Genomic DNA, 72,089 nt, shown 5'->3' on the forward strand with positions numbered 1-72,089 from the left:
TCAAGAATCTTTTCAATTTAAGTCCCAGTCTTACCAAACAACCCCTGATTTCTGAAAATCTTTACAAAATAAATTCTGAAATTACACTTTAACCCCCTAAAATCCAAATTATATCATTCGGCTCCCCAAAACCAACACCCCGCTAAATATTATGGATTTTAGGCTACGATAAAATAATATAAAATATAAATTTACATCTTGGGTTTCCGGGTTTAGTATTTAATTACTCTATTTCAAACGGAATGTTACATCTACAGTTCAAAAATGTAAGTAAATCCTGAAACCCTACAACCGCCAAAAGCGAGTCGCACCAAGTTATAGGCACGTCACACCCTGCGATTGACAATTTTCTTTTTATTGAGTTCCAGTTTCATAATATGCACAAATAATGAAAGTTTGGGATTGAATAACTTTAAGAAAGGAATGGAAAGACTGTTTCAAGCCTCACCACGGCACGGTGAGAGAGGTGGTGATTTTGTGTTTATCCATCATAAGTCATAGGCAACATACTTGGCTTTACGACGTTGTGTAAAAAAGGAAGACCGCGAGTTCATTTAACCCAACACGACGCGATGAGGTCTTTAACACTGCGCAATTTCAAGGAGTGATAAACTTTGAGTTAGGGTTCATTTGTTCATGAATGCTCACCCAAACCCTAAAGAGAGGAGGTACGGAAATATTGAGTTCTAGAAGACATCAAGTTCCGATTTAACTTGCTTTGGACTAAGTAAGTGCATCTCAAACTCTTGTTGTAGTTGTTTTCTCCATTTTCAAGCTTTTTGTAGCTTTAATTGTAGATTTCGAGTTTGTGGTTACTATGCTAGATTTCTTCAAGATAACTTGGTAGTAATGTATGATTAAGTGTTTGCAAACTTATTTCATGATTTGTATGAAGTTTTAATGGTTGAAGACCATGATTTGAAACTAGGATTTGAAATCCTAATAATAGAGATGATGAAGAAGGTGTTCATATGTTACAATCTAGTGAGGTTAAGTGTTTATTAGCTTGATTAGAGTAGTTTTACAAGCATTTGGACAAAAGATAGTCAAGTTAGGGATTATGTCCAAAATATAAGTTTTTGGCTAAAATCACTAGTAATGTGCTAATGGATTAAGACATGTGTAAGAGGCTTAATGTATGTGAATGTCATAAGTGGTAGCAAAGAAGAATTTGGAGCCTCTCAAGAGAAGCTTTCGAGGAGTTTTAAGTAGGTTGCTATTCCATAAAGGTGAGTTATACTTCTCTTTTAGAGTATAATTATGTGATATAGAACATTTGTAAGCATGTAAATGTATGGATGTATTTACCGATTACATAATTGTTAGATTTTTATGATAATAACTTGTGTTATGTTTTATGATGTGTATGCTCATGCATACAAAGAGTTAGACTAAGGGATCCCTAGAAAGAATGTACTTAAAGTCTTGTATGGAATTAAAGATGATGATCGGTTGTTTATCACCTAATATAAGTGTAGATGCTTGGTCGCTTAGGTGACAAGTCATATATGTGATGTATGTTTATGTTGTATTTATGTTATGTTATAACTCATTAGACTTAAGACTGACAAATATTGTTTCTATGTGCTTACAAGTTCAGGTAGCAAGCCATAGAGAGTGAAGACTTAGAAGCATCAAGGACACCAGACTAGACTTTTGTTTCATGTTTATCCTTGTTTGCTTAGTTATGGTTAAGATATGAATTGGTAACAGCCGTTGATGTTTTGGGGATACTTCTAAAAGATTTTTGATTCTCTTTTTTTTGGTATACTGCATCTAAACTCTTATATTTCCCCAGAAACATAATGTTAAATGTTGATGAAAAATACGAGCTATTACAAACGTAATCGAATAATTTATGTTTGATCAGAATTAGTTATGTTTGGACCTAATAAAGATATGTCTTCCTCACCTTCAAAGTTGTAGTTTTATATATTTTTCACTGAATAGCCTACTTTAGACCTGAAAAATTATGTCTTCCTATCATACAAATTTAGGGTATGATATGTTCATGATAGCCCTTACTAACTAAAACACAAACAAAAATAAGTCGTCCCAAACAAAGTGTGTATGTAAGAGTTATCAATGTTATATAAAGAAAAAAACAAACTAGATTTTCTTAAGTGTAATGTGCAAAATTCTAAGTATACAATTTATGCTTTTCAACAACAAAATTGACAATACAATACTCGTCTTTAAAAATAAATAAAATAAATAAATAAAGGTAAATCTCCAATAAAATCTCAAAATTTTGATCCAGTTTACGTTTTGGTCATAATTTTTTTTTTGTTTAAGAACAAATCTTGAAAAAAGGCAAAATTTTGCATTATGATCATTTTTTATCGGTTAAAACCAGTAACAAATTCATTTAAGACTATTTCGTAAATTAGCCCAAAATATTATGATTTTTCTACAAAAAAATATATTATAACTTTTTTTCAAATAAAAAGCTTATTATTATTATTATTATTATTATTATTATTATTATTATTATTATTATTATTATTATTATATTAAAAATATAAATAAGTATACTATTTCTTAAATTTGCTATTATTAATATTTTTAATAATACATATAAATAGGTTTAAATGAAAAATAATATTAAAAACATTTTTTAAGTGTGAAGGTGAAAGAGATAATGATGCTTAAAGTATTGAAATCACGAATGTCTGCTTGTATATATTCTCACTTATATGATAATTTCACATTTGTTCTTATTGTTTTCAAATCAGAATATTAACTTAAAAGAAGTTGTCTATTTGTAAAATTGTTAATACATAGTTTAAGGTAAAATGAATTCTCACTTTGTATATAAAACTGTTTAAAATGGATGGATTTCTTTTCAATCCAACAATTCCACTACAAAAATCTATGAAGGTAGCCCATACTAAAATTCAAAAGTATTAATTATAATATGTTCTTTAATAAAAAAATAATATGACATGTTTTGCTTTATCACAATATATTTGTTAAGTTTCCAAAAAACCACATGAATAAAGTAATGGAAAAGAGGAACACACATGTTGGTAATTCAAATACTTACATACAAGACATACACACATAGCACACACTCACACATTAATACATGTGGTAGCAGACCCAATCATAATCTTGACCTGATCCTAGTTCACTTACAAGTTGAGAATGATAAGGAAAAAATTGATAATTTATTGATAATATTGATAGTCCATGATGCAAAATCATTATTTATAAACAATTTGAAAAATATGCAACTTCTTTTTAATTGATAAGTGTTAATATTATGAATTGAAAACAACAATAACAAATCTGAAATGACCATATATAAAGTGAGAATATACACGGATACATTCATGATTTCAATGATTAAAGCATTATCATCCGTTCCACCTTCATCCTTAACAAAATGTCTTTAATATTCTTTATCCTTTAAATGTATTTATATGTATTATTAAAAATATTAATAATAATTTTTTTTAAAATCAACATATTTATTTATATTTTTAATAAAAATAATAATGATAATGATGATGATGATGACGACGACGATGAGGATGATGATAAGGTTTTTGTAACACCCCCTCTAACACGTATTACAATATTGTTTGCTCTGGGCTCCAAGCACAAAAACTTCCAGGGGGTCACCCATCCCTGAATTGCACTCGCCCAAGCACACTTCACTGCAAAGTTATTATGGGATCTGCTGCCCTTATGACTTTAAAACGCGATGTGACAAGGAAGATATCTACGCCCCTTATAGGGTACAACCCACCTTCACCCCCTATTATAGGGTTCGACGTCCCCATCGAACACATCGACCTGTGCCCCAGCTCTGATACGATTTGTAACATCCTCCTCTGGCGCATTCACAATATTGTCCGCTTTAGGCTCCTGACACGAAAACTTCCCAGGGGGTAACCCATCCCTGAATTGCTCTTGCCTGGGCATGCTTAACTGTAGAGTTCTTATGGGATCTGCAACCCTTGTGGCTCTAAAACGTCTTGTGACAGGGAATGTATCCACACCCCTTATAAGGAAATATTTCATTCTCCTTCCAAGCCGATGTGGGATCAGGTGCGACTGTAACGTCCCATTTTCTCAACAAAAAAATTTCATTTTTACTATGGTAAAACTTCACAATTATAAAATCTATGTTGAGAAAACCATTTGTTCCATTTATATTTGTTGAAAATTTTAGTAATATAAAAATGCAGAATCTTCATTGTTATTGATGAATGTGTACAGTCGCGCCTTCACCTTCCCACGATAACTAATGATACCTGAAAAACAATAACAATTGGGTGAGCACAAAGCTTAGTGAGTTCCCCCAAAATACCGCACACAAGATATCATATACAAGCATGCATACTAGGCCTACAGTCATTAGACTGGATTGCCTTAGGTTTGTTAGTTTGATGTCCCAACCCAATCGCTCTTCACGAGTCTTCGTGCCACACATCAAGACCGCCTCAACCTCATCCGCCCCCAGATGTCGACATATAAAAAATCAAGGATCAAGTAGGCACATAATACAGACAATTATCAATCATACAACTCACCACTGCTTACTAGACCCCTCACAGCACATTGCTCCGCAACCAGCTAATCTCCATGGAGTGAGCTTAGTTAAATTCGTATTTTCATTTGTTTACTTGTCACGTCGTGAGATCTCTATGGTCACGTCATGACACTCGGTTTTACCCAAAAACCATGCCTTTGACTCCTTGATGCCCTAAACGATCTGTTCTTGAAATTGGGTGTTACAGTTTTTCTTAACAGAGAATTCCTAATATTTTGGATCAGTTTACGAAATAATCTCAAATTAATTTGTTATCGGTTCCAACAGGTGAAAAAAGGTTTAAATGCAAAATTTTGTCTGTTTTTAGGACTTTTTTGTAAACAAAAATAAATTTATGACTAAAACGTAAATTGGGTCAAAATTTTAAGATTTTATTGGAGATTTCTCGTAAATAAATAACCTAGATGACATAACTTTTCGCAGTCACGTCCAAAAATGACGTTCTTTAGGCATTTTTTTTTTTGTAGATGCCGTCACTTTTAGCTAATGATGACTATATAGTCTTTTTTAAGGAAGAATTATATATATATATATATATATGTCCTTAAAGATAAATAAATCATATTTATCCATCTTAATTTAATAATATCATATTTATTTTTTATAAACTTTCAAAAATAATCTTTACCCAAAAAATTAGTGTTTTTGATAGTTTATAATATAATAATTAGAAGTTTTAACCATATTATTATCTATTTTATATATTTGATGATATATTCATATAGTTATTATAATAATTAAACTTTTTAACCATATTATTATCTATTCTATCTATTTCACGATATATATATATATATATATATATATATATATATATATATATATATATATATATATATATATATATATATATATATATATATATATATATATATATATATATATATATATATATAAAAGTAGGTTCATGCAAAAACATAAATATCTTGCAAAAACGCGAAAACAGATTTTATATTATAAAAGTTAAACACATGTACAATAAAAAATAAATTTATTAACAATAAATTAAAGATAATAAGTTTACATTGGATTGTGTTATGATAATATAGTTTTAAAAACGTTTTTAATAATTATTTTTCTTTTTCACGTCCTTAACCATTTTTAAATTCATGTTTTCATAATAAAAACGTCAAAATTAATACTTTGTTAATATGACACAATTTCCCATCCATTATCGATTATCATCATGTATTTCAAAGTTTGGATTAATTATTATCCATAAAGATAATGTTGAGATGACACAATCTCATAAGTTTTTCGCGTTTTCACGTTTTCGCAAATTATTTACATTTTCGCATGAACACTCATATATATATATATATATATATATATATATATATATATATATATATATATATATATATATATATATATATATAGGGTTAGGTTCATGTGAGACGGCCTAATTTTGTGAGACCGTGAGACGCATTTTTTAATTTTTTTTAGTTAATTCAAGTTCCGAAAATAATATTTAAAAAAAGAATTTTTTTGATTTTTTCATTTATTTTGCATTTTAAAATTATTTTTAGAATATGTACATTGTAATATTCTATTTAGAATATTTCACGTATTTTAAAAAAAAATAGAATTTTTATTTTATTTTTCTTAGTTAATTCAAGTTCCGAAAATAATATTAAAAAAAAAAAAATTTTAGATTTTTCCATTTATTTTGCATTTTAAAATTATTTTTTAGAATATGTCAGTGTAATATTCTATTTAGAATATTTCACGTATTTTGCAAAAAAAAAACGGGATTTTTTTATTTTTTTTTATTTTTTTTATTTAATTCAAGTTCCGAAAATAATATTTAAAAAACGAATTTTTGGATTTTTCCATTTAGTTTGCATTTTAAAATAATTTTTGGATTTGGTCTCAAGGTCTTACAAAATTAGAATGGTCTCAAATTAATCTGAACCTATATATATATATATATATATATATATATATATATATATATATATATATATATATATATATATATATATATATATATATATATATATAATGGCTACTGTGATTATTGTTTTATTTTTATAAATTTTATGATTTTGTCAAAGTTCGGGAAAGTAGATAGAAAAAAAAAAATACTAGTTAGTTTAAGGTGAGCAAGTTGGACCCAATCTACCCCGGCTGACTAGGAACCCAATTACAACGCATGTGAGTTTCCAATATATGAATAAAGTGATAATAAAATAAAAAATAATAATTACTAATAATAGGGACAACTAATCATTTTTTAACAACGAATCGATAAATAATATAATCCTAACAATAAATTAATTGAAGATGGGAGAATAGCATGTTGGGGTGTCAACAAAATAAGCCTTTATAAATTGAAAGCCATGGACCCGTTGACAGCCATCGAGTGAAGAAAAGGATTTCTACTGTAGTTTTATGCTTTTCTTGGACATCTGCAAAACCTATCATACCTCTTGATACAACATTTTTTTTGTTTACCATTTAAGCTCTAGATATGTAATGGACAAAATAAGCACTTTAGAAGTAAGATTTACAGCGAAAATCGTTTGAAGGTCATCTCCAGATCTTTCACCCCGCACTGCCAAAATTATTTAAAATTATTTATCGTATAACAAACTATTTGATGCAGGCCCATTCCAGTCAGAACTTAAAGTTTGGGCTTTGTAGGCTCGTGTTTTGTTGAATGTTTCGGGTAATAAAAAGAGCTCCTCTTTTTAAGCTTTTTACAGAAAAAATAATGGTTTTTATTCCCAATATATATATATATATATATATATATATATATATATATATATATATATATATATATATATATATATATATATATATATATATATATGTATATATATATATATATATATATATATATATATATATATATACACACACACACACACACTAGGCGAATGTCGTGCGTTGTGCAGATACATTTATATAGTTGAATCATTATAAATATATGTTTTTTTAAATATAATAATAACGTTGTTGTTAGATTTGATATAATAATTTGTATTAATATATTGATTATTTTGAATTATTTGATAATATATACATTTATTATAACTTCATAATCTTAATCGGTTAAATGAATTCTAGCCGCGAGTTACACATGAAGAAAACTAAATATAATATATGATTTAATGTTATTTATAGTTATTATTGTCAATTAACTTTTTAAAATTTATTTGCTTAATGTTTTAATTTCTATCATTATAATTATTTAAAATATCAAACATTGTTTTGTTTATTTTAAAGCTAACAATATAATTATTTATATAGAGTTATTTTTAACTATTGTTATTGTAAGTTATTTTAAGCTACTTATTTCAAAACTTTTAATGAATATAAAAATATCTTTAGGAAATATTTTAGTTAATTTGACATTACAATTTAGTTTTTGTATTTAGCACAACGATTTATCACTTTTAACTATTTACAAAATATTCTTTGGTTTTTAAATGGAATTGAGATTTATATTTTAGTTGACATTGTAATACACAAACACACCTATATAGTTAAAGTCTTTACAAATATATGTTTTTTTTTATATATAACAATAACGTTTGAATTATATGATAATAGTTCGCATACTAAATTAATATAATATATTGATTATTTTGAATTAGAAGTATATATATATATATATATATATATATATATATATATATATATATATATATATATATATATATATATATATATATATATATATATGGGGATAGGGAATATACATTACAGTCTCACCTAAGCTTAGGTACTAAACCTCTAAAATATATCGTTTTAACATGCTAAATATACCCGGTTTGGTTTCACTTGGTAAATATATCATTCTCCATAACGTTTCTTTCATTCATTATCGTTTTATCATCTCCGTTTACTTTCCTCAATTTTCGTTTATTACTTCATCCAAGTGAACATTACTAAACCCTAAACCTAAACCTAAACCCAAAATTTAAACCCTAAACACTAAAGCTAAACCCTAAACCCTAAATCTAAACACTAAACCCTAAACCTTAAACTCTAACCCTAAACCCTAAACCCTAAACCTTAACCCTAAACATAAACCTAAACCCTAAACCCTAAACCCTAAACTCTAAACCCTAAACCCTATTGTGTCGATCTTGAATTTACATCTTGAAGTATTAATCGTGAATCCATTAACTGTAATCTTTATATAGTAAAACAATGTATTTTCAAGAGGTTTAGTACCTAAGCTTACGTGGGGCTGTAATGTATATATATATAGGTTTATTATAACTTCACAATTTCAATCGTTTGAATGACTTCTACCCGCGGGTTACACATCAATAAAATTAAATATTATATATGGTTTAATGTTATTTATAGTTGTTGTTATTGTTAATTAATTTTTTAAAATTTATTTATTTAATGTTTTACTTTCTATCGTTATAATTATTTAAAACATCAAATATTATTTTTTTATTTTAAAGGTAACAATATAATCATTTATATTTTTAACTGTTGTTGTAAGTTATTTTAAGCCATTTATTTGAAATTTTTTAATGATTATAAAAATATATTTACGAAATATTTTAGTTAATTTGACTTTACAATTTAATTTTTGCATTTATCACAACAATTTATCACTTTTAACTATTTACAAAATACTTTTTGGTTTTTTAAATGGAACTGAAATTTATATTTTAGTTGATATTGTAATACATAGACACACTTATATAGTTAAAATCTTTATAAATATATGTTTTTTTTTTATATATATAACAATGACGTTTGAATTATATGATAATAATTTGCATACTAAATTAATATAATATATTGATTATCTAGAACTATATGATAATATATATACTTATATTATAACTTTATAATCGCAATCGTTTGAATGACTTCTACCTGCGAGTTACACATCAATAAAATTAAATATTATATATGGTTTAATGTTATTTATAATTATTGTTATTTTTAATTAATTTTTTAAAATTTATTTCTTTAATGTTTTAATTTATATCATTATAATTATTACATCAAAAATTATTTTTTTATTTTAAATGTAACAATATAATCGTTTATATTTTTAACTATTGTTATTGTAAGTTATTTGAAGTTACTTATTTGAAAACTTTTAATGATTATAAAAATATCTTTAGGAAATATTAAGTAATCACAGAGTTAATACCTCTTTAAGACTATTCAAAAATATATCATTACGTAAATATTTAGTTAATGCTTATTGTGAGAGTTCATTATAATCATACTAATATGACTAATGGCTTGCACGATGTTTTTCAAGCGTCAGAAAGTTTATGACATTTGTCACCCCATAACTTCCGTTCCAATTGTAGCTAACAGTTGGGGCGCGGGATTGTCAGTCTCGTGTAGATTTATACACAAACTCACGCTCTCCCTCCAGGAGACTCTGGTTGTAATTTAGGATTTTAACGGGTACCATGTTTGGTACAACGAAGTACGTGGCTCACAATCCTGTATTAACTAGTATATTTATAATGAAATGAATAACCCTTTTTCTTATAACTGAAAACGTAACTTTTCGTTAGAAATTGTTTATGATGATGAAATGAAAAACCTTTATCTTTTAACAACTTTAAGAGTTATAAGTTTAGTAGTAATGTTATTTAACATTTTTACGTGAAGTTGTTTATAAAGCATAAGATAACATAATAACTGATTTATATTTTTAAACATAATGTTTCTTGTGTTTTACTTGTATCCCCCCCCCCCCCCCAACCTAAAGGATAGAAAATTCTTGAAAAAGTATGGGGGTATGAACTCACCTTATGTGTGTTTTTACTGGATATCGAGATGAAAGCGGTAGCCTTCGATTTGGAGTACGAAACGATAGTCGTATCCTAACATTTTTAAACACACAATAGTGTGTGAATAAGATGGTCTAATGGTTTGAAGTTTTGATTAACTACTAGATAAAAAGAAAAGAACTTACAATCCAGTATGCAAGAGCTTTGAAGAACTTGGTATGTGGGAAATGTTGAAGGGAAATGGGTTTGAATATTTGAGAGAGAAATATGAGATGAAGGTTTACTGAATGTGAGAAATGAAAATGATCAATATGTTTATCTTAATTAGGAAGTAAAGGATAAGAGGTGAGGTGATGGTTACCTTGGTTACTTGAATTATCACATTGGGAAGTTAAATTGGCAAAATATCTAGATATTTGAAGGGGGTTTGTGGCCAAGTTTAAACCAAAAAATTTTGAGATTTCGGTCCTATACCTATAGTGTTTTCGGCCCTAATGGGATTAGCTTTAGAGATTTCGGTCATGTGTGACCGAAAACCCATGATTCCTTGATTTAAAACCGAAAACTCATCTTGGTTTAGATTCCTTAAACCGAAAACACCATGTTTCTTGAATTCTTGGGTTGAAAACTAATATATGGTGGGTTATTTCATGGTTTTAAGTTTAATCTTTTGACTTGTATTGATTTATACTAACCTAAATCAACTTATGTTTAAATCTATGCTTAGTTACTAGCTTATAAACAAGCCTTTAAGGCTATAGAGGATACAATGCAACAAGGATTGCAATGTGGTTTCACTTGTACTAGGTTAGGGTTTAGACTTTGCTAGGTCTAAAATTTCTCAGTTGTGACACTTAAATGGGGGAGGTTTGTTGGTGATTTGTTATCATCAAATGTTATTTATGTGTAATGGGATTACTTTGTTAGCCAAAAGTGATCTTGATAAATATTAAACAAGTAAGGAAAGTGTGGAGTACACACTTGTTTAAGTTTGATCAAATATCAAATTACACTGTCATTTAGGGGCGAAGCCTCAAAACGAACGGGGGTCTGGGGGAAGCGCTCCTGGGAGCGGGGTCTAAGGGGCAGAGCCCCTGGCTGGGGTCGATAGTATGTCTATATGTTGATGATATGTTAAACCAGGCTAACAAATGTGTATATAGCAAATTTGATTCTTCTGGTAAAGGAGTTATAATTTGTCTATATGTTGATGATATGTTAATTTTTGGTACCGATCAAGGCGAAGTTGATAAAACCAAGAAATTCTTATCATCTAGTTTTGATATGAAAGACATGGGGGAGGATGAGGTAATTCTTGGTATAAGAATTAGAAAATGAGACAATGGGATTTCAATTTCTCAATATCATTACATTGAGAAGATATTGATAAAGTTTAACTTTGAAAATTGTTCTCCTGTTAGTACTTCTATAGATCCTAGTCTTAAGCTTCTACCTAATAAAGGAACTCCAATGTCTCAACTTGAATACTTAAGGGCTATTGGTTGTCTAATGTATGTCATGATTAGTACTAGGCCTGATATAGCATATGATGTGGGAAGGCTTAGTAGATATACTAGTAATCCTAGTTCACCTCATTGACAAGTTGTGAGTAGAGTATTCAAGTATTTGAAAGGGAACATGAATTATGGTTTAACTTATAGTGGATATCCTTCTATTTTGGAAGGTTATTTAGATGCCAGATGGATTAACAACTTAGAGGATCACTCCTCTACAAGTGGTTGGGTGTTTCTTCTTGGAGGAGGTGCCATTTCTTGGGCATCTAAGAAACAAACTTGTATTACTAACTCAACCATGGAGTCTGAGTTTGTTGCATTGTCTGCTGCTGGTAAAGAAGTTGAGTGGCTAAGGAATTTGATTTATGAAATTTCATTACGGCCCAAACTGATATCTACCATTTCTATCAGATGTGATAGTGTTGTAACCTTGGCTAAGGCGTATAGTCAAGTGTAAAATGGAAAGTCTATACATTTAGGTGTTAGACCTAGCATGATTTGTGAGCTCATCATGACTGGAGTGATATATGTGGAGTTTGTAAGAACTCAAATGAATTTAGCTAATCATCTAACCAAAGGGTTAGCAAGAGATCTTGTGCACAAGGCGGCTATAGGGATGAGTTTAAAGTCCACTTAAAATCTTTTATATTGAGATACCCAATGCTCATCTAATATAATATTAGATGTTGAATTCAATGTGGAAAGCTTGATATTTGAAGATTGGAACACATTATTATCATCATCCCAAGGTATGTGTTCAGTACTGTAAGTAAAGGAGATTGAATTTATATTCTTAATAGTTCTTTTGAAAAATTGCATTTGCAGGTGCAAGAATAAAAGGACTACCTATATAAGCATGAAGTTTAGCTGCTTCAAGAAGTTAGGACTTGGCTTTGATATGCTTATTGAAGGATGGGACACAAGCTAGTAAAATATAGTGTCAAGTTAGAAATTATGAGAATGTAAATTGTTGTGTGTATTATCTTCATGTATTCACTATGGATAGAAAGGGTTCAATCCTAAGTGACACCCTGATATTCGAATATTTGGATTGTATAATATACTAATGTGAAATTCAATCGTCATGACATTTCATTTATGTATCTGTTTGTTGGTGTTATGTTTCATTCTAAGTTAACCAATATTACACTTAAATGGGGGAGGTTTATTGGTGATTTGTTATCATCAAATGTTATTTAAGTTCAATAGGATTACTTTGTTGACCAAAAGTGATCTTGATAAATATTAAACAAGGAAGGTGTGGAGTACACATTTGTTTAAGTTTGATCAAGTATCAAAGTACATTGTCATTAAGGGTGAATCCCTTAAACGAACGGGTGTTCGGGGGCAGCGCCCCTGGGAGCGGGGTCCAAGGGGCAAAGCCCCTGGCTGGGAGAATTGACCCATTTTGACTTTTATTCAAAATACCTTTTTTTATGACTGTTTTGGTGGTTTGTGATAGTTTTAAACTGTGATATGACAGTTTTTAGACATGGATCTAAAAGTCAGTTTTGGTCTCTTTTTCTGGTACTCATGAAATTATACCCTCTCATTCCTTTTCTTTCTCTCTGATTTTCTTCGAGTCTTATCCAATTGGGGATTTGGGAGTACCACCCAAATACTTCTATTTGAAAGTGATAATCACGATTCTTAGATTTCCAAGTGCCATTAAACCCATATTTCTAACACAAAATCGACTTCTAACACTTCACAATCAATTTTCGACACCCAATCCTTCCAACTCAAATCATTCACATTCGTTATCAGGTTCAACATACAATTTTCGCATATGATACCGAGCCCTTTGCTTAAACTCAATTCATCATTTAGAGTTCCTTCGTCAATTCCCAGAACCATTCTCAAAGACTCAACTTTGAACCACCATAAAAAAAAAAAATATGACTCTTGATTATATATCGAAACCATAATACATCAAAATCAAACTTTGACTTTCCATTTGACCATCAAAATCATTTTTGACCTTCAATCTTTATTAGCAAAATAGAAGACTTTTCTGCCAAAAACTTCCGACCATCGATTTCAATTAACCACAATTAGACAGTGTCTCCAACAATTTTGCCTCACGTGAATACTAAAATGATCTACAGGTGCAAGCAATTTTCACAATTCCGATGAAAACCATTTTTGACTTTTGTTTGACCCCGATGAACACTAAATCAATTATCTCTATATTGATTTTCTAATTAAACATACGGATTCAACCAAAATCTTTCATTCTTCATCTTTGAAATTCAAACACATTTATCATCTCCATGTCGAATTTCAAATCAATTTGTCATTATCAACCCAAATCAGATTCATCTACATCAGTTCATCACTGGAACTAAAAAATATTGATATTTTGATTCATCAAAAACACTTTTGAATTTCTCAAAGTAAATTATTTGAAGAATTGAATCAAAACGTGAATGAATCGCACCAAAGCTATCAATTAGAAAAAGTTTGATTCACAAAAAAATGATTTGTTCGACAAACAAGCTACGTGAATCAAACGTTTTAAGTTCGTATCTGTGAAGTTAGGTATACAAAATCGAACGACATATGCCTACATCAAATGAGAAATCGATTGGATTTGATAAACGATTAATCGATTGGAATCAATTTTGAATTTCTACTGTGAAACAAATCAAATTGAGTATGAAGCGAGACAATCAAATACTTGAATTATTGGATAAAGGTTTGGGGCTTGAATGAACCGTACATGAATTTGAGCTCGACATTTGGTAAGGATTAGTAATTAATTAAAAACGACTTGGCTCAAATGAATGATTGGACACGAAAATTTGATAAAAAAAAATCAGAAAATAGGATCGAATTGGGCTTATGAAAATGGATTGAATGACCGATAGTAGATCGAAATGTTGGTTTTGGGCTTGATCTATTGAAAATTTTTATTGGATTATAACAATTTGGTTGAAACAAATTTAATCCAATTAATCAAAATGATCAAAAATCCATAACGTAAGCACCATATTAAGAGATTCCGAGAGATTAAGAGAGACTCACCATAGATCATTCAAATTGTGTTGATTGTTTGCCAAATCGAGAACTGTTTCTTCAAAAATCACTTCAATCTTCGAAGACCCACTCTAATACCAATTGCAGTGAATTATGAACAATTTGATTTAACATGCGATATATAAAGAACACAAAGAACACGGTGATTTTGGTGAATAAGAGATGTATTTGATAATAAAAAGGTGTTACAAAAAGGAGTAAAAGATCTTGATTAATAAATAACACACACTTCACACTCATAATTTTACATCTCTCATGCACACTCTACTAGTGGTATGCAACCCACTATTTATAGAGGTGCTAACGACTCTCTCTCTCTCTCTCTCTCTCTCTCTCTCTCTCTCTCTCTCTCTCTCTCTCTCTCTCTCTCTCTCTCTCTCATGTCACAAGGCTCGAATCTCACATGCAAGTAGGTCTTTCTAAAGCCAAACTTTCACTAGTCATCTAATGGAGAACTTTGTACCCAACAACGACGTGTCTTGCCAAAAACCCCAACTCTTAATCTTAAAACAAATCAATGTGAATTTAACTTACTCGTGTTACATGTTGTAATATATGTGTTTGAACTATGAAAGACATTACAAAAACACCATTCTTTCCAAATTGAGGAATTCATCAAATGTGACTTATATTGCCCGAACATTAGATGTGTTGTATCTAGACAAAATGTGTTTTCTATCGAGGGTGTTTGGGTATCAGTTGTGTCGTGTATGTTTTGGTTTTACTCCATTGTTTGAGAATAGATGTTGAAATGCAAATGAAACTTGATTTGTTTGAGAATAGAAGTTGAACATGAAAAAGAAATTTGAGTATATTTTGATATGGTAGTGTGTAATGAATGAGGCATATATTTATAGGTAAATTGGAGAGAAAAAAACGAAAAATATTTTTTTTTTCTTTCTAAAAATGGCCCGTTTGGCAGGGGATTTTTATTAAAAAAATTTGTGGCTAGGTATGCACCGACCAATGCTCCTCCACTCCATGTCATCACCATGCCCAAGAAGTCTTAGCTCCTAGCCACATAGCCCACAACAGCACCATGCAAGATGAGTGACGGTACACCGGTTAGCCTTACCTTACAGTCTTATCAAAATACCATTTCTAGACAAACCTTCGACAAATTTACACCATTTTCTTTATTCCCCCAAAAGCCACTCTAGAAGTTAACGAAACCCTGATTTGAAACACAACGAAAATGTCTTCTTTATCAACAAAAAATGTGACGGCCAACAATATGCTTCCCATTTGAAATGCCTCATCAACGGGTATCCTATTTTGCTTATACCGCTATATATCCTAGCTAAGATCACTCGGTATGCGCACATCTCGTTTTCGTGGTGTACGACTTGGACGTCGACAACGACGTTAAGACGAGGGGAACACCCCCCCCTCTCTCTCGTTTCAGCTCGTTATGACACTTCTCGTGCCCGTCACCACTTATTGAAACGGGAAAATGTATACGTTGGGATTTGACCGTTTGCAACGGTCAACATTTTAAATAATTTTTTTTTTTACCCTTTTTTACTTTATATAAATACTCATTTTACTTCAATTTTTTTTACATCTTTCTCTTATTCTCTCTATATTTTATACTTTCTTTTAATAAAAAAATGGAGCAAAACCCAAACACCCCCCCCCCCCCCCCCCCCCCCGTCCATCATCAAACCCAAATACACAACCAAACACAACCTCGCCTTTCAGATTTACAACAAAATCCCATACCAAGGCGCCGCTTTCAATCCTGCTTCGTCGCCACTGCAATTTCCCAACTCACCTTACCTTCAACAAAATTTATTTGGTCAAAACTCAAATTTACAACAAAAACTTTTCCCTACTTTTGCTTTGATGCAACAAGCAACCAACCAACCATCACCTACAACACAACCATTGGTTGAAGTGGAAGCGGGAGGTAGTAGGAGAGGGAAAGGGAAAGGAAAATCGAAAGGGAAATCGATAGCGGTAGAAACAGAAAATGCAGACGTTCCACAATGGTGAACACCGGAGGAGGAATATGCTTTGACGGCGGCTTGGTGTGCTACTTCAAAAGATGAACTACGCAAAAATGGAATGAAAAAAAAGAGCTTATTGGGGGCGGTGCGCGACAAGTTTCGTGCTATTTTGAAGGAAAATCTGTATCGTAACAATGACATGTTGAGCAGCAAGTGGGGTCAAATAACTAAGCGGTGCAGCAAATTCAACGGTATTTACAACCGGCTTCAGACGCAACAGCAAAGCAGAACCAACTACTTCGATTTGTTCAAATATGCTAAGGAACAATATCGGGTCGGAATGAGACAAATTTTCGACTTTGAAAAATCATGGGAGTTGTTGCAAGTAGATCCAAGGTGGAATAAAACGCCTACATCGTTGGATGTTCAATCCAAAAGGTCTCGTAATTCGAGCTCGGTCGATGTGTCGGATTCACGGACTCACATCGATCTAAACGCCGACATTGATGAGATCTCAGATGATATCGAGGAGATAACCCCACCACGACGACCGTCCGGACGCGACAAAGCAAGACGCGTTGCAAGGCATGCGGAGGAGGTTGAGGCGAAAGCAAATGAGGCAGCGAAAATGAGTGAAATTCGATGAGCACAATTTATTAATAAAAGAAAAAAAATGACTTGAAACGTCTTCATTTGAAGTTCCTAGAAAAGCAGGCATGGGAGAAGTAAGAGCAAAAAAGAGAGAGAACTAATGACACATCAGTTATCAATTCTTAGGATGAGCGAGGAAGGCTTGGCGTTTGAGGATCTAACGGTGCTACAAGTAATGAATGAACAAATTAGGAGGAAATATTTGTATTAATTAGGATTGTTGTGTTGTTTTAGAAATAATTTGAATGGTATTTTAGTTATTATTTTAGGTTTAAAATTATGTTTTTTTTTTAATTGTAATCGTAATTTTAGATTTTAAATATTATGTCTTTTTTTTTTAAAAATTTTATGTTTTATAAAAAAATATTCATTTTAGTGATTAAAAAAACATTAAAAAAAATAAAAAAAAAATAAACATATTTATTTTCAAAAAAGTTAATGTTGCATCTTGTTGCCTATTTTCCTACTTGATGTTGTAACACCATTTACTTATATAGCATCTGAGATAACACAACTTTTTATCTTGTTGTCCACACCTAACGCTCTAAAGAAACAATCTCATTGAGCTTCAATAATCCTGGCAGAAGTTTCAGAACTGCCTAAATTCACTATTTAATTCATGTTTGTGCCTTAATTTACAATTAGGCTTGTGCTTTGATTTAATGTTACAATGATATGCTAGAAATTTTGAGGGTTCAAGATTGTGTGTCTTGTTAATGTTAGCTAGTTGATGCTTTTTAGTTAAACAAACAATGATAAACTGGAAGAATTTTCAGATGGTAGAACAACAGGGGTGGCCGAAAAAAGTGGGCTTTTTATACAAACAATTACCTAAAATATCCAATGCAAATATTGCTCATATCAACTGTGAGATTCCATTTTGTGTAATATTCAGTAGAAAGCAGCAGCATTCATACTATTCTATAATCAACCCTAAAAGGACATCAAAATAAGTTTAATATAAGACACTTAGACAGTAACAGAGGAACTGTGCTTTGATAATCCTTCTATTTTAACCAACACAGTTAACCTAACAATACTTAAACTTTCTTTGCATTTACAGTAAATCAATCTCATTATAGCGTTTAACAGTGAAGCTCGCTGCTAATGATGCACGTGGAAATGGCATGTGCACCAAACCTCGAAGCATCTTCACTTCTTCACTAACAGAAACACGATAATGAAGCTCTATCCGTGCTTTCTTTAGCACATGTGACTTACCCATGATGAGCTTCACAAACTCCATCTCAAGACCATGGTTATGGAAGTTTGTTATCTCCAGCTCTTTAAGATGATCCAAGTTGACGCCCGAATATTCTTGAATATCAGGCAAGTTCATAAAAGTATGTTGAAGACAATGCTCATCATGGTCCCAACACATCTAATCAGAAAACATGTCAAAATCGTATGTAGAATCATGAAGATCTATTATTAAAACAATATGTGGTTTGTTATATTTACCTCCACTTTGATCTCCTCCAAATTTGGAGAGCTGCTGATCACACATAGAACAGTCGAAAGATCAAGGAAACACACATTAAGAATAAGTATTCTCAAGTTGGGTAGTGAAATGGGGAGCTTATGTGGCATACTATTACTACCTGCACCCAAGTGCTTTAACCAAATACTGAAACTCAGATTAAAAGTTTAAAGCAATCATGTTAAGTATTACCTCGATTGAAAACAATCAAGTTAAGTATTACCTCGATATACAACTGTGAGATTCTCAGAACCTGAATCGAAGGTAAACACTTAAATAGCTCAACAAATTCACACTCACTAAGCTTTGTGTTTGTATAATAACCTCTAGCCTGCATCAAATACCTTTGTAAGAATGTATTTAATTAAAAGTACTTAATTCATAAGTAGTTATATTATATACATTGTTGCACCTTACCCAAGTAAATTCCTCAAGTAATGGGCAATTGGTAAGAAATCCTCGAAGCATCTTGTTAGTGATATCAACCTCGAAAAGGCGTAGCTTCTTCAACTTATTAAATCCCTTATTCATTAATGGAAGGTGAAATTCACAATGTGTGAGATCTAGGTGCTCTAATCCTTGCAATGAAAAGAACGAACAGGGTAGCAGGTAGAATTCATCACAAATCAGGAAGGTGAATTTCTTGATGTTATTGCTCCTTGAAAAATGAAGTATCATCTGATCAATCTCACTAAAAATATTTTTATGAACAAAGAGAATGATACAGAATTCCAATATCGGACCCCTGTGTAGCAACAAAACATGGAAGATGGCTTTGACAAACTTATATTTATCAATTTCTTTATTACCAGATGATACACCCATGTCGCTAAATACAAGTTTTGGCATGCTTGTCCAAGAATACCTCCATTTACTTGACAAGATGCTTGTTCTCAATGCATCTTGGATAGGCATGAGAGACAGAATTAAATCAATGGCGTCTTGAGGAAGAGTGCTAATTCTATCCAAACTCTTGCGAGGACCTTTCATCTCTTGATGAGATCCTCAGGGTTTCATAATCGCGAAAAGGCTGCAAAGAGATATGCAAAACCAAATAGATTTAGAATTTTAGTTTTAATTGTATACTAAATATCCTAAGGATGCTCATCCTGATACTAAAGCCCTAAATCCCTTATTATATCTAACATGATGATAACAGTTTCGATATCTAATTACAATAGTAAGCTGACATTAGTACCCTTCTCTCTACACCATTAGGCAACTATAACGAGGATCAGCGGAAGAAGAAGATGACCTTAAATGGGAAGGAAAAAAAATGGCGAGGAGCAGAAAGTAAAAATTCAATGCAAAAGGAGGAAAAATGAAGGAAAAGACTACTGCTTACTACTGCTACGTATTCGCCTACCGCCGCACCGCTGCAACCTCTGCCCCTTCCCGGTTTCGCCGTCGCCCTCCGCCTGCCTTGCCTTCGCAGCACAACCTAAATTCTTAAAGTGGGGGAGACTCCTCCGACATTTGTCCTTACTACTTTAATCGTTATAAGTTATAACTTATTACATTTTTATTGATTATGGATATTATATTTAAATATTAAAAAAAAAAAAAAAAAAACTACATAAATGGTCCTGTGATTTACACAACTTCGGTCCTTTATAATTTGTTTTGCTACAAATGGTACACAGAGCAATTTTTTCCACCAATCTACCTTTAACCTTTATTTTTTCTTTTATTTCTTTCTTTACTCTCCTCCAAATCCTAACCTATTTTCATATTTATTTTTTAAGATATCAGAATATTATTTATATCTTCAAAAATATAGTTAAAATTTCAGTTGTCAATTTTAATCTTTTTATTTTTATTTTATAAATTTCTAACTTATTTTTATTGTTTAGGTCATTTTTAATCAATTAACTTTTGGTTTTGTGATTATTTTGTTACTTAACTATTTTTAAGTTTTAAAAGGTCATTAAATTTTTGACTTTATGCTTATTTAGTCACCTAACTTTTGGATTTGTGCTCATTTAGTCGTCTAACTTTTAAAATTGTGTCACACCCCCAAACCAGAACGGAAGAAACATTCGGGGGCGGGTGATGTCATGTACAATATCATAACAATTGAGTAATAGTAAAGAAAACAAATACAACCATCATAAATATAATTTAAAATGTTACATTGTTGCATGAGTTACATGCTTCCAAATAAATTACAATACGATGACAAAATGAGTTATCAACCGGCGCCTTAGCGTCCCGTCCTCAAAAGCTGATGATTACCTATAACACTGATTTCCTGAGAATAAAAGTGGTTTTGAAAAATATGAACAATTAAGTTTGTGAGTTCATAAGTTATGTTATGAGAAAATGTATGCCTTTTCGTGTAAAGTAACCATGTTTGTTTCCAGAAAATATGATATTTTTCATAAAATGAGTTGTAAGCCGTTGTTTGTAAAATGATAGTGTTTGTTCCAGAAAATCCAATATTATCTTTGAAATGAATTGTAAGTCGTGTGTAATCTTAAATGTTCCAAGACCGAAATGTATAAGTATTTTCTATACTTAAAATAGTATATGTAGTTTTATACGTATATAAAACCATTTTACGTGTTTGTTAGCTCCGTAAATCAAATGTATTGTTAATACCCTATGTGAGATTTTTATAACCATGCTAGCAACTAGTTGCCTGTAACAACGTTTTTTAGGTGTCGAAATGTTATGATATTTGTCACCCCAAACCTGTCGGTCTAAATGTAGCTAACAATGTATGTGTGGAGTTGTCAATCTTGTATAGATCTATACACAAGTGATACGCTTTCCCTCCAAGAAAATCTGATTATAATACAAGATTTTTGTTGGTACTTAGATAAATACTTAAAGACGTATCTCACAAGTGTATTCATTAACAGGTTTACATGAAATGAAAATCATTTTTCTTGTAAATGTACGTATTACCTTTTCATAGCGTAAAAATAATTATATTTTTATATAATTATTTCTTTGTCCCAAAAGGATAAAATAACATAAATATTTCCACAAACTATACTTATTATAATTTGTAACGTATGTTACGTTGAAATGAAAACCTTTGTTTTATAACACTTTTGCATGTAAAAAATTATTATTTTGGTAGTAACGTTATTTAACCTTTATATATAACATGTATAAAATATAATAAAACATAATAAATGGTTTGTATTTTAACACAAGTTTCCTTCTGTTTTAATTGTATCCACCCCCACTCTAAAAACATAGAAAAATATTAGAAAATGTGGGAGTATGAACTCACCTTATGTGTAGTTGCGGTTAGATAACGAGATAAAATGGCGATCTTCGAGTTAGAATGTGTAAAGGATGTCATAATCCTAATGGTTTAAACACATAATAATGTGTGAATATATGAGACTAGTATTACAAATGTTATATAAACACTAGATAATATAAAGATTACTTACCAAAGACGTATAACTATTTGAGGAATGCTCCCTGGGATCTTTGAACTTGAATGATGAAAGAAATGGGTTTTGAGTCTTTGAGAGAATTATGGGGTGGAAATGTTTACTGATGAATGAATTCGTGTGTGTGTCTATATATATATATATATATATATATATATATATATATATATATATATATATATATATATATATATATATATATATATATATATGGAAGGGAAATATAAGGTGATGTGAGGTTTGTGTTGGTAAATGTAATTAATCTTCTAGGGAGAAACAATCCACCAATCAAAATCAACACAAGTGGGTCAAATGGGGTGATTTCGGCCTAACCATGATCGAAATCACCTTGATTTTGGTTTGGCATCACCCATAAATGGGTGATTTTGGTCTTAGTGGCCAACACAAAGGGATTTCGGCCTCCATAAAACCAAAAACCCTTTTTGCTCCAAGATTCCAAAAACCGAAAACCACATGTTTCCTAGACTCCTAAAACTGAAACCACTGTGGTGAGGTGTAATTCATGCTTTTTGATTTACATCCTTGACTTGTGTTGACTTGTATTAATTTAAATCAACATGGGTTTCAATACATATATTTATATATAACTTATATAAGCATGGTTTTTCTATATATATATATATATATAAACATGTCCTCATGACTAATGGTGATTTAATGTAACAAGGTCACAATGTAGTTTTCACTTATACAAGGTATATCTTTTTGACTTGGTTCGACTCCAAGTTTGCCAGTTGTCACATCATCCCACCGTTAGAGGGAATTTCATCCCGAAATTAGTTCTAGAATGAGACTTCATGTGTTAGAGAAAAGATGTGGGTACTTTTGTTTCATTTGATCTTCTAGTTCCCATGTGTATTCAGGTCCTCGTTTGGCGTTCAATCGGACCTTCACTATGGGTATGCGACTTTGCTTTGTTCTTTTGATTTCTCTATCCATGATTTCCACTGGTTTTTCTATGAAGTTGAGGCTCTCATTTATATCGATTTTTTCAAGTGGGATAACAAGAGTCTCATCGGAAAGACACTTATTTAGGTTGGATACATGGAAGATGGGATGTATGTTACTAAGTTCCTGTGGTAGTTGTAGTTTGTAAGCCACTGGACCGATTCTCGTAAGAATTGTGAACGGTCCGATGTAATTTGGATTTAGTTTCCCATGTTTTCCAAAACATATCATTCCTTTCCACGGTGAGACCTTTAACAGAACGCGGTCACCCACCTAGAATTCCAAGGGTTTGTGTCTCTTATCTTCATAGCCCTTTGTTGATCTCGAGATGCTTTCAGTCTTTTCTCGAATTTGGACGATCTTATTTGTTTTTTCCCTTATGATCTCAGGTCCGGTAAGGGTGCTGTCAGGAATTTTCCCCTTTGCTAGTTGCGTGTCACCTACTTCAGCCCAACAAAGAGGTGATCTACACTTGCGGCCATAGAGGGCTTCAAATGGAGCAACTCTGATGCTAGTGTGATAGCTATTGTTGTATGAGAACTCGAAGAGAGGTAAGTAGGTATCCCAAGCTTTACCAAAGTCTACTACACAAGCTCTCAGCATGTCTTCCAATGTTTGAATGGTTCTTTAGCTCTACCCGTCGGTCTGTGGGTGGTAGGCCGTACTAATGTCCAACCTAGTTCCCAAGGATTTTTTGTAGTGACTGCTAGAACCTTGAGGTGAATCTACTATCCCTATCAGAGATAATGGATATTGGCACAACATGTAGCCGCACGATCTCTTTAATGTATTCCCTAGTCAGTTTCTCCATCTTGTCCATCTCTTTTATTGGTACGAAGTTTACGGATTTGGTTAACATGTCAACTATCACCCAGATGGTGTCAATGTTGGGTTTTGAGCAATCTAACACTTCCTAAGTGTGCATGCAACCCTAATAAACCTTGGATCTATGTTTGTCTAAATACATGCAAAATAATAATTTTCCAAGGTTTATAACCTATCTAACATGGCATGGGGAACATTTCAACATAAAACAAGTTAGAAGAGATTACATACCTTTTGATGAGTTGGGTTCTTAGGAGTTTGAGGGCCAAGCACCAATAGTGTGAATGCCTCAAATGGAATCACAAACACCACAAACTCTTGGAAAACTTTGATGAGAGTATATACACCTTGTATAAACCGGCCACACACATGCACACACACACTATAACACTAGCTTTCTCTTAGGCTATCTTAGGCTCTTTTTCATGCTCCATAAGCATGCTTATATAGTATGCATGGTTAGGGTGAAACCCTAATAACTCATGTCTTTTCCTTTTCCAAGGATCCATGGGTTAAAAGCTCCATGGATCATCCATGGACTTCCACATAAGCCTAGCCCATTAACAAATGAGTTTTAGCCCACACTATATAAAACAAATAGCCCATAATTTAATTAGTATTCCTTTTAATCTCTAAATTAATCCATAATTAATTTAAGACTAAAACTAATTAAATAACGTAACTTCATATTAATATATTATAACTCATAATATATTAATAAACATATGTGTATAACTCTCATAAAATTATCCATAATAGTTTGGATGAGATGCAACCCAAATGGACCATGCCGGTCGGGTCAAGTATATACCAAATAAGTTATGGACTTAGACACCTTATCCAACAGACTCCCACTTGGATAAGTCTAATAACTATATTTGCCTATAACTTCAGGAACCAACCAACAATCGTAGCTCTCGAAAACTCCCTCGAACAAATGAAGACTCTGTCGAACTATGAAGCGCCATTTTAGATAAGTGATCACATAATCCTCTGTTCTCATGATATCAGCCGGACAAACACATGGAACTATGTCTTGCTTATTGTCTAGCAGTTGTTTCTCGATTATCCGATTTGTTTGACGAAGAACTTCACTGAACACATCGGTTTAGTTCTGACCAGGCCTGGTACATGGGTCAACACAAAATCATCGAGGGGCCCAGATATCGCTTCTATTTCTAGAAGGAACAGATAAACTTCGACTGATATGCTTGTTCTACTACTTATTGAATTGTACACAAAGGCACGTTTTATAACATCAAGTTACTGATGCGTTTACGTGCAATCAATGCACAACCAACTCATAGGTAACAACTCATATCTCTAGGTTTAAAGATTTATATGATGTTATCGTCTCACGATCACTCGAGATAAATTCCATGAAGTGATACAAGTGAGCGTGGGTTTATACCAATACTCATAACTTATGAGTACTCATGAATGTTGCAGCAACCATTGCCATGCCTAAACACCTTTAAGGCATCTACAAACCCAATTCATGACAATCTTGATTCATACCTACTTCCAACGTATGATCGATTGTGGAGGTTTGAATAAATTAATTATTCTGGAAGTCAAAACATGCAAAACTGAAACAATAGTAAATAATTGACAATGATAGTAACACTTTACTCATAAATAAATCACAAATTTTATTCATCATCAAACGTCGATTACATTTTACAAGTTTCAGGAAAGCTATCTAATCTGTAAAACTAATATCGTCCCTCAGCCCGATGCGTCTCGCATGCTGAAAATGCTTAACCCTCGTCAGTCCCTTCGTAAGGGGATCTGCAGGATTCTCATCTGACGATATCCTCCTTGTCACAAGGAGTCCTTCTTCAATCTTGTGTCTTAAGAAGTGATATTTTCTGTCAATGTGTCGGGATCTGCCATGATCTCTCGGTTCCTTGGCTAAGATAACCGCAACATTGTTGTCACAGAAAATCTCTATAGGTTCCTTAATAGCTGGTACAACTCCAAGGTCTCCGATGAAGTTCTTTAGCCATATCTCCTCCTTCGCTGCTTCACTCGCTGCTATATACTCTGATTCACAAGTCGAATCAGCCACCGTCTCCTGCTTGGAACTCTTCCAAGAAATTGCCCCTCCATTTAAGGTAAAGATCCAGCCCGACTGAGAGCGGAAATTATCCCTATCAGTCTGAAAACCAGCATTACTATACCCTAATATTCTCAAGTCATCACTGCCACCAAGGGTAAGGACCCAATCCTTAGTCCTCCGCAGGTACTTGAGAATGTTCTTTACCGCGGTCCAATGAGCCTTGCCAGGGTTCCCCTGAAACCTGCTGACCATGCTCAAAGCAAATGCCACATCAGGACGGGTACAAGTTATAGCATACATGATCGAGCCAACTGCGGAAGCATATGGTAATTGGCTCATCTCAGCTATCTCAGCCTCTGTACTCGGACTCTGAGTCTTACTCAGTTTGGTATTGCTTTGGATCGGTAAATCTCCTTTCTTGGAATTCTCCATGTTGAACCTTTTCAACACCTTATCCAAGTAGATACTCTGACTAAGTCCAATTAGTCTTCTACTCCTTTCTCTTAATATCCTTATCCCTAGGATATAGGTAGCCTCCCCTAGGTCCTTCATAGCAAAGCACTTCCCAAGCCAGGACTTAACCTCCTGCAAGGTTGGGATGTTATTTCCTATGAGTAGTATGTCATCCACATACAGTACCAAGAAGCTAACTATACTCCCACTAGCTCTGACATACACGCAAGACTCATCTTCGCTTCTCAAGAAGCCAAACTCTTTTACCTTCTCATCAAAACAAAGATTCCAGCTACGAGATGCTTGTTTTAATCCATAAATGGATTTCTCAAACTTGCATACTCTATTAGGGTACTCTGCATTGACAAAACCCTCTGGCTGATTCATGTACACATCCTCAGCCAACTTACCATTAAGGAAAGCGGTTTTGACATCCATTTGCCATATTTCATAATCATGAAATGCTGCAATGGCTAACATAACCCTAATAGACTTAATCTTTGCTACCGGCGAGAAGGTTTCATCATAATCAATACCTTGAGTTTGAGTAAAACCCTTCGCAACCAGTCGAGCCTTATAAGTATGCACTTTTCCTTCCATGTCGGTCTTCTTTTTGAAGATCCATTTGCACCCGACTGTTTTACGGCCCGGTACATTGTCAACCAAGTTCCACACTTGATTGTCATACATGGACTGTATCTCGCTGTCCATAGCCTCCTTCCATTTAGCAGACTCCGGGCCTGCCATGGCTTCCTTAACACTGCTAGGTTCATCCAAATTTACTAGTGTACTATCACTAATAAACGTATCACCTTCCGTAGTAATATGAAAACCATAATAAAACGAAGGTGTGTTCCTAACCCGTGTGGAACGTCTCGGAGGTACAGACTCGTCAGCTGGATCAACAGGAGTTTCCTCCTCAGGTTGATTGCTAGTGTCTGAGGTTCCTTCATCAATTGATTCTTGAATTTCTTCAAGATCAATCTGCCTCCCACTGTCTCCTTGGCTTATAAATTCTTTCTCGCGAAAGATCCCTCTTCGTGCTACAAAGACCACATTCTCACTGGGTCTTTAGAAAAGGTAACCGAAGGATTTCTGTGGGTAGCCGATGAAAATACACCTTTCACTTCGGGGTTCAAGCTTATCATGAGCTTCGCGCCTCACGAAAGCTTCGCAACCCCAAACTTTGATGTGGTCCAAATTGGGAACCTTCCCAGTCCACATCTCATGAGGTGTTTTGGTAACCTTCTTTGTAGGGACTAGATTAAGGATATGGGCGGCAGTCTCTAAGGCATACCCCCAAAAAGAGATTGGTAACGAAACTCGACTCATCATAGAGCGAACCATGTCCAACAAGGTACGATTACGCCTCTCAGCTACACCATTCAGTTGTGGTGTCCTGGGAGGAGTCAATTGTGAGACAATCCCACACTCCTTAAGATAGTCAAGGAACTCGGTACTAAGATACTCACCACCTCGATCGGATCGAAGCATCTTAATGTTCCTGCCCAATTGATTTTCTACTTCCTGCTTGAATTCCTTAAACCTTTCAAAGGTTTCGGACTTATGTTTGATTAAGTAGACATACCCATATCTACTAAAATCATCAATAAAAGTCACATAATACCGATTAGCGTCCCTTGTGGCGGTTTTGAATGGCCCACATACATCAGTATGTATTAGGTCCAACAAACCTTCACCCCTCTCACAAGTTCCAGTGAAGGGTGATTTCGTCATTTTTCCAAGTAGACAAGATTCACAACTATCATCTGATTTGAGGTCAAATGATTCCAAGACTCCACTCTTTTGGAGTTGGCCTATGCGTTTCTTGTTTACATGTCCAAGACGACAATGCCACAATGATGCTTTATCTAGGCTAGTAGAAGAATCAATATACAACACATTATTTCCTAAGTTGTCTACAATCGACACAGTTTCATACACACCATCACAAGGTAATGCTTTAAAATAAAACACATTATTAAAGAAAGCATTAATACCACCACATTCATTATCAAACGAAAAGGTAAAACCTTGTTTGTACAAAGCATGAAAAGAAATAATATTCCTCGCCATTTCAGACGAGTATACACATTTATTCAAATCTAATTTTAACCCATTATTAAGCAACAAAGTATAAACTCCAATCTTGGAAACAGGTGAAGCCTTCCTATTCCCCATGATTAAGTTTATCTTCCCGTGCTCCACATCCTCACTTTTTCTTAGGCCCTGCATATCAGAACATATGTGAATACCACATCCTGTATCAAGCACCCAAGAGTTAGAATATGTTGAGTAATTAGACAATATAGTGTAAATACCTGCATAGGTGGGTTTCACTTTCCCATCCTTTAGATCCTGCAAGTACTTAGGGCAGTTTCGCTTCCAGTGTGCCTTTTCATGGCAATAAAAGCATTCAGCATCCTTGGGAATGGCAGAAGGAGTGACAGAACCGTTCTTAGTCTTTGATGAGGAGCCTTCAAGAGACTTTCCCTTGGTACCCTTCGAAGGGTGCTTCCTCTTTTTCCCTTTGCCTTGCCCAATAGCTAAAACAAGGGTAGAAGTTGGAGTAGGAGTAGTAGAGGTAACAACCGCTTTACCCTTAAGACCGGTTTCCGCGGTCTTCAAGAGTCCTTGAAGCTTGCTGAGGGTAACTTCCTCCTTGTTCATATGATATGTCATTCGAAAATGATCATAACAAGAAGGTAAGGAGTGCAAAATGATGTCAATTGCTAACTCCTCGGGGATGTTAACATTCAGCTTCAGCAAACGGTCCACATACCTTTGCATCTTTTGCATGTGGCTCGTGACGGATTCACCGTCCTTCATGCGGGTAGTTATTATGGAGGAGATTATTTCATACCGCTCCTGACGAGCACTCTGATGGTACCTTTCCATCAGGTCTTGGTGCATCTCAAAAGGGTAGAAATCTTCATACGACTTTTGGAGCTCGGCTGTCATCGTGGCCATCATGATACATGCCACCTTAGTAGCATCTCTCTCATGAGTCCTGAATTCAGCGATCTCCTCAGGAGTAGCAGTAGACTCATCAAGTTCTTTTAACTCCTTATCGAGGACATATTCCTTGTCCTCGTAACGAGTAACCATCCTGATGTTCCTAATCCAATCCATGAAGTTGGAACCATCAAAGATGACCCTCCCACAAAGATTCATGAGAGAGAAAGAACCAGTTGGGTTAGAGCCTGAAGCATTAGTGTTGGAAGACATCTGAAAGAAGAAAGAAAGTTTAGATTAGATATTTAGGATCCTTAATAAGACACCCAAACGTAATATTAAGGCTAGGATCCAATCACAATATATTACACTTAGAAGAGGGATGCCGTAATCTAAGTAATAATATATTTGAAAGGTAGGCGAATGACGATTCACCAATTTCCACCATGAAAACGAAATGATTAATTAGGTTTAATTGGATTTGAAATTCCTAGATTCTTTTGAGATTCATTGAACTTTTCAATGGCATGTTTCAATCTCGATTGTGCCCTTCAAGTTTTGTGACTGGGATGCCGAGGATCACAAAACAAGGTGTGAATAACCATGCTAACTCACTTGGTACTCCTAATATTATCACCTAATCAATGTGCCGGTTAACCACACACGCTCCATTGATCTATGACAACATTAAGTTACCCTTCGTGATCCTTACTAGTCTAATTAGTGTGCCGGTTAACCACACACGCTCCACTAACGACTTGGTAAGGTACAAAGTGTGAATTCCATGGATTAGCACCATGTTCACATTTTCCTAAAATAACTAAGATTGGGAATTAAAAGAGTTTAGTTATTTTATAATATTCATTATACTTTTAATGAGGATTTAAAGTCATTGTTCTACCCGTTCGGCTAACGACCCTCCACCGATCAAGCAAGCGGTGGGTGAGAGTGTACACCCATTAAGTCACCATTTTATAGGCAACAACCTTATACCCACCTTATAGACCGGCTTCGTGAATGAGGCCTACTAACGGTAAAACGACTTATTCTTATACATATATATATAATAATTAACCATTAATGTTATAAATAGTATAAGGGTTGAATTTTAACTATTAAAACTCTAAGGTTTGGAATTAAAGTTTATTAAAGTGTGTGAAACTTTACAAATTCCAAAACTTGAGGGCAAGTTTTGTAACTTTGCAAAACTCTTCATTTCATAACTTATGAATTAAAGGTTCATAAAAATGAAGACTCTTCATTTTCATGTAACTTATGTGTTTTAAGTGTGTGTTAAATGAAAGTGACCTTTGGTAATCCATAACTTGAGGACAAATTATGGACTCCATTAAAACACATAAATGATTAAGAATTAATTCTAAACAATTCAGCAAATAATTCCTATCATTTTCTAAATTCATAAGAACATGAACATGATCATCAAAATTCAAGAAATATATGAACACATAAAATCATGGAATTTTGATATATGCTATTGTAAATGGATTAGAACAACCATTACACCAACTAAAATAAGTTTTATAACACCAAAACAATTTAGGGTAATGTTTCTAGTCCATTTCCAGCAGCAAAAGTCGAGATTCTGCATTTCTTCGATCCTACTCGCCGAGTGCACGAATGGACTCGCCGAGTAGGTTGAAGTTTGCCTTGGACTCGGCGAGTCCCCCCAATGGACTCGGCGAGTCGACCATGCAGACAGCAACGATTTCGACTTTTTTCAATATTTTGCATCAAGTATCAAACAAGCAAGCCTAGGCTCTGATACCACTGTTGGGTTTTGAGCAATCTAACACTTCCTAAGTGTGCATGCAACCCTAATAAACCTTGGATCTATGTTTGTCTAAATACATGCAAAATAATAATTTTCCAAGGTTTATAACCTATCTAACATGGCATGGGGAACATTTCAACATAAAACAAGTTAGAAGAGATTACATACCTTTTGATGAGTTGGGTTCTTAGGAGTTTGAGGGCCAAGCACCAATAGTGTGAATGCCTCAAATGGAATCACAAACACCACAAACTCTTGGAAAACTTTGATGAGAGTATATACACCTTGTATAAACCGGCCACACACATGCACACACACACTAGAACACTAGATTTCTCTTAGGCTATCTTAGGCTCTTTTTCATGCTCCATAAGCATGCTTATATAGTATGCATGGTTAGGGTGAAACCCTAATAACCCATGTCTTTTCCTTTTCCAAGGATCCATGGGTTAAAAGCTCCATGGATCATCCATGGACTTCCACATAAGCCTAGCCCATTAACAAATGAGTTTTAGCCCACACTATATAAAACAAATAGCCCATAATTTAATTAGTATTCCTTTTAATCTCTAAATTAATCCATAATTAATTTAAGACTAAAACTAATTAAATAACGTAACTTCATATTAATATATTATAACTCATAATATATTAATAAACATATGTGTATAACTCTCATAAAATTATCCATAATAGTTTGGATGAGATGCAACCCAAATGGACCATGCCGGTCGGGTCAAGTATATACCAAATAAGTTATGGACTTAGACACCTTATCCAACAGTCAAGTCCACCCGTTGTCTTGGGTAACTTAGTTATGAAGTCCATGGTTATCAGTTCCCACTTCCACTCGGGTATCTCTGGTTGTTGCAGTGAACCCGAGGGCTTCTGATATTCTACTTTGACCTTAGCGCAAGTCAGGAATTTGCCCACATAAGTAGCGATTTCGGCTTTCATGTTCGGCCACCAATAAAGCTTATTTAGGTCCAGGTACATCTTGTTTGAACTAGGATGAATGGAGTACCGAGTCTTGTGAGCGTCATTCATGACAACATATCTAAATCCACCGAACTTTGGTGTCCAGATCCGATTCATGAGATAACGAACTCTGTCGCCCTTGACTTATAGATTTTTATCCATTCCTCTTAGGGATTCCCCTATGACATTTTCGGGTTTCAAGGCTTCCAGTTGAGCCTCTTTGATCTACGTGGATAGGTGTGAATGAATAGTCATGGTTAATGATTTCACTCGGTGACCCGAGTATTCCTTTCGGCTGCGCACGTCTGCTACTATATCGGCTTTTCCAGGATGATAACGAATTTTGCATTCTTAGTGGTTTAGTAGTTCTACACAACATCTTTGCTTCATGTTGAGCTCTTTTTGGTTAAGGATGTGTTAGAGACTTTTGTGGTCGATGGATATTCAGATTTCTCAAGTCCTCCACTACATTTGATATCTCTTTAATCTTATCATTCATCATAGAAGTACCCAAAACACTCCCACCTGCATTTTTCTTGACATGCATCACATTTCTGTTGTGCTTTATGTCACAACTAGGAATTCTATGTCTTGTAATCACTATACTCAATTAAATGTTGAAATCAAAAACTCAAAAACAAGTATGATGTTTACTCAATAGGAAGCTAAACCCCAATTCACTACATCAAACGATTGGAAAACCCTAGAAGTTCTTGTTAAGTATATTTTGGACTAGAACTTCCTTATTGGATCCAAATGGACCAATAAGCTTCCAATTGGACTATCATGGGCTTAGAACCCTAATTGGGCTCTAATTGGAACCACATTTATTTATTTCAACATTGTGAGCCATGTTGAACCTAGAATGAAATAAATACAAAATTTTGAACCATGATTAACCTAAACTAGCCCAACAAAGGGTAAAAATCATATTATATTTCTTTTGGACTAAAAACCATCCAACTTAACATCTACATGGGTTAGGACATTAAAGCCCAATTTTTTTCCCTTCCATTTACAATTCTCGGCCCATAAGCCCAAAACCAAGAAGGAAGAGTGACTTAAGCCTTGCCACCTCACTTATATCCCACATATCTCCATGCATGGACCAACATGCAACTAGGAATGTCAACTCAACTCTCTCTCTTCTCTTCTTCCTGAACTCGGCCGAGAGCAACACCACACACACACAAAACACTCACAAACTCTCTCTAAAATCACTCAAGACTTCTTCTTCTTCTCCATCCAAAATCTCGAAATTTAGGAAGCATTCAAGGAAGTTCTTCCACAAAATCATCATCTAAGGTAAGGTTTTGCTTGGATCTATGACTTGTATTCCTTATTTATCAAAAATCTCTTCCTAATCCATGCAAAAATCATGATCTTGTACTCTAGAAACCCCATAAACTCGAAAATTTCATCAAGGAGTGCAAAGGCCAAAAATCACTTCATTTCTTCCATTCTTTCTTCAAAAACCGAATCAACACCCAAGGTGAGTTTCATATCCCCTTATTTTCGGTTTTTATGAGTTTTTGTGGGGGAGAATACAAGAAAAAGTGTAGATCCATCATTATGTGTATGTTGTGGTTGATTTCTATGCTTATGTGTATGTTTTGTATGATTTTGATGATAGATTTAGTATGAAATGCTAAAAACCGAGACATATATCTTATTATAGCATAAAATATACTACTACATTGCAAAGTATACTAAGAAAATGGCTAAATAGCTTGACAACACTTAACTTGGGCTAAAAACTCTTTTTTTTTTTTTGACATAAAATGTTGAAAATACAAAGTTAAAGGGCCTAAAGTGAAATATTTCGAAATCTGATGGGTGAGATGAGTCAAAACAGTTTACACAATGTATTTTCTGAAAATATACTATTTAGAGGGTTAAAAACATAAATTCCAAGCTTATTGGGCTAAATATGACATTTTCGGCCCAATAAGGCCCAATATGCGAAATTTTCTAAATTGGAGGACCAAAACTGCATTTTTCTGTAAAAAAGTGGACTATAAGTGTTCCATGTGCTTTTCAAAGGTTTAAAATGCTTTTCAAATTTAAAAGGGACCAAAGTTGTAAAAATTTTCCAAATTGGGTCAAAAATGTAAAAGTTGCGAAAAAGAGGGGCTATAACCGAGAAAACTGAAATTTCGAGGGCTTAAACTGTTTTCTATGATAAATATGCTGAAAGATACTTATTTCAATAATTTTTGGTATAAAAATGTCAAGAAAAATTGATTTAAGGACCAAACCGGAAAGTTTTTAAATAAAGGGGTGAAAAGGGTAAATTCTACAATTAAGGAGGGGCTGAAAACAGAAAATCTTCAAGGCTAGTTAATACATGCAATTTGACCAATTGACGATATCACGCTTGTCGACGAAACACAATACACTACAATACCAAAAGTCGTTGTTAAACGAATTGGTTCGGTCTCGAACCAATAAAAATCCAAAACCACTAACAAGCCGACGTTACGACATTTCGATTCATAACTAATAACGATGGAGAATTCACTATACATACGAGTGTGCGCAGACGTCTATGCACCATCTTTGGGCCCCAAAAGTGTAAAATCTTGTTCGTTGAGCCTAGCTAGCCCAATGACCTGATCTTAAGGCCCGAAGATCTCTCTCTCTTACGGAGTGTTGGGTTTTACCGATCCGACATAACGTAACAGGACTTTCAATGGCAAACGTGCTGCTGGTCCCCAAGGGTCCTTCAGTGCTGCTAGTAAAGTCGGTAACTCACGATTGCGGGTTGGGCTTCGGGCCCTTCGCAATTGCATTTATCCTGAACGACGCGGGGAAATACCGAGGGTTTCGCACCTTCTCTCCTTCCCTCCGGTCGTGGGACTACACAAATCCGGGAGGATCGAGTTGTGTGAAGAATTACGAGTGGCACCTAAGGGATCGCTTGTAAGGTTGTCGATTGGACGTTTTCATAGACGTACGTCACAACACTTCACCACCCATTGTATTCTCAATGCCTCCGGAACTCAACGATTTCCCTCTAACGAAACGAAACAACGGTATACAACTAAGTAATACAAAGTGATAGGAAAACGTCGGGTTTTTCTAGAGTTTTCAACAATTACAAATTATGAATTACCGGTCGAATTTTCATAACTCTTACGCTTACATCTATAGAATTCAAACATGCATACTCATGGATCAACACATATTTTTACACTATTCTATTATTAGAAAATATCGGATTTTCTGATGGGTTTCAAACATTACATTGGATTTCAAACACTACTTATGAACTCACCAACATTTCGTATATTGACGTTTTTCAAAATACTTGTATTCTCAGGTAACAGATAAGGTGAAGGATGATTTATACTCTATGATAGTTATTTTGAGAATGAAACGTTTGAACAATGTAACGAATGTAAACACTATCGGTTGTACTATTCCAAATGTTGGTGATGTTTTATGTTATGTTTCATGTATATGCATTGTGATGGTATTTCAATGAGTCACGAAAGCCCTCGGACGTTTCCGCCGTCTGGTTCGGGGGTGTGACACTTTAGCTACAGAAAAGACCAATACTCGAGCTCGAAAAAATGCTACATTTCGATCGATTCAACTCGAATCCTTGCCGATCCATGTTATCCTTGAGAGTCTTAGGATGTTTACTCGGTTTATGAAGTAGTAGATGACCTAGTTGCTCTTGTATGTCCTCATAAGTAATGAGTCTCGGAGCGGGTCTTGTCTCGGATTTCCCGTTAAATTTCAAACTCATCCATAATGGATCATTAGTGTACTTCATTTAACCTTTTCAATAATTATGTATTTATGCATCTAATTTGGTTCTTACGAATTTCTTCAATGTGCATGATTCCATTCGTTTAGGAGATTAGTCTCATGAGAATGCGAAGATTATGATCTTAATCCTTTGTTGTTTTTTCTTAGATCATAAGCTATAAATCAACTTGGCCAAGTCTATTAATACGGTTGTTGGAGTTTCTTGGGAAGAGATCAATGGTATGTATGAAATTCTGGGACGTTAATTAACATATTTCCATTTATGTATCTTAGTTTTCTAATTGATTCTAATATGTTTAAGAGTTTGTCTACTGATGGTTTTACTACCCTTGAGAAATTTGTTATAAGTTGTGTAGGTTTTATTACTTCTCTAGTATTTGAGCTTCAAAATCAATTTTAAATTATCCGGTAAGAGAAGCTATTATTTGGAAATGTATTTGATAAAGTAGACGTAGATTTTAGCATCTACTGCGTATAGTGTCTTAGGTATTGAGAGTTTATTCTATCCGTTAAGTAATACTTTATAAATAGACATGGATATATCTTTCTAAATCCAACTCACTCTACTATCATGTCGGTTATTCATGGTAGTGAGTAAGGATGTTTGTTTTAGCCCAACATACAATCACAACTTAAGGTATTTTGCATAACATTTTTCTTTCCTAGATAATCGGTACTCCAAATGAATTGATTTTTCTATTAATCTTAAAAAAAGGTTATGATAATGTACCTAAATTCAGGGTTGGCATGTGTATTGGTCACTGTTGTTTTGGTTACTGATTTCCCATGGTTTATTTCTTAGATATGGATAAAAGTTATCTTGTGAGCTTCGTTATAATTAGGGATAAGTGAATTATAAGTAGAAGTGTGATCCAACAGAGTTTGTGGCCATATAGTTCTAAGCTTTAATTAACTACATATCTTTCTTCATATTTTCTAATCATCAAAATTGGTGGATTTTGAATTTGGAGTTTTCTAGTATTATCTTGTTTTTCTACTAAAAACAATAGTAAGTTATTTTTGTATGAATTGATCCTCCAATCTATCTTTTTTGGTTTAAAAGAAAATGAGAGTTTTTTTTTTTTTTTTTTTTTTTTGTATGAATTGATCCTCAATTTTTTTTTTTTTTTTTTTTTGCCTTTATAAGGGTACAATGTAAATTTTTTTGGTCTAAAAAGTTGTTGAACCGGTTATTACAGATCGACAGTGACTAAAAGAGTAGGTCATATCCTAGTTTAGGGACCCATAAAATCCGACAAAAACTTTAAGGACTCAACGGGTAAAACCTAAAATGTTCATAGGGCACTTACGTCAAGTCCGTAATTTTTAAATATCCCTTATCAAATCTTTTGATATCACCATGATGCAACCTATCAATTTTTTTGGTAGGGACCAAAAACTATAAATTTGATCAAACCATATATTTTGTCATTTACTCTAAAATTTATTTTGTAATTTCCTTTGTGATTGTAGTTATATTTTGTTTTTCAGTGACGAGATGATAATATAACGTTTACATTTTATAACTTTTGATTGTGTTTCAATGGTAGAGCGTCAAATTGTGAGTTGGGGAATATAATAGAGATGTTGTCATAATACTCATAATCAACCCAAAAAGAAATATAGACAATAAAGGCACTGCGCTTTAACAATCCGTGTATTTTAACCAACATATTTACAACTGCATCAGTAGAATTTTATTTGAATTCACGGTTTAATATTTAGGGTGTTCGATAATGAACCTGGCTGTTGGTGATGCATATGTGTAAATAGCAAGTTTAACAAATCTCGAAGCATCTTATTTTCTTTATCAATAGAAACAGATGTACAAAGCTCTATTTGTGCTTTGTACATATAGACATAGCACACATGTAAACGCATAATAACATGTACTGTATGTATTTTTAGTCTTGAAATCATAATATATCTATCGTCTACATTTTAGATTAAGATACTAAATTTACAAATATAAAAAAAGTAGAAAGTAGCATTTGTCATAATCAACCAAAAAATTACATCTTAACAGGTTGAGTTGACAATAAATGTAACAATAACCAATGAAATTGAACTTAATTTACATTCAAAAGTTATTTTTTTAGTCGTTCGATAATGAACTTACCTGCTGGTGATGCACGTGGCAACGGCAAGTGTAGCAAATCTCGAAGCATCATAACTTCTTCGGCAACAGAAACAGAATCATGGAGCTCGATTCGTGCTTTCTTAAGCAGAGGTGACTTAGCCATGATTAGCTTCAAAAATTCCATCTCAGGAGCATAGTTATGGAAACTTGTTATCTCCAGTTCTTTAAGATGATCCAAGTTCAGGCCCAAATAATCTTGAATATCAGGCAAGTTATCGAATGCTTGTTCAACACACCGCCGATCATGTTCCCAACAAATCTAAATCAGAAAAAAAAATGTCAAAATTTTGTAAGTAGAATCATGAAGATGTATTATTAATTAAAACCATATGTGATATTTTATATAATTATATTTACCTCCACTTTGATCTTCTCCAAATTTGGAGAGCTGCTGATCACACATAGAACAAACGAAAGCTCAAGGAAACACACACCGAGACCAAGTATTCTCAAGCGGACTAATGAAATGGGAAGCTTATGTGGCATACTATTACTTTCTGCACCCAAATGCTTTAAACAAATACTAAAATTAAGATCAAAAGTTTAAACACGATGAAATAAAACAGTCAAGTTAAGTATTATAATTACCATGATAAACAACTGCATGATTTCCAGAACCTGAATTGAAGGTAAACACTTAAACAATTCAACCAATTCACACTCAGTAAACCCTACCAGCTCGTCCCTAATCTGCATCAAATTAAATACCTTTGTAAGATGGTATCAACTGAAAGAGCTTCTTCATAAGTAGTAATATGGACCTTACCAAAGTAAATTCCTCAAGCAATGGGCAGCTAATAAGGAGTTGTTGAAGCATATTGGCAGTGATTATACCATCTTCAAAGATCAGGCTCTTCAACATACTAAATCCATTAAACATTGATGGAACCTCAATTTTACAGTATTTGAGAGATAGGTGAATGAAAACGGTAACTTGTAATATTCATCGATTGAAGAAATCTCAAAAGTGAATTTCTTGATATTTTTACTCCGTGAAAGATGAAGTATTATCTGGTCAATCTCATTAACAATTTCTGCATCTGTGATACAAATACAGAGTTCTGATACCGGACCTTTATGTAGCAACAAAACGTGGAAGATGGCATTGATAAGCTTATATTTTTCGATTTCTTCCTCCATGTTAGATGATTGTTTAACCAGATTGTCATCAAATACAAGTTTCTGGATGCCTGTCCAGCAATACCTCCATTTCTTTGACAAAATGCTCGTCCTCAATGCATCTCTGATTGGCATAAGAGTCAGAATTTTTTTCAATTATATCTTGAGGAAGAGCACTGATTCTATCCCGACTTTGGATATGAGCTTGCATGAGTCCCTCAAGGTTTGGATACTCCACACGGCTGTAAAGTAGAATTCAATGCCAAATAGATTATGTTGCAATGCACTTTTTCCTATATAATATCATCAATTAGCCATTAATTCATATATACTGCATTAATACAATGAAATATGATCTTTGGTTCAAACATATATGAATGGAACGAGAAGACGAATATGCAAATCAAAAACAACTATGCTCGAGTCTCAAGATCGATGATACTAATAAGTAATAACTATCTTATTTATGCTTTGTCTGCTTTCTAGAGTTCTAAATTCCTTATTATAACCCACATGATGACGCCATGCATGCCAATGTCTACCCTTATAATTGCTAGAACAAGTTATACGGTATTATGAATGCCTAAAACACACCAACAATTAGGGATTGTTTGATAATTTGATTTCATATTATCAAAGTTAAGATCGCACAACGAGTTATATATACTTGTATTAAACACGTAAAAATGGAAGTATATGAACTAGGTTTTAAAGTTCAAATAAACCGCATTTTAGTAAGTTAGACGATCTATTAACCGTGAAAACAACTAAGGATCATGAAGTTGAGATAATTGAAAGCTTGAAAGTAAACCTGAATTGTTAGCTCTAGGGTTCCGGTGGGTGGGAGTTGAAGAGAGACCGCCGATGACAAAAAGAATGGGAATTGGGATTCGGGAACCAATGAGACAGTTTATGGCGGGATTTTATAAATATCTAACTGGCCCCTCCTTTTTAGATACTATACAGAAGGGCTCGATAAGTTTTTCTTATTTTATATTTTTTTAGAACAATTTATTGAAATCGTCTCGGTTTGCATAACTTTCGCATTTGGTCTTAACTGTTTTTACACTCCCATGGTCCCAAAGATGTCATTTTATTAGGTTTTTCATCCCTTATAGACATGAAAAGATAATATTTCCCCTTATCTATTTTCTTGTTCACTTTTTTTTTTTTTTTTTTTTTTTTTTTTTTTTTTTTTTTTAATAATTGATGTATTATTTATTAATAAAAAATATTTTACAAATAAGTGGGTCTAATGGTGGTTAGTATAGATTAATTGTGGTGGTTGTTGGAGATTGTCGGGAGGGTTATCTGGAGGTGTTGTTGGAGGTGAATGGGGTTACGAATGGTCGATGAACCGAGGTTGTCGGAGGTGGATGGGAAATAAATTAAACCAAAATAAAAAATAAAAATAAAAATAAAATAACAAACTTCAACCACCATAGCCATAAATTAATACCCTAAATCTACTCAGAATTATTGCAAATCGACGAAAAAAGAAGAAGAAGAAAAAGAGAAGAGTACATCCGTGTTATAGTTGCCAATATTTAATTAGAAAAAACACAAACCCTAAATCAGAATTTGCATTAGTAAAGTTTGTTGATATGTGTGTGGATGAAGTAAGTCCTTTGCAAACTGACCTTAGGCTTGCAATTGGAAATGAAGTATGTTCGAGTACTCTGGCTCATTGGGTTTGCATGGTTTCTCTAAAGGTGGCGGAAGATGACAAGTTACATGTTGTTCATTTAATAAGCCTTAAGTAGTTTTTTTATGATTAACTTTTAATTAGTATGTTTAATAAGTGTAGCTTTAGAGTTTGTAACCGTTGGTTGTTTTAGGCTTTAAATATCCATTTCATTCATCATTTGTAATCATCGAATGAATCAAGAAAACTTAGAACTTTGTTCATCCTTTCTCGAATTATTGCTTATAATTTAGATTTTATCATTGTTTGGGACATGTTCTCATTCATGGTTTCGATTTCAAGTCAATATGTTATTGCTTGTTATCACGGTTGGCAGATTATAGGTCTAATATGTTAATCATTATATCCTTACTTTACTCGTTTTTTTTTTTTTTTTCTGTTATCAACAATCCGCTTTTCTTTTTAAACACTCTAAACTCATATCATTTATTGTGGTGGGTTTATTTCGCACGGAGAAAAGAAAAGAAGATCGATGGCATCGATGGTGTTAACAAAATTGAATCCCCTACTAGAAATTATTGCCCAAATCGATGTGCAGTTGGGCGGAGCTTCTAATGGGTTCCAGTGTCCCTTATGTTGGTTCTATGCCATAAATTATTCAAGATGTTGAGAACTCTTCTCGTTTCTTGTTTCCATTCAGTAGTACTTTTTCATTCTCAATCACTTTGAGTAAATTTAAAAAAAAATAGAATAGTCTTCTCTTAATCTCGAAATTCATTCTTCTTAATCATCAAGCTTAAAGGTTATACATGGATTAAATTCTCAAGCTTCATTGGTGCAAATCAAACACTTTTTTTTTCTGCCCGTCAGGTGTTCTATAAAATGTCTAAATGAGTTTGTCAACCATTTTAAGACTCAATAAGATCTAGAGTCTCTTTCTAGTGGTGTTTTTCATTATGCACTTCAACCTTTTGTTGGAGTGTCACATTTTACTTTGTATTTATGTTTATTATTTCAAGCCCCCCCCCCCCCCTCTTAAAATTTTAATAAGATTTGTTTGTGTGTGTTTATGGCGTATTCTCATACATATGCGAGCGGAAGTTGGTCGTGTCATTTTCTGGGGTTTCATTGCTACCCGAACGGTGAAGTAGGCGGTAAGAGGATTTCTTGTATGATTTCTCATATCAAGAGCCTGCACCTCCTTACAGATGAGCGTACAGTTGTGTTGCGAGAGGCTATTTCTTTGTACATGGGTTTTTTATGTCAATGGCAGCAACATTGAAGGAGTTTGGTCAATGGATATATAGGGACTTTATGAGTCTGCATGTCCTAAGCCTCTCGTATCTTCACTCAAATGGTCTTGTTAAATTCAATGGTGAGGTTGATGACATGAGCGAACATATTCTTGATATTCAAAAGTCGCCACCCAATAAACCAGAGGCCGAACTCAATGAGGGGTTGGTTTTGGATGCTCAACTCCTTGATCGTTTGTTTAAGCTACCTATCACCACAGTCAAAAGCATCTCTCATAACTATCGTATGGCTTTCTCTCAGACTTTGAAAGTGGTACTTTCCAAGGTGGCTTCTCATCCTAGATTCGTTGAAGCATAGGTTACATTGTTAATTCTTCCTATGTGTGTTCATGTCCAAGAATAAGCAAGAAAGTAGGTATGTGAACAGGAAGTCCTTGCAGCATCGTAATATCCTAAGTGCATTAGCTACTTGGGGTAGAGAAGATGGTATAGCCAAGCTTGTTAAAAACTTGGCTGACAATGCAAGGCTGGAGCAACAAGCCAAAAAAGAAGAGTACATTCAGGAGGATAAAATACAGGGTGGAACCAATGTCTCTGTAAGGTTGCAGATGGGCATTTCACAACAATAGTGAAAATATTATGTTCCAAGGGGGTTACTCCATACGAGGATGATACTACGAAGACATTAGAGGATAAGCATCCACATAAGCCACCACCATCTATGTTGATCATCATATGTTAAGTACCTTCCCTTGTAGTGGATATTGACAATGTCCTTGGGGGGGGGGGGGGGGTAAATTATTCCCTAAAGGAACCTCGTGTTGGAGAGATGGGTTGAGAGCTCGACACATTTTAGATGCTCTTTGTGGAGAAGGTTCAGCTATAGCCAAAGACCTCCTATGTTCTATTACATGTGTGGTTGATCTATGGTTAGGGGAGATATCCCTTCGAGTTTGGCATAATTTATTGCCTTTGTTCCTCTTATACCTTTCTTAAAACCTGACAATGGAATACAATCTATTGCAGTAGGCACTATATGGAGATGTTTGTTTTCCAAGCTGGCTATGAAAGGTGTTGGTAAAGAAATGGACAAGTATCCCAATGATATTCAGTTCGAGTCGGGGTGTCGGGTGGCGCTGAAGCCATATTACATAGCGTTAACAGGGTGTTGAGTGAGGGCTATAATGACGAGTCTCTTTCCATGCTTATTGTGGACTTCAACAATGCCTTTAACCTTGTTGACATATCTACATTACTTCATGAGGTCAGATTGAGGTGACCTTCTATATCCTTGTGGGTAGAATTCCTATGTGCTAATGCAACAAGGTTATATCTAGGAGACACACGTATTTGGTCTACTATTGGAGTTTAGCAAAGAGACCCCTTGGGACCACTTCTATTTTCCCTTATGTTTCACTCGCTCTTACATAATATTAGAGATAATTGAAAGCTTATTCTCCATACATGATACCTTGTTGACGGCACACTTATTGGAGATTCGTAGGAGGTGGCCAAAGTGTTAGACATCATTAAGGTTATTGGCCCAAAATTGGGCCTTTAGTTGAATATCAAGAAAACCGAGCTCTTTTGTCCCTCATGTGATGGTAGGAAGCTGTGTGAATGGGCTATTACCAATTATCATCAGGAGGCCGCCATTGGAGGTGAAACTTCTCAGGGGAGTTGTTAATAGAGATGTTAGTTTTATTAGCAGCGTAGCCATAGAGAGAGCTGAAAACATTGTGAATTTAATGTGCCTTCTTCCATAATTTCCTGACCCACAGAGTGAGCTCCTTCTACCTCGGTTTTGTATGGGTATTACTAAACTTTTCTTTGGGCTGAGGACGTGCCAACCCGTTTACATGGAGGAGGCGACATTGTTCTTTAACAATGGGTTATGCAGTGAGATTAAGGACATTGTGGTTTGTGGTCGTCCTTTCTTTAGTGACATACAGTGGAGAATTGTTACCCTACCCATTAGGTTTGGTGGTTTGGTTTTATAACCAGAAGTAGAGGCTACCTTAGATGCTTTTGTTGCCTCAAGGGCCCAATCTTGGGTATTGCAAGACCACATCTTACATGATAGCGACATATATAGTATGGATTATGATTATGTTTGTGCGTTAGCTTCTCTTCGTAACAAGCTTCCAAACATTGACCTTAGCAATTTTACTACTAATGACACTCCCCCCTAAATCTTAGAATACACTAGTGAGTGCCCTTTTCAATAAAACTATCCAAGATATGGAAGTGCATTTAAAAATGGCGGCTCGGCAGAAAGCAGTTTTCCAGTGTTTACATGCAACACATGCTCAAGATTTTCTTCTAGCTATCCTTATAGATGGGTTTTTCCAACATATGTCTCATGTTGAGTATCATACCATCCTCGAATATCGACTTATGATTCCAATATTCCCAGCTGACAAGATATGTCTAGTGCGCCACAAGGCATGTTTGGACTCCTTTGGATAGCATACAATCCATTGCAAAGAACTCCTAGGGTTCAAATACATGCACGATATGGTTAGTGATGTTTTGGTCAGCATATTTAAGTGTGTCGGGGTTTCCGCCCAGAAATAGGCTCCTGTTGTAACATCTTGATGTTAAGGTACTTCAAAATTTGGACTCTATAATTTTATTATGTTGCATTTTTGGTCCCTAAGTTAAGAAATAGTGAAAAAGGCCCAAAGTGGCATTTTGGTGAAAGTTGGGATGGGATGACTACGTTGTGTGTACGTGTGTACGTTGAGCATACTAAGGTGCGCTTTAGTACAGTGGGCATACACTTCGTACGCAGGGCATACATGGATTGCATGAAAAACCAAATTTTAGGGCCTTGGTTCATATTTAAGCAAATTTATGGACTCATATCCTCTTCTTACCCAACCTCTATCTGTGATATCGACCCTCAAGCAACCCTAGAGCAAGAGAGCAAATTTTGAGCCTTTAATTGAGTTTTAGAGTGGTTTTGAAGAGAGAAGAAGGTGGTGAGAAGATCTTGGAGTTGAGAGCACTTTGGATCTGGGATTTCTTCTTTGTTTGCAACATCTTGAAGGTATAAAACTTGCATCTTTACTACTCCATGTTGTAGATCTAGGTTTTTGCTCTTTTAAGTCACTTTTTGGTCCCAAAATGATGATTCATGAACATATCATGCTCTTGACCCACTAATTTGTCCTTTCAGACGGTCTTGAGTCATAAAAATGGGTTACGAATGGTTAGGTTTGCTACATGTATCATTTAGAAGGTCTTAATGGATTAAGAAGTTGAGTTAAGCACTTAACGGACATGCAAAGTCATAACGATGGAAACTTTATGACTCTTGAGGGTATTTTAGCCATGGATCTGAAAAATAGACATGAGTGCTTAATCCATTAAGCACCTATTGGGTTTTTAGGACTTATGGGAGTACGCCCCGCGTACTTGGAGTACGCCCAACGTACGAGGTCAACCACCCAGATGGAGTTTAACATGCTATTACACCCCACGTACTCACTCTAAGTTGACTTGGCTGGGTTGACTCAGTTTATTTGACTAGTTTGACTTTGACTTTGACGAAGTTTGACCTTAAGGGTATTTTGCGATTTTAATTGAGATTGGTCATTTGGTTGGAATAGGTGACAGTTAGAGTTGAGATTCGGAGTCAATACATTATCAATTTTTTTGCAGCCCATGAGGTGAGCTTTCCTCACTATACTTACGGGTTGAAGGCACCAAGGTTGGCCCATCGGTTTGATATCCTGCTATTCACTTATACATTGAGTATGGAATATATATATATATATATATATATATATATATATATACACACACACACACACATGATTATGCTAGTTATCGATATGCTAGTCTAGTAGATCTGTAGGACTACCTGTGATTCTGTATGCATAATTATCTATATATGTTTGATATATGTTATATGTCGACATATTATGGTGGGTTGAGGTTGTATTGCTTCATGTGGTAGCCAACAAACCCAAGAGCATTCCAGATATGAGTTGAGGGTCAGGTAGGGCATGCTAAACTCATATTGACGGATTAAGAGCAGTCCAGATACGAGCTGAGGATTAGGTGTATGCTAGATTCGTACTAAGGGCTTGATGGTACTTCAATCCGATGCCTGATTTGGTTAGGGAGCAAGCCAAACATAAGTTGTGGGCCCCACGGGCACACCAGACTTATGTTGTTGCCTCAAGGGTAATCCAATCTTTTAGCTATGGACACAATGCATGCTATTATTGTATATGTTATTTGTTTATGTGCTGGTACTTTGGGGAAACTCACTAAGCATTGGCTTACAGTTTTGGGTTATGTTTCAGGTATTTCTAATGACCGCGGTAAGATGAAGGCGTGACCATACACATCCTCTTGTATATGAATTATGATTTTGGGAGACTCTGATTTTTGAAAACTATGATTGTAAACACTTTATGAATTTATGTTGATTTTAAAAGTTTAAATTCCTTGTGATTTTATGGATGTTACACCTGTGAATTTCATGACTAGCCCGATAGAAGGAATCTCAACCCTTAGACCTACCGACGTTTTGATTGTTGGATGGGTTGAAGAGAATCAAACATGTGTGGACCTTACAAGGGTATCCCCTCTCGTAGGCTTGAGGGTCGGGGTTTCACGACAGGACATGTTGCATTAAAAGCTGCTACATGTAAGGTCACCAAACATGAGAAATTGTGCATAGAAAATCAACACATGTTCATACCATTTGCATTTGATACGTTTGGTTTCCTTATGTCGGACGTGGTAGAGCTTTGTAATAGAGTACAACGGATCATGCATAGCAATATTATATCCCTCAGATCTATGGATGGAGTCTTCAAAAGAGTTGTCTTTACCATACAAAAAGGCTTAGTGACGCAACTTATTGTCCGTTTGCATTCTCATTCGTTGTACTATGATAACTAAAATTTCTTTAATCAATGCATTACAACTAGGATAAAACAATGAAGTCGTTGATTAGTCTTTTCTACAAATAAATAAATAAATAAAATGACTAAAAGTGACAATATTTGGAAACTTATGCGTGATCTTCAAATCTTGATTTAATCAGGTTTTAAGACTTAAATGTTGTGAAAACAACATTTAAAAGTTTTAGATGAGATTCTTAAGTTAATAATTTGGCAATGGGATTCATTCCAACAAAATGAGCTGAATTGAGTTTGGACAAGTTTGGAGTAAAAAAAATACCTTGGAGGTCTAAAAAATATTCGATAGAATAATTTATGTGAAGAAAAATATTTGATCGTATACCTTCCGTCATTTTATTGAGTTTTTACATGTAAGTTTGTTTGAGGCTTAGTACCTAATCACCCTGTATTCAAAGGAGATTAAAACATTGAAGAACTTAATTAAAGGGTAAATATTATTTAATCACCTTGTATTCAAATATTTAAGTGAGGATTAAGGTGTTGGCTCACTTGGAACTTGAAGTATGGCTTGCTTACTAGTTGTTACACATCAACACATGTCCTTTCTATGATTTTTCTTTTTGATCATTAATATCTTTGGTATTAATTCTTATATGCAACTTGCCTACTATATGCAAACTTTGTGCATCATGAAAATTGCTTTCCACAAAAGTGTTTTAAATACATGGACCATACTATGAACGAGATTTGACTTGTGTTTGTTCCACACACTTATTGATCAATGACACATCGAACACTTTCACAAAGCTAGCACTCGCACTTGTTTGCACTTTTCATTCTAGAATGTCTGAAACGAGTGATAGGGTTGCCACCCCATTTTGTGGTTTCACGTGTGATGGTCACATGACTCCAAAACTTAAGGTTCTAATCAAGGTTTTTGGTGTGATGTTACTATCTTCTTTAGGCTTCAGGTTTCCATCTTTGGCCTCATGTAAGGGACTTGTTGAGATTGATGTGGGTATTAGAATAGATGCATTTAAATCTCATTGTGTTTTTTGGTTATTGTAAACTTTTGTATTTGACACGATTAGAACTTAAGATGTTATCTACGCTTGATATTAAAACATAAAATGATTATTTTTTGAACTTACTTTTAGGATTTTGACCATGGTTTAGATTAGTAACAGTTTTTAATAGTGTGAGGTTGAATTAACTCAAAACTTTGAGCAATAGTAAAAGTTTATATACATAATAAAAGTCTTCCAGATGTCGTCGAATGTTTAAGTTCTCATCTTCATTATAGTTAGGCCCGATATTATGGGTTAGGTCCAATGTGAGGGCTAGGCCCAAAGATATGTATGGTATGTGGTATTTTGGAGAACTCACTAAGATTTGTGCTTACGGTTTTATGGTTATGGTTTTAGGTACTTACAGTTCGAAAGGGAAGGGTCCGACTTGATCGCAATGCATCGACCCATCTTTCTAGAATTTCATGATTTTGGGATTGTACTCTGATAACTATTTTTACTATGATATACTTTTAAATGGTTAAAAAGGATAAATGGCGTTTATGGTTGAACTAAAAATGAAAATTTTACCTTATAATTTTTAGGATGTTACATTCTATGCAAGGATAGAATGATGATTGACAGAAGCTTAGATGATGTGTCATGAATGGTCCAACCAACCAAGATCTAGTCTTTAAGTCTCAAAGGGACCAAAAATGCATCTTTCCAACTTAATTCATTAAGTCTAAGTCTTAAGCTTTTAGATCTGAATCAATATGATGTTTAGATAGATAAAGTTTCCAAATTTATCCATAACAAGGTGACAAACTTTTAAGATCTAAAATTTATGCACTAAAGTGACCAAAAGCTTATAACACCAAAAACTAGCTAGATCTAACAATTTCATCATAAAAATTCAAACTTTATGCCTCCAGAAGAAAGATAAAGGAGAATACAGTCTGGATCTACAAGCTCCAGTGTAACCAACGCTTCTTCAATGAGTTCCTTCTTCTCCAAGGTGCACCAAGAACACTCCAAATCACTTAAAACACCTTCTTTTTGCTCACAAGGCTCAAACTAGGGTTAGGGTTTTTAAGGGAGGGTGTTGGAGAGGTGAAGACTGATAATGGAATGAGTTTGGGGAAGTTAAGGAGCTTAATTAGGTCTCAAACCACAAAAATAGTGTTTGGGCACTATTCACATACGCCCAACGTACTAAGGATGCCCTAGTACGCCCAACATACACGACTAACCCAAAAATCGTCCTAATTTCAAAACGTTCATAACTTTTTTGTTTTAACTCTGATTTTGATGATCCTTATATCCACAAAAAGGTAATTAGAAGCTCTACAACCCTATCAACTCTACTCAACCTTAACACTTTCTGAACATAAATCCAAAATTCATAAAAAGCACATACTATCACTTTACGGTTACACCTTTAGGCTCCAAAAACAACAAACGAACTCTTTGATAACCTAATCTACATTACCCACATCTAAAGGGGTATAAACCTCTCTTTTCCCCAACTTCTGAAGCCTTATGATAACTTGTCTTCCTGTCACAGCCCCGAATTATGAAACGATTCAAAACAGGATGTTATAATATTCGTATGCAAAATACCTACTTATAAAAATATATATATTTTTATTTTAAATATACCTATTTACAAAAATGTAGTTATATAAATAAGTTTTTATAAAAAAATATATATACAAATACCTATTTGTGTGCATATGAATACATAAATATCTACAAATACTTTTACTACGAAATAGGTGTTTGTATATATTTTTTTTTAGAAATATGTTTGTACACATTTTTATAAAATATGTGTTTATATTATTAATTTTATTTTTATAAAAACATGTTTGTATACAAATGAATTTATTATAAAATAGGTGCTTGTATACATTTTTTTATAAAAACGTATTTGTACACAAATGCATTTATTATAAAATAGGTGTTTGTATCCATTTTTTTTATAAAGTATGTGTTTGTATATTTTTTATACAAACGGATTTGTGTATATTTATGTGTTTACATGTATATGTACTTAATAAATACATACTTCATATAAAAAATACGTTTTTTGTCAAAGATGTATGCAACCATGTATTTTATAATAAATGTATTTGTATACAAACATGTGTTTGTATACATATTTTTTTATAAAAATTTATTTGTATACATTTTTATAAAATATGTGTTTGCATACATTTTTTTTATAAAAATGTGTTTGTATACAAATGTAATTATTATAAAATATGTGTTTATATGTTTGCGTATGTGTGTGTGTGTGTGTGTATATATATATATATATATATATATATATATATATATATATATACTCTTATATTAAACATATTCATCATGTAACATCTCAAAAATAGAGTACAAAAATTTCATTTTGAAATCATCAATTAAACTAGAATTACTAAAAATCATGTATCCAAAACACAAACCATAATATCTCAAATGTCAAAATAGTATATCCATATCAATCATATGTCAAATAAATCAGAGTAAAATATCTCAAGCTAAAAACTATTGTGTGTGTCATGAAATTATCCCGAGCTCTTACCCTTGCTAACAGAAGTACCTGAAACCAAAACAAAAAAACGTAAGCACGAAGCTTAGTGAGTCTCCCCAAACCACCACATATCATACACATAATCACATAATAGCGTACATTGGGCCTTGCCCACTACATTGAGCCCCACCCGACATCGGACAAATCCGATATCAGGCCCCGCCCAACATCGAGCCTCGCCTGTCATCGGAGTGAAGTCCAACATCAGGCCCCACCCGACATCGGACCAAAGTTTGGTATACATATAACATATCAAAAAGCATATAAAATAAACACATACCATAACATATAAGCTAAATCTTCCTCGGGCTTTCCCCGACATCGAACTGAAGTTCGGAACATATAACACATAACATATAAACATACACATGCAAGAACGACGAAGATATCAAGCATACGAACATTCCTCAAGCTTGCCCTGACACCGGACCGAAATCCGGAAATATATAATCTACCTCGGGCTAAGCCTGGCATCGGACCGAAGTCCGGTATATGCTAACATACATAAATGGGTCGGCATTGGTGCCTTCGACCCGTTCCTACTAGAGGAAAACCCACCTCATAATGTTGGCTGCTGAACATCTCGTTAAGGAATCTCTATCGGCGGCTTCCGCAACTCCTCGAGTATTATTAACAATAAAACTTAGTCAGATATCCAATAATCCTTTTAGGGTGAAATGACCATTTTACACCTTGATCTAATTTGGACCATAACATATGCCCAATTCCTTTTAGTCTTTCCAAGCCCATTAATGGCCCGCTAAGGGCCTAATTTTCTAAATTGGGCCCAACTACTCAAATAGGCCACCCCCTAAGCCCAAACATGTCCTTGGTCCATTATATTACTTTTGATGACCCATTTCGGCCCAATAACTGCTAAGCCCAAAGATTGGCCCAAACTGAGGCCCAAACGTCGTAAAGACCAAAATCTGAGAATACGCTCCACTGAGCGTATTTCTCTGTACGCTATGTGTACGGCTTTCATGGCTTGTACGTTGCACGTACCGGCGTATATGCCCAACTTACTACTCTGTTAAGCCACATTCTTCAAAACTTCTTAATCCCTTAAGACAATAAGTCCAATTTATAGAACTGAGTTCAATAACATGTCTTAACTCATAAAGTCGATTACTTGGTGGCTTGTAACCCACCAAGTGAGCCCAAACGTGGAATATAACAACTAACTTTCATGGAAATGACCCAAAATCATGCATGGTAATAAAAGGACTTTCAAGATTGAGACTTTACTGTTTATGTGACATGAATATCACTAAGGGTGGCAACCCTTGGCCTAGAATTGAACTTGAATCATAAAGGTCCATTCTTGAAACTAAAAATATCCCGAAACATCACTACACTAGATCTAAGCATTCAAAAAAGAAAGTTGAAAGATTTATACGTCCAATGAGTCCTAAATGTTGATGCTATCCCGGATCTATGAGCTCAAGATACGTAAGTTCCTCTTCACTATCTTTTCCTTCCTTCTTTCAATCTTTTAAGCTCCAAAAAGACCTTCACAAGGCCAAACACACTCAAGAATGAGAAAAGGGAGGCTAGTGGTGGTTGTCGAGGCCAACACAAATAATAACCCTAAATATTACACACTAAAATAGTGTATAGTGGTAAAGGGATCGAATCCACGGAGATTGGTTCAATTTATAACTCTATGAAAAATCTCTTTGTAAAAATACTTGTAAAATGACAATAAAAATAAAATGGGGGGGGGGGTGTTTTGAAATACTTGAAACAAACTAGAGTTAACTATGATTTAAATAGACAAATGCAACAAAAATAAGAGTTTGATGTAAAATCAATAAGGGAGAGATGGTTGACTTAAAGTTTCCTCACTTTGACTTTTGATGAACATATCATTAGAATCCAATGGCACAATACTTTCATTTAAATCCTTAATTTGGCTATAGTAATCCAAGGAGCTTGAGATTACCTAGGCGTTTCTTAATTGTTGAAATGGCTAGAGAAGCTCATAATAATTTCCTTAGTCAAAGTCACTAATTCCAAATAGCATGTAATTAGTGAAAGTCAACTAGCATTAAGAACCAAAAAATCACCAAATCCAAGAGGAGTCAATTGCTTTCACTACCATGTTAGAGGAAATGTTTTTATGATTATGTGAAGCAAAAACAACACAAAAATCACTTGTTGCTTACTAATTTGAGGATCATTTACTTAATCAAGAAATTAGCCAACTAATCACCACAAACATATTTAAACTCATGAATAAAAACATACTAGTAGTAATAATATGATGAAACACAAAACATTTCCATAAAGATTTAAGAACAAGTTCATGGATTCTTCAACATCCAACAAAAGTTCAAAGGATTCAACAAAAAGTCAACCAAGATTTGTTTAGCTAAGCATGGCTAAACTCAAATGAACAAAGTTAGATAAGATTGTACCAAACATTTGACAAGATTCAAGAGATGAAAAGAAGATATTCTTCAAGTGTTCTTGGCCTCCAAAAGTGCTCCAAACTCCAGAGAGAATCAGCCAAACTCGGACCTTCAAGATGAGGCTAAAGAGGCACACCAACCTTCCCAATATAGAGCTCTTAGCAAAATCCCGAAATTGCCCTTGTCAGGAATCCACACGGGCCGCGAGGAATCTTACGCAGACCGCGGGTACTGACTGGAATTTTGGGCTTCTTCAAGTCTTGGCCCCCCACAGCTAATCCATTGGCCCAGTTCGAGTCCAATCAGCTTCTATCCCATTTTTCTTCAATATTTCTTCAATTTGAGCCCAATTTGTCTTTCCACATCACTCAAAACTTCCGCAAACTCCTAAACATCGATCTTGCTCACTCAAGAATTTTCCCGTGCTTTTCAAATTTAAAGTTCAACACTTTCAAGCCTTCAAGCAATTGAAAAGTCCACTCCATGAATCACCTCCATAGCCATCAAGCATGAAATCCCCGTTTCCTTTCAAGCCCAATCACCTCCCAAGAATCCCGCTCAGCTAGTCTCCAAGAAAATCTGCAATAATGCTCAAGAAACTAGAAAGTACCCGAAATGGTCATAAAAATAACAAAAAGGAAAATATGCATGGAAATTAACTAAAATGTGAATGAAATGTGCTAAAAAAACTATAAAAAGAAGTAAATCAAATGAAGCTATCAGCTAGCTTAGGTTTCTAAGAATGTGGGGTTGGTAAGGAAGCTAGGGTTTGAGTCATAATGTGGTATTTATATGTCTTAAACCCAAAATAAATCTCCCGTAATAACCCGCTAAACCAAGGAATCAGTTGGAGACCTCAGAATCTCCCAATGCATCACGACCTCTATCTTGGTTGGATCGATCAGAACACCCTTCTGGTTCACAAGGTACACAAGAAACTGCACCTCGTGCAACCAGAACTCATGCTTGGAGAATTTTGCAAAAAGTCTCTCCCACCTTAGTGTCTCCAGCACCTCCCTCAGGTGCTCCTCATGTTGCTCCTGAGTCTTGAAATAAACCAAGATGTCATCGATGAAAACTATCACAAACTGATCAAGCATCGATCTGCACACACAGTTCATGAAGTTCATGAAAACGGATGGAGCATTGGTGAGCCCAAACGGCATCACCACGAACTCATAGTGACCATAGCGAGTCCTTAAAGCTGTCTTCTGAACGTCATCATCTCTGACTCGCATCTGGTGATAACCCGATCGTAGATCAATCTTGGAGAACTGAGATGCTCCTCGTAGTTGGTTAACTCGACGAGCTAGACCTTCACAAGACTTATCAGGAACGAGTGGACTCGACGATTCGCATGAGTGCACTCGACGAGTCAGGTCAAACTTGGACTGTTGACTCGAGTTAACTTTCGTTGACTCTAGGGCTTGGTCAACATGAGTAATGGAGACCATAGAGGGGTAAAATGGTCTTTTACCCATTCAAATAGTTAGAGAGAAAGAGAGAACAACCTTTGGTGTATTTTAGTATGAGTAGAATTAGAGATGCTTATTCTATTTGTTAGGTAGAGGCTAGTTCGAGATTTCCGAGTACGAGACTTTTACTTGCTAGCTTACGAGGTTAGTCTTCTCACTATACATACCTAGAGTGGTAATATGAGTTGTGTGTAACCGGAGGGTCTTATGTGTTTACTTAAGTACTGTGATATCATGCATTGTGTGATTTATGCCATGTATTATTAGGAGTAACAGAGTTAGGACCAGAGGGTCCATCAGAGTTGTGGGACTGGAGGTCTCACTAAGACACATTGACTGGAGGGTCTTACAGAGTTATAGCCTCGAGTGACTAAACAATTGTATGTGGTATTTTGGGGAACTCACTAAGCTTCGTGCTTACTGTGTTATGTGTTATGTGTTTCAGGTACTTCTCAGGATCACGAGAAGACGCCAACATAATTGTACACACATCAGAGATTGAGTTGTGATTGAGAGGATCCTGCAGTTTGATATATGCAGTTTTTGATTACGAGATTTGATGATTTAACATTGTGACATTTTGAGATTTTATTACTGTGCTAAATGTGTTTTTAAATTGAAAATTTTGGTTTGTCGTTACAATATATCCTATCGATCTTTGTTGTTTATATATGTTTTTGTTTGATGAAATTGACAATTGTTGATGTAAGTGTGGTTTTGTTGTAAAGAATTAATCTAACATAAATCCAACTATAGTATATTGGAGATAATAAAAATCTCCAAATTTTCAACTCCATTATTCTCTTGTACATTAACATTGTCGGCTTAGGGTAAAGATCGATTCAAATGGATACACTTGATTTTCTTTAAGAATTCTTTTAACATAGGTCTTAATTTAATATTTTTGCAAGTACATTTTTTACAAGCTAATTGCATTATCGTGATAACATATAAAGCACTTTCGAGTGGTAGGTGTAAAGTCAATGTGTAAAATGTGGTTAAAATAAGAACAATGTGCATCATAACTATATTTTATGATCGAAGTTATTTATTAGACTAAATTATAGAATTCCGATGAGGCTACTATATGTGAGTGAATATTTCTTTTTGGCATAATGAGCTAAGACTTAATCAGGACATCATATCAACTAACTTAATGTGTTAAGCGAAGAAATGTGGTGCAATGTATAACGTATTCAAATGATATTTTGTTGGATTGTATTGGAAATGGTATTGAGATTGAAAAGGTTAAGCATGTTGTTATTATATGAAGTTTGTTGCTATTATAAATTAATTTTACAAAGCCGGTTGATATATATTAGTTTAAATTTCATGTAAAAAGAATAAAAATGAAACAAGTTCTTATCACAACCTATTTCTACAAAGTTGGTTGCTATTTACTGTAAACTTTCATGTCAAAAAATGACCAAATCTCAAAAACTGACAAACAATGGAACAAGTCCTTATCCTAACCTATTTAGATAAAATTGGTCGCTATTTATCATAAAATTTAGTATAAAAAACTACCAAATCTGCAAAAATGACAAAGAAATTGAACAAATTCCTATCATAACCTAATTTTACAAAGTTGGTTGCTATTCTAGATTAACTTTAAAAGTAGGTTGCTATTTATCATAAAGTTCCTATCATTTTGTGTCATGTGACTTTGTGTTTTTGTGCATCTGTGATATTATGTATGTTATTTTAAATTATCACCCACATATCATTTTTTATTTAATTTTAGTAAATCATACGTATTCATCATTTTAATTTGTAATTTAAATTACCATCATTTCTAATTTGTCATATAACAATGATATTTCCATGATTAATTGTGTTTTTTTCACTTTATTGAAATTTATATTGCATTGTATAAAATCACGATTTTATTAAATATCTACGCATACAAAACCAAAACGTAGATTGGATATTCATAACAATGTATATATTAATTACTAACCATTATAAACTTATAATTTTTTTATCTTTGTAAATTAATAAAGTTTTTTAAAAATCTTTGATTACTTATTACAATTTGAAATTATCAATAGTGTTTTTCATTCTCACCCGTGGTTCCCACGGATTGTAACTTACTATATATATATATATATATATATATATATATATATATATATATATATATATATATATATATAATGTTAATGAGCTTTGGGGAGACATGCTTATCATATGAACACTGGCAAATGGTGAAAATAATGGAAAAATTAAGAAAAATGAGGCTCCAACGAGTGTGTTTGTACTTCAAATTGGGAAATAGATTAGAAGTTGTTAGATGTTGTAAAACTTTTTTTTATTGAAATTTATTACTGCTGCTTCTATTGTTACCCTCATGTTCTATTTGCTTAATATTTATTAAGGTAATGTACACACTTTCTCTTTTAGAGGTTAATGTAATTAAGTTTGACTTTCAAACATCATTACGTGATGTGGAGAGTGTATTTGAATGTAACATGTTAAACATTAATGGTTAGGGTTTGTATGTTCACGTTGCTTGTTTTATGCAATTGTCATTTTATTTAAATGGATAAAAGTTGATCTCGTTGATTTAATAGAAAAAATCTCGACACAGTTGACATATGGTTTGACAAAATAGCCTATAATTTTTCATATTTCCAATTTTATATGAACATTGGAAAATGTTGTTTAAATGAACAAAAGTTGATTAGGGATGTCAACGGGGGCAAACGGGATGGGGATTGCATCCCTCGCCCCCGCCCTGCCCCTGAATTCCCTTTCTGATCACCGCCCTCGCCCCCGCCCCCGGTTGATTTTGGGCTACCTTATTTGGGCTAAAAGAAGTTTTTGTTTAGGTTAAAAGAAACTATTTTTTGGGTAACAAATAGATATTTGTAACATAATTTTACATGTTAGAAACAACTTAAAAACATGTTTTTTATTGAATTTTTGTAGGTAAAAATCACTTTATTGTTTATTATATTTATATAATTAATATATGTCAATTATATAATTTATTAACGTGGCCCCCACGGGGGTTTCGGGAGGGGACTACCAACCCCCGCCTCCGAAATTAAAACGGGATCGGGGTCCCATAAAACTTTTTGACATCCCTAAAGTTGATCTCATTGATTTAATTGAAAAAATCTAGACACATTTGACATGGTTTCACAAAATAACCTAAATTTTATCAGATTTTCAATTTCACAATGACTTTTCAAAACATGTTCCTCATGTCAAGGAATTTTAAGATCCTTTTTTGTATTTTATCTTATTAAGTCTTTATGGATACATGACATTAAAAAAGTATATGCCAACTTCAGTTGTGTATATGTGGTATTAGTGATTATGTAATTGTTTTCTTATCTTTGTAGGACAGTAATATTTGTTCAGATAACCTCATGCCTAAAGTTTGGATCATGAATTTGACTACCCAAGAAGCATAGACACAGATTCACACACACACACAAAACACATTGAAAGCACCAAAAAGTGAACACTACAAAGAGTTGGTTCAGATAAACATAAAAGGGATAAAAAAAAAAAACAATCAATATCAATAAACCAAAGCACAAAGTACTTGCTTACTAATCAACAACCATGAAATAAGAAGATAACTCTTAAAAAACACAAACACAAGAACTTCCCAACTTGAACAGTTTATTCACTATAAACCAGTTTGATTATACATCAACTTACATCAGAAACCTTGCTACAAAAACACTCTCACTCAAATGAAAAGAATAAGAACAAGATTGAACTTATTACATAAAAAATTATGAAACCCTAATCTGAGAAAACCCTAACACAAAACGAGAGGAAATATGAGAGAAAATATCTTTTAATCTGATGATGATCTCTCCCAAATGACAACAGATTCAACATTAAATACTTCGGATATATGGAGCAACCCACAAACCATCAAAGATCCGCGCATTAACCCGAATCATTCTTACCTGCATAAAACGTACACAATCTACCCACAAATAATACAATCATACACAATGCATCCTTTAACAAATTAATTTCAGTTTGTTAACTACCAAGTGTATTTTTAACAGGTTTGCAAGCTAGCATGCCAAACTCTTGTAACAATTCCAAACAATATTTTCTTTGATTTAAACAAATACCTTGATCAGTTTTAATCACTTCAATTCCAAGAAAATATTTCAATTCTCCTAAATCTTTTATTAAAAATTGAGATTTTAATTTTTTTTTAAACATTTTCCAATTCATCTCTACAATTTCCAGTGATAATAATATCATCCACATAAACCAACAGAATAACTATAACATGTTTTACCCTTTTAACAACAAATAATGAGTAATCATTGATACTTTGTTCAAAACCAAATGAAGAAAGAGAAGAACTCTATTTCTCATTTTAATTTCCTAGGTGCTTGTTTAAGTCCATAAAGTGATTTAATCAATCTACAAACTCTATTATCCTTTTTTGAATGATATCCTTTAGGAAGTTGCATGTAAACATTTTCAGATAGATCACCATATAAGAAAGCATTATTTATATCCAATTGATATAAAGGCCATGCATGATGAACAAACCCTAACAGTCAATTTCTCCATTTGACTTATATTTATTTTTATAAATTCAACGACAACCAATAGCTTTTCTTCCCTTGGGAAGATCTACAATTTCCCAAGTATTATTCCTATATAGAACTTCCATTTCCTCATTCATTGCTTTTATCCATTTAGGATCTAAAATTGCTTCACTATAGGTTTTAGGTTCGACTGTTTTATTAAGACCAGCAACAAAACAAAGATTTTCAGAATTTAACGTTGAGTGATTAACAGACCTCTCTATACCATATTTATGTTTCTCTTCCACAACATAATCACTAAATCTAGAGGGCATATGAACAGTACGTCGTGACCTTGTGACCCTAGAAAACTGACCATCAGAAGGGTTAGTATCAAATGAAACATTTTCCTCAGTCAATAAGGAAGAAGTTGGAACCACCTCATCAGATGAAGGCACATCTGCCTCACCAGACTGGTTGTTGACATTAGAGGGAAAAGTCTTATCCAAGTTATGGTCTGCACTAGCACCATTCAACTGATGGGCACCTCACAATTCTTCTAAATTAGTATTGTCTAGTAAAATACTAGAAGATATTGACTCATCATAAGAAAAGAGATCATCTAAAGAGACAATAGATTTATCTGTTAAAGATGAATGCTTTAACTTGAAAGGAAAAACAAATTCATAGAATTTTATATCCCTGGAAACAAAAACAAGATTTGAATCAAGACTTAAAACTTTATAACCTTTTTTTTTATCAAAAGCATAACCAAGAAATATACACTTATCAGCTCTTTCAAAAAACTTATCAAGAATTATTCAACTTTGTTGCAAAACATAAACAACCAAAAACCCTAAGTTTATCAAAAACAGGAGTAACTTTATAAACCAGTTCATAAGGAGAAGATCCATTTAAAACAGATGTAGGAGTTCTATTAATTAAAAAAACAACAGTTAAAATCGCTTCTCCGCAAAATTTTAAAGGTAATCTAGATTGAAACATCAAAGATCTAGCAACATTAAGAATGTGTCTGTTTTCTTTCAACAACTCCATTTTGTTGTGGAGTGTGAACACATGAAGTTTGATGCAAAATACCTTTTGATTCCATTAATTGTCTCATTTTATAGTTCAAAAACTCAGTTCCATTATCTGACGTAACTTTTTTGATTTTAACCCCAAATTGATTAAACAAAATATTAAAGAAAACAAGAACATAACCATAAACTTCATCTTTTGATTTCAATAGATAAACCCATGTAGCTCTAGAATACTCATCAACTATGGTCAAAAAATACCTAAACCCTTCTGAGGTTGTCACTCTATAGGGTCCCCAAACATCCAAATTAATTAACTCACCAAGTTTAGTAGTAACATGTTGACTAACATGAAAAGACTCTCTAGTTTGCTTAGCCTTATGACATACATCACAAGGTGGCAGTACTTCATTACCAAAATTTTGTTTAGTTCTTAGAGATCCTAAGGCTTGATTAGAAGGATGACCAAGTCTATTATGCCAAGTTAATTTGGACACACAACACATAGACACAGAATGATTAAAACTACATGAATTACCTAAAGGTACACTATTAATGTAATAGAGACCCCCAGATTCTCTACCATTCCCCACCATCTCCTTTGATTGTAAACCTTGAATTTTACAACTATGTTTATTAAAAACAACCTCACAATTACTATCTTTACAAACCTTATGATTAGACAAAGAATTGGACATTCATATTGCCATTTTTTTTCAATTTTAGCTGAAGTACCATTATGATGACTAACAAGAAGATCTAGTTTAGACACATCCACAGTGTCATGAAAAAGAGACTCAGAAACAATCATATGTTGATTAGCTCCAGAGTCAACAATCCACTTTAGAGAACTAACAGATGAATTAAAAGCTTGAAACAAACAAGTACCCATATTAGCACTGGCAGAAGTTTCCTCATTAAGTTGTCTTTAGTAAACTCCTTAGTAAACTCTGATTCCCCATTAGAATCAGGGGCACTAGAAGGGATAGTACTCCTTGAGGTAATAGTAGAGGAATTGGCAAAAAAATATATATATATTTCTGATTATTAGATTCATTCCTTGATTTAAAATCCTTAGGATAACCAATTAGCTTATAACATTTCTCAATTGAATGACCCTTAATTCCACAATTTTTACACTGAATAGATTGAGTTTTATTTTTATTAGTGTTATTGAAACCAGATATGTTATTAAACCTGCTATTAAAAGTAGTAGGTTGAGACTTAGACAAAGACTGTGAAGACTGAAGAGAAGATAAGGATCCATTTCTTTGAATAGATTCTTCTCTTGACAGAATAGAAAATGCAGTTTTAACATTAGGTAAAGGTTTCATTAGTAAAATATGACTCTTTACTTGACTATAGGACTCATCAAGTCCAGACAAAAACTACATAAGTTTCATGAGATTAGAATGATCTTTTAGCTTGATAGAAGCCGCACAAGGGCACTCAGTCAAACTAGTAAGACCATCAAATTCCTTCCACAAGGAATCAAGTTTATTAAAATAATCAGACAAAGAAATTCCATTTTGTTTAAAAGTATTAATCTGTTGATGTATATTAAACACAACTGAACCATATGTTTCAAAGAGATTATTCCAAATATCCTCAGCCACCTCAGAGTAAGCTTGACTCTGATATATAGAGTCAGAAATAGAATATAAAAGCCAGGAACATACAACAGCATTAGCCCTATCCCACTTAGATATTTTTGACTCATCAACATTAGTTTTCTTAAGAGAACCATCAATAAATCCAAGTTTATTCCTAGCTTTGAGATCTTTAGAAATAAAACTCTTCCATAACCTAAAATTTTCATTTCCAGTTAACTTTGTAGTAACTATTGAAGTAATAGCATTATCAGACGGGTGAATATAGAGAGGATCATCAAAATTAATTGACTCATCCTTTCCACTTCCACTCGTTGTAGAACCAAGATCCAGCTGAAGCGGGGTCACCAGCCATTTAGACAACAAGACAAAGAAACAACAAATAACACCACAAACAAAATAGACAACAATACTGATCTAATGTCCAAATGGTCACCAAGTATGTTAGGGCCCAAGACAATCAGTACAGTGTCAAAAACAAATATATTGCAAGAACCTAAAAAATTAACTGGTATATGCAAGACAACCGGATCACCCAATCAGAACAATGTTAACAATCAAACAAGAAAAAAAAAAGAAGGGAACAAGAAAGTCCTCACAGAGAGTTGGAAGGAACTACAAAGAATCGACTCTCTATATCCGTTCTCTACTAGGGTTTATCGGTGATCAAACCCGACCCCTAGAGAGTTATTTCAGACTAGAGATTGGTCGATATGATAGAAGTTTGAAGACCGATAGAAGCGAAGTCCTAATACCCCAAGTGTTTGTTTCACCTTCACTTGTTACCTGCAACAATCCAAAACAATCTCGCAGTACCAGGATCTTAAACAAAAAACATAGAAATGAAAAAGAAACGGAAAGATCTACACAAGAACAGAACCCTAAATCAAACAACAACAGGAATGATCTACACAAGAAAGGGAATCTGAAAATACCGTTCTGAGATTGACGATCTGATGACGGAAACCACAATCGAGCGTCTAGAACAACAAATCGGAGCCTGAAAGCTCTGATACCATCTTAAAAAACACAAACGCAAGAACTTCCCAACTTGAACAGTTTATTCACTATAAACCAGATCGATTATACATCAACTTACATCAGAAACCTTGCTACAAAAACACTCTCACTCAGATGAAAAGAATAAGAACAAGATCGAACTTATTAGATACAAAATTATGAAACCCTAATCTGAGAAAACCCTAACACAAAACGAGAGGAAATATGAGAGAAAATATCTTTTAATCTGATGATGATCTCTCCCAAATGACAACAGATTCAACATTAAATACTTCGGATATATGGAGCAACCCACAAACCATCAAAGATCCGCACATTAACCCGAATCATTCTTACCTGAATAAAACTTACACAATCTACCCACAAATAATACAATCATACACAATGCATCCTTTAACAAATTAATTTCAATTTGTTAACTACCAAGTGTATTTTTAACAATAACTAAAGTCTTGAATCCAAACATCACCAAAATAATCAAAAAACAATGATATCTTCGCACAATAAGTATGTAAAGTTCCTGTTGTTAAGCCTTGAACTTTTTTTTCACTTAGCAGATATGTAGATTGACTGTGAGTCTTGAGTTAAAAGCAATGTTAACACCAAAAATGAAGAAAAATACTAATGCCACACCAAGGGCAAAATAGTCCATATAATTAAAAGGGAAGACATGTTTTCAAGTTCTCCACTATATTGAAGAAACAAAACCATTATTAACTTTATAATTTTAAAATGTAAAGCATTTAAAGCAACATCAAAAGTCCTTATGACATACTGTTATGTGAATAAAAATGTGGAACCAATGAAATTCCCATAGCATAAAAAGCACCAAAATTGAACGTTAATTCGATCATCAGATATTCTCTTCAATAAAATATGAAATTAAAATTTGAAAGAGAGGTAAAACTATCTATATATACCATTTACAGAATTCATTGGATATATGTGTGGATCCACATGAAGTGAGAGTAGAGTAAATGTAATTTGTAAATTTACAATACTCAAGTGGTGAAGGATATTGTAAGCATCCCCTAATAAGATAGCAAATTTGGAAACTTCCCCAACAACAGAGAATGACAATACCCTATTCAAAATTAGGACCATCATCATTTTTAATATGTTATCAAAACTCTCAGAAGAAAGAACAGAGTGTAACTATAACAGTTGTAATATATAAAACTTTTGTTGCTGATTTGATTTATCTTTAACTAGAAAACTTGAAACGGGTACCTTTACATTCTTATCTAAAGCTTTAGCATATAACAGTTGCAATATATGAAAGATAATTTATAGTAGAAATTGAATCAAGCTGTAAATTTTGTTACCATGTAAATAGAAGATCCTTGTGTCAACCAACAGGCGTGAAATCCATTTTGATTTTCAAGAACCATGGATCAACCGCATCTTTTTTACCTATCAAAATGAATTCAAATGTTTTTAGGATCAACATAGATTTCATTCAACATAGACTATCTTTGTTATGAATCCAACAGTTAAACAAGAAAACTGCAAGATGAGTGATACATTGGACCTTTGCTATTATTAGAATCACAAGGTTTGAGAGCTGATCAATCATATCTTAGGCCCTACCTTCATCATCTCATTCTTTTTCAGAAAATAAACGAAAAAGACTTGCCACAATAAACTGGTAAAATACCCCTTTTCTTTGTTGTGATATGTCTTTGCTTTGCTGGAGAAAAAGTGTGTTACATAATAACTATGAGACAAACGTACAACATAAATCTCCATGTATAAAGAACATCAGCTTCTTGTATGTGGTTCAAAGCACATTCAATGCTCTCATGAATTGCAAGTTTTTCGCTCATTTCTATAGGAATATAGGACAAGTATGGATACTAACTAAGCCTAATAACTATATATAATCCTATAATACACTTTTCTGTTGTATATATAACCCTGCCTGCATAAGCAAGAAAAAAAAAATCATAAAACTTATGTAGGTTATCCATTCAACTTTATATGTTGTTAATGTTAGAAGAATCTACATCTAACTTCATAACAAAAACCATTATTATACCATGAAGCTAGTGTTGCAAATGCTTTCTATTGATATTTTTCCTATAAATGATATTCATTTTTATTTCATTGTTTAATAGAACAGATTATTTAGTCAAAAAATAATAAAGATTTAAATTAGAACTTGATTAAGGGGGATAAAATAAGTGGTTATGATTGGAGAAAAAACAAACTTCCACTCCAATCGTATAACCTTTTCAAAGGCTGGTTGAAACAGTGAAAATCTTTACAAAAAACCTCCCATTGTAGGTGCTCTAACTCTAAGTTAAGTTTTTCATTAAAATCAGAAAGAAAAAAAAAAACTATTAAAAGCCGAAATAGAAAGAAAGTGTAAGAGGGTTTTTGTAGATGTCACCACAGACAAAACTCAAGAAAAAAAAAAGTTGCTGGTGAGAAAGTTTATCATTTTTCATCACCACATAGTATGTTCAAAAGTTTATAACTTTTCAGATAAATTTCAAATGTTACAGGATATGGCAATCATGAAAGAAGTGACAAACAATACCTTGTTCATGAAACATGGTCATTATCAAAATGGACAAAACAATACCTGCATATCTTCTATCCCTGTTAGAAAAGTAAAAGTTAGACAAACGTGTTAAAAGTTGAAGCATTAATTTACATAAATCTATAGTCCAAACTTGACAACCTAATTAAGGAACATTCAGAATGCATAAACTAATTAACATCTTACGTAATAAAGTAAGGTTGATGACTAACTATCTTATATAGAAAGGATTCATCTACCTATATGACACCCTCAAAGCTTCAATGCCATCATTAAATAATATATCACAAACAAATGGAATAAGCAATTTAACTCCCATTGCTATTTTCTTAAGTTGTGAGAGATATCAAGAATTGATTAGCTGTCGTTGGAAGCCCTGAAAATTAAAAATCAAAATATATTTAAAAGTACAATGCTTCTATAATAAAATCAAACTCCAAATCATAATTGTTAACAACCTACCCATTAATTGATTCTACCTGCTTCTACTCTTTATCAATGCCACTCCTATGAAGAATCAACAACTCAAACATAAATCAATCACAAGGTTAAGTGAGGAGAAGATGTTTATTGGTAGGTACTAAAGAAGATTACTTGTCTATTTACCTGCAGAAGAAGATTAATTGATCATTAGAAAACTTAATTTAATGCAAGATTCCAACCACTAAAGATATATATATATATATATATATATATCTGCGAGCTTTCCCATAACCTCTATCACATGGTAATCTCACTCCATCAATATATATCAACTCTCAATTCAAATTTCCATTTCAAAGTAGTAATCATAAAAGAAAAAGAACCGAGTAGAAGAAATAGTACATCTTCCATAAACATAGACCAAAGTGACTTTTCTTTACAAGTTTTAGTTACTTCCTTTGGCTGTTTATTTGTAGCTTAAGAAATTAAGCTCAGGACCTGAAAAACACATGCATGGTAGATTTAAGCTTTCAAAAATTATTTCCGTAAGCATCATTCTTCGATTAGTAAGATTTAATGAATATTATATTATAATATAATTTAACTAACCTAAATTGTAATAAAAAAAGATCACATTTTGGATATGTGTAGCCAAGACCATCAAGAAACAAGAGTTTGTTCGAAGACATCCTCCTAATTAACAAGGGAAAGGAAGACACAAGAAAATTATGAGTAAATCTTGAATGAAGTTTGATTTGAAAATTATGAGTAAATCTTGAATGAAGTTTGATTTCAAAGCCAAAAAGATAAATCTTGAAAATCTTATATGAATTTTTTGTCAATTTTTTTTTTTTTCATTTTTATCATTGTAAAAGTAAAATTGATAGGAAATGAGTATTGCTGGACCCAAATACCCCATGTTTTGAAAACCGGACCGAACCGGCCGGTTCGACCGGTTCAACTGGGAACCGATCCCGAATCCGGTTCTTAAAGGCCAAAAAACCAGTATTCGTGTAAACCGGTGAAAACCAGTGAAAACCGGTCCGGTTGAACCGGTAAAACCGGTAATTTTAAAAAATATAATTTTTTCATTTTTTGTGTTTTTTATATAATTAAATATAATTATGATATCATCCGGTTTTTCCGGTTTTTGAGACTGGTCCAACCGATTGGACCACTTGAACCATCGAACCAGTAAGACGACCAGTTCAGTCTCCGGTCCGGTTTTTTAAACCTTGCAAATACCATTTAAACAAGAATTTTATACGTTTTGTCTAGAAGGCCCAGTAAAGGGCAAAACAGGAAATTCACCTAGGTGGGCTAGGATTATAATAAATAGAGAGAAAGGTCACAGTAGACGGATGTCTGGAAAATTGATAGTGTAATACTTTGTATTGGCTCTTAAGCTTTGGCTGAGAGAGAGAGAGAGAGAGAGAGAGAGAGAGAGAGAGATTCCCTGGGCAGTCATTTTAGATTCTGTTGATCGTTTAATCAATTAGTCTATTTCATCATCTTCTTTGTTTTCAATCGTTCTTTGTTTGATCCTTTTTCATCAAACCCTAATTTCTGTTCTTCATCAAAAATCAACTCTGAGAACAATATTATGAAAAAAGAGTAACTTACACTGTCATAAATTTCTCCAAGATGAATATGCTTTCCTTTTGATATCTTTGGAATTTGACCTGTTCTAGTGTTAATCAAAGAGTCTTTTAGCTAGTTGTTCCCAGATAGCTCCTTCATCAACTATTAGAGTGTCAGGCATAAATTGTAAAATTATAGTTCCCCTGTTCTTGCTCATAACTCATTTTATGTGGCTGTTCATATCATCATCTGCAGCCAAGGGACAAATGGTTAGCAACTTAGCATACGGGTTTTAAGAAGAAAAATATCTACCCCTCTGAAGTTGTTAATCTAAAAACATACTCTAAGCAATCAATGTCAAACAAGTTTGGTATTCTAAAAGTAAAATGTCTGGATGGGTTAGATTTTCAAAGTGAAATTGTCTTAAGAGGACGACAAGTAACAGGTAAATATTTGTATAGGATATATATGGAAATTATAAATGCTATAAGTGGTTAGATTAGAATAATATAAATTCTCAGTAAGGAAATAAGTAGAAGTACGCTGTCTTAATTGATTAATGTTCAATGCATATACCAGGTTATATTTTTAAAATATAAAGTTACAACTTAGAGTACGATGCTACAATTGGTTAGATTTTGAAAGCATAACATCTTAATAAGACAAAAAAAAAAAAAAAAAAAAATTGAAGTTGTAATGCTATAAATGAAAACCGAAAACAAGTATGTTTAGTTTTTCAAAGTACAATGACTTAATACAACAAAATTATAGTACAATGTTTAGCTTTTTTCCAGATTTCTTAAACTCAGATAGCCACAAAAGGGATAAATACAGAAATATGAGCCTAATAAAACCCCAGGATGGCAATGTTGTTGTTAGCCAACAATATTGTAATAAGACTAAAATCGAGTAAACAAACAGAGTAAACCTAACACATTATCAAAGAAGTATTTCATTAGTAAATGCAATGGCAATGGATGAGAAACAATGAACATCAGGTGATGGTCTTCCATGATCACATACACAAAAATAGATTTCACATTGTGTGGTTGTTCATCATCGTCTGCAGCCAAGGAATAAATGGTTCTTTTGAAGTGACCATAAGAACAATGAAACAACATTTGATAAATGTTATGTTTTATAATGTCTAAAGATTAAAAGGTATCAAAGTATAATTAATGGTTAGATTTCAATATACAGTTTCTTAATAGGATATATAACAGTGCAAGTATAATGATATAACCGGTAATCAAAATCAAACAAGTTTGATATTTTAAAAGTAAAATGTTCTGGATGATGATCATATATAACAACTGAGAAAGGTAGAAACACATAACAGCAAGAAATACCTTTATACCACCCAAGCCATGGGAGAATCAATCAGTTAGTTGATTAACTGTCATTGGAACCCCTGAAAATTTAAAATCAAAATATATTTAAAAGTCCAATGCTTCTATGTGTGTGTCACCATAGCGACTTTCTTTAGAAGTCTTAGTTGCTTCCTTTGGCTGTTTATTAATTTGTTGCTTAAGAAAGAAAGCTCAGGACCTAGAAAACACATGCATCGTAGATTTAAAGTGTCATAAATCATTCACTACAAGAAAAGGGACTTATAGGGACGAACATTGTCGTCTCTATAGGTTCAAAAGCAAAGCAGCTTCAAGGCTTCATCAATTTAGCCACTAAACTATTTTATTTTTTTCTACAACAATTAAACAACTATACCTTTTTTATCGTTCAAAAAACAATCATCCACAAATAAGCCACTACTGCTAATTTGATAAAACAGTTGTCCTTTTCTGTTAAGTGTAAAATAATGAATGTAGAACCGATTTTTATTTTTAACTTTTCAAAATCAAGTTGGCATTATATACATAATACCAAAGAGATATATATGTACCTGGATTTTGAGATCTCTTCTCTAGGAGGACGTTTACATTTCTTCCTCTTCTCAAAAGTGGCAGGTTTTTCTTCTTGTTTTTTTCATTAGGTATCTCCACCAAAACTGACAAGAGTTAAGATTACACAACAAAAGACAGATGTTTAGAATTACTAAATTAGCCTCAAAGAAAACCTTTTTGATGCAGTGAGCAATCATTGTCCCTGTAGGCGGGCACTCTTCTACTACCTATTTTTGATGATAAGTTTTAATGGTTTTTATTTTGAGCATTTTTCTGACTCTTGAATGAAAAGGACAAAAAAAAAATCCAAGCTTTTGTCCACTGCATCAAAAAGGTGGAATCAGAACTAGCTCTCTGTTTGTTGTTGTTTCTTTTTTACTTATAAAATGTTACCTTTTATCCCATTTTAATGATCACCCATTTTGCTCGGACTCCTTTACTTAATTAGCAACTCCTTTCCAGCTGTATTGGGTTTCCCAACCCAGTCATTGATTCAGCCTGGCATAACAGAAGGTGATAACTGATCATTAAAAAAAATTGTAATTAAAAGGGCACTAAACCTCAACAACTTAGCAAGTGCATGTATCACCAAGTTTCTTTAAATAATTACATGGCATGAGTGTGTGTCTGAGTATGTGATTCATTCATTCTAGTTCTTTTAACAAATAACAAACAGTACACCATAAATTATTTACCTCAACTTCTCCACATTGCCGGATAAAAAAGGGTAAACAAGGGCTTTCACTTGAAGATGCTCCTAAATTAAATTAGAGTTCACCACACTCATACTGTGTTCAAACCCTTCAATCTTTTCTAAGGAACGACGACTTCTCTACAGATCTTATACCTCCATCAAAACAATCAACCTCAAGAACACTTACAATAATTTCTTTTATTTATATTCTACTTCTACATTTGCTTCAAATTAACCATTACTACTTTCATATCCTTTTTATATGTAAAAACTTACAATCTTTTCCCATTTTTTCAAACATGCATGCACTTGCTTACCGGGAGAGACATTGCACAAGCCTTGAGAATTCCTTTGCAAGGCATTATGTTCAGATAACACAGAATCAAGCATCGTCCTTTTGCTCCTTCAAACCATATTTTCAAAATTTTAAAAACAAATCAATAACATTCAGTTCAAGTGTATTACTTGAGAGAGAAATTTACCAAAACTGCAGGTTTTTCCAAGGAAGCATTGCCTCAGCACCAAATAAAACGGCTCTGCTATTAACACATCAACCTGTACACAACAAAAGAAAAGCTCTTATTAATTGTTGGAAAAAACAACTAAATAAACCACTTGATTGTTACTTAAAGTGAACAGAAGCGCTTTTTCCTAAAATGTAGATGGAGTAACCTTCTTTTGATGAGTATCATCCATACTCCGTTGTTGTTTGTTTCCTGTTGCTCATAACTTCTACTCGATCCATTGATGAGTAACCATTTTCATCAGCAAAAGCTTTCAAATATTGGAAACCCTTCTCCCGAATACCAGGAAACAATGATATTATGTGTGCACTCTTGGAAAGATGAGCAATGTTGATTGTTAAAAAAACAATGTCATCAGAACCAACACACAAATGAGACTCTTTCTCTTCCAACTGCAATGCAATCACATGAAATTCCACATCATGTGTGTATTTGTATCATAATTGATGAGACTTGAGAAGGAGAAAGAGATTTTACAGCATGGTTTATGGCCTTTTAACATGGAAAGCCTCCAGTAGCTATCCCCATAGTGAGACTGATGTTGCAACTTCAACAGCATACTCAAGGGCATGAGTAATCAAATTTGTAGGAAGCTCATCAAAGCCATAGCCATTACAGCAAAGGACTTTTGACTTTTGTATATTGAGGAATTATGATCTGTAAAGTTGGTATAAGCTACCATAAACTTGAACGAGCCTTTAATTAATCATGTATACCTGCAAAAACCCATGTCTTTGTAAAGGATCCACCAAGACCAAACATAAAAGTGTCTCGTATGCACTACTGGAGCTGTTGATTATATCATCATCTTCTCCCATGCCTATCAGATTAATCCCCTCATCTTGAAGAACATCCAAGAGAAGTTTTGCATATATGATAATGACAGGAGGGGTGTGCAGATGTGCATTAAAAATCATCATACGCATAACACAGAAACCTAGATAAAAAAAAAACTGGTGTAAATTTATAATTTCAAAATGATTCCAAAAACTAGAATTTGATTTTGTACAAGTAGGAAGATATGGATAACTATAAACACAACATACCTTATGGAGCATCAAAAATATCATTTCCAAATTCACCCTTGGTTAGCACTTTGTGATGAATAGTACCAGAAACTGCACCTGTAGGATCCTAAAGCTTAAACCAACAAAATAAGTAACTAAAAGTTAACTTACATAAACAATTTCTTTACAAGTTTTAGTTGCTTCCTTTGGCCATTTATTTGTTGCTTAAGAAACAAAGCTCAGGACCTAGAAAACACATGCATCGTAGATTTAAAGTTTCAAAAATCATTTCATACATCGTTATAAACTACCTATATGAAGCATATAAGAAATACATGTATACCATAAGCATCATTCTTCAATTAGTAGGATTTAATGAATATTAAAATTTTTAAAATAAGTTGACTAACCTAAACTGCAATAAAAATTATCACGACAAGAAACAAAAGTTGGTTCCCAAATATCCTCCTAATTCAGGGAAAGGAAGACAAAAGAAAATAACAACAAGTAAATATTATTATTTGAAGTTTGTTTTCAAAGCCAAAATG

At 33.6% G+C, this 72,089-nt stretch overlaps 2 protein-coding genes and 1 pseudogene across 25 annotated transcripts in view; all 3 read right to left on the minus strand.

Moving 5' to 3' along the window:
- Window positions 1-18,299: 18,299 nt before the first annotated feature.
- Window positions 18,300-20,420, minus strand: LOC145041395 (F-box/FBD/LRR-repeat protein At1g13570-like). 3 transcript variants are annotated; one of them, XM_078989426.1, is made up of 5 exons: window positions 20,296-20,420; window positions 19,347-19,959; window positions 19,153-19,260; window positions 18,911-19,063; window positions 18,300-18,830 (listed from the first exon to the last, which is right to left on the minus strand). In XM_078989426.1, exons 2-5 carry the CDS (start codon window positions 19,917-19,919, stop codon window positions 18,507-18,509), a joined length of 1,158 nt encoding a protein of 385 aa, XP_078845552.1. In that variant the 5' UTR covers window positions 19,920-19,959; window positions 20,296-20,420; the 3' UTR covers window positions 18,300-18,506. The 3 variants fall into 3 exon arrangements, with proteins under 3 accessions (XP_078845552.1, XP_078845550.1, XP_078845551.1); XM_078989424.1 differs by having other exon boundaries at window positions 20,275-20,420; XM_078989425.1 differs by having other exon boundaries at window positions 20,268-20,420.
- A 17,820-nt stretch (window positions 20,421-38,240) lies between these two features.
- On the minus strand, window positions 38,241-39,749 carry LOC145039379 (F-box/FBD/LRR-repeat protein At1g13570-like; annotated as a pseudogene).
- Window positions 39,750-62,315: 22,566 nt separating this feature from the next.
- Window positions 62,316-72,089, minus strand: part of LOC145041396 (protein VAC14 homolog) — a 14,059-nt gene continuing 4,285 nt past the window's right edge. For 3 of the 22 annotated variants that reach the window (XM_078989427.1, XM_078989450.1, XM_078989449.1), the window contains 18 exons: window positions 71,581-71,668; window positions 71,251-71,471; window positions 71,012-71,191; window positions 70,683-70,926; window positions 70,493-70,565; window positions 70,328-70,413; window positions 70,012-70,163; window positions 69,710-69,814; window positions 69,316-69,420; window positions 68,765-68,826; window positions 67,458-67,664; window positions 66,444-66,527; window positions 66,237-66,332; window positions 65,874-66,017; window positions 65,651-65,787; window positions 65,409-65,470; window positions 64,192-64,787; window positions 62,316-63,950 (listed from right to left, as the gene is read on the minus strand). In XM_078989427.1, the coding sequence (XP_078845553.1) occupies window positions 71,582-71,668 (87 nt within the window). In that variant the 3' untranslated portion in view covers window positions 62,316-63,950; window positions 64,192-64,787; window positions 65,409-65,470; ... (13 more) ...; window positions 71,251-71,471; window position 71,581. Of the gene's footprint in view, window positions 63,951-64,191; window positions 64,788-65,408; window positions 65,471-65,650; window positions 65,788-65,873; window positions 66,018-66,236; window positions 66,333-66,443; window positions 66,528-67,457; window positions 67,665-68,764; window positions 68,827-69,315; window positions 69,421-69,709; window positions 69,815-70,011; window positions 70,164-70,327; window positions 70,414-70,492; window positions 70,566-70,682; window positions 70,927-71,011; window positions 71,192-71,250; window positions 71,472-71,580; window positions 71,675-72,089 lie in introns of those variants that run through there. The other 19 variants (XM_078989444.1, XM_078989440.1, XM_078989442.1 and 16 more) reach the window with 19 other exon arrangements.

Source organism: Lactuca saligna, chromosome 4, assembly GCF_052625555.1.
Source record: "Lactuca saligna cultivar CGN05327 chromosome 4, ASM5262555v1, whole genome shotgun sequence".
Taxonomy (NCBI): domain Eukaryota; kingdom Viridiplantae; phylum Streptophyta; class Magnoliopsida; order Asterales; family Asteraceae; genus Lactuca; species Lactuca saligna.

What these genes read in the sequence shown, in the direction of transcription:
- LOC145041395 (XM_078989426.1), bottom strand. Translation starts at nt 19,919, where the DNA reads ATGAAAGGTCCTCGCAAGAGTTTGGATAGAATTAGCACTCTTCCTCAA. An exon ending in TACTTGAGGAATTTACTTGG is followed by an intron (nt 19,261 to 19,346) that starts GTAAGGTGCAAC and finishes TATTTGATGCAG; the next exon opens with GCTAGAGGTTATTATACAAA. An exon ending in TCTCACAGTTGTATATCGAG is followed by an intron (nt 19,064 to 19,152) that starts GTAATACTTAAC and finishes ATTTGGTTAAAG; the next exon opens with CACTTGGGTGCAGGTAGTAA.